The sequence below is a fragment of the Coenobita brevimanus genome, chromosome 43 (genome assembly GCF_032717465.1).
Source record: "Coenobita brevimanus isolate Jiangsu-jjx chromosome 43, ASM3271746v2, whole genome shotgun sequence".
NCBI lineage: Eukaryota > Metazoa > Arthropoda > Malacostraca > Decapoda > Coenobitidae > Coenobita > Coenobita brevimanus.
This window is the reverse complement of record NC_136996.1, coordinates 383,377-455,465: the sequence shown is the minus strand read 5'-3', so window position 1 is coordinate 455,465 and position 72,089 is coordinate 383,377. Positions and strand designations below refer to the sequence as shown.

Sequence of the window (72,089 nt, the reverse complement as noted above, 5' to 3'; positions counted from 1 at the left end):
TATTACAAACTAGGAAGTAAAGCTATTTGTATTTGTCTTATAAGTGTAACTGGGATGGTACGTTTCCTCCTTATATTTGCAACACTGAACGAATATTATTTTTGGCTTAAATAATGCTATTCAGGTACACAGCGCGATACATAAGTGATCCATTGTTGTAATAACCATGTACACACCCGCCAGTACCAAAAACACACTGCTGGGAGGTGAAGTTATTGAAATATCGCCATTTTTGTGCTGGTCACCGCGGAGTGAGGAATGAGAATGCTTGCGATGTCGCTCGTGTGAGGGGGAACATCAGTGGTATCCATGGCAACGCAGACTCACCCTCGTGTTGCAAGTGGGCCTAGAGATTCATAACACGTCTTCCTTAGTTATTTATCCCGCCCATTACACCTTAGTAGCATTTTTAAGTTATTGACGCGAACAATATCTGCACTAGAATGACACATGTACTATAATGTTCTGCTCATTATGCCTTATTATCTTCTCGTAATGTTAATATCAAAACTGACGTCAAACGAGATAATTAACATACAAGAGAAGGTTAATGTGTAATACTGGAATAACTTACTAAGATAAGCTGTTAGGAAATCTAAAGAGATCAGCCTCAGTAACACGCCAAGTTAAATAATATCGTTGAAAGACAGGAAGAATAAAAGGAGTGACAGGTTGTAGGTGTGGATGGAATATCGATGTTGATATATAGCCTGGAGATTCATGTTATTACTTCCTTGACAGTATCTATCTACCAATCTCAATCTTTGTCTATCTGTCTGTCTATATCAATTTGTCTTTTATGTATTTATCTATTATATATATATATATATATATATATATATATATATATATATATATATATATATATATATATATATATATATATATCTGTGTCTATATCACCACACGCCGTAATCCCATAAAGGATGTCCAGGAACACGTATGTCTTATGCCATCTTTACTGTCCTTGCACTGCACATCCTCCACTACTCCATCCCTCCATCCCATTCTCCTCCACTCCATGCCTCCATCTCATCCTCGGTCTCCCTTTCCCTCTCCCTCTATCTCCACCTCATTCACGCACTCCTAGTTAGTCTTTCATTTCTTTTCCACATGGCCACACCATCTCAAAGTATTTCTCCTAATGTTTTCACCACAGCTACATCAACACCACAGTGCTCCTTCACTTCCTCCTCTGTCTGTCTCTCCACGTAACTCCACATGCTGGTTAGATATTTTGTTGTTGCATTTTCCATGACTTTATTTAGCTTACGATACGCATTTAGAACTGAAGGGGTAGGATACAGCCTACATTAACACCTTCACTAATTGCGGACTTCTTAAATTGAATAAAATCGTTTGCAGGTTGTAGAGACAAAGAGCAAAATACATTATAGGGTGTTAACGGTATGCAGTGTAAGTGTGTGTGTGTGTGTGTGTGTGTGTGTGTGTGTGTGTGTGTGTGTGTGTGTGTGTGTGTGTGTGTGTGTGTGCGCGCGTGCAATGAGTAAATCTGTGGTCACATAATAGGTATACTGTACTGTACGTGCTCAATTCACCATGCACACTACCACGCCCACACCAGCAGACTTGGCCATTACAGCAACACAAGATCCCTGCAGCTGGGTTACCAGTGTAGTAGAGGCACACACCTAATCCATTTCCCAATCCTGCAGCATCACAAACACTCCATCACTTCATTCCTCTCAAATACAATAATTTTTACTCTTTCAAACATTTACCTTCAGATTTCGTTTCTTACACACAAACACACACACACACACACACACACACACACACACACACACATTATCCAGGTGTAGTATGATGAGTAATTAGCTGATGTGGCACAGTAGGCCCCCTAACACCCATCCTTTACCGATTTATTCTGCCTAAAACAGCTTAACGTTGCCTTGTTTATTAAGTAGTTGTAATGTAAGTATAGTTTACATCGGTAACGTGCATAAAGATACTGAGGTGTAGAATACAGAATAAGTGGCCAAGTTAGAGGTGTTACGAAATAAAAGCCAGTTGGAATACCACTGTGAGTCTGCGTTGCCATGGAGATAATACCACCGTGAGTCTGCGTTGCCATGGAGATAATACCACCGTGAGTCTGCGTTGCCATGGAGATAATACCACCGTCAGTCTGCGTTGCCATGGAGATAATACCACCGTGAGTCTGCGTTGCCATGGAGATAATACCACCGTGAGTCTGCGTTGCCATGGAGATAATACCACCGTCAGTCTGCGTTGCCATGGAGATAATAGACTTTGCCGTCAACATGAGAGACGTCCATGTCACGAACTCTTCTTGGGGGAGGGGGGGGTTAAATAATTAAATCGTAGGGTCTAGAGTTATATACTTCCATTTGGCAGTACTGTGTACAGTGTAACGGCAGGAAATCTATCGGTGTTATAGAGATACTTATAAAGGTTTGGCAATATTTAAATGCTGTATTTTATTGGTATTATTATTATAACAGTATCTGAGATCCAAAACACTATCCATACTCCTAATACGCCCATATAAAATCCACAAAGCCTTTGGTCATAAAATGATAAGAAACACCATCAAAAATGATACTTTGGCCATTTTTTAGCCATTCTGTATAAATCCCCTTGAAATATCCAAATCCCTCACACGGCCCGCTGTGTGGGAACTCCTGACGTAGAGCGAGAGCGAGCACACAGCGTCCCCCTCATCCTCTCTCCTCGGTGGCCCACATAAAAATGACGATATTTCCACAAACGTAACATCCATGCCTGTTTCTTTGGTACAGGCGGGTAGGCACAAGTATATTACAACACTAGCATCATTTTTGTATCACGATTATACCTGAACAAGTTTATTTGATTAAAAAATGATACTTTTACAGTGGTGCCAAGTTACACACCAATACCATCATCTCACTTTGGTCTTGAAAACAATTGAAAATATCTCAGGTTTCTAGTTTGTAGTAAATTAAAGCATCACATTGTCTTACTAATATATAAAATATATCATTCTTACGTTACTGTCTCCAATGCATAGCTACTGGTGTTGTAAATCTTCGTAAACTCGTCATCCCGTAATACAATGTGATCTGGGAACTATATCAGCCGTATTCACAAAGCATCCTAGGCATTTCTTACAATAAACATATTCCTACAGCAGTAAAGTATCAGAAATACACTTGTCTTTTGAATTTTTCACTGTAACGCTCAATTAGTTCGATTGTAAAGTGTTTGGTAGCGTTATGAATGGGGGTAAATTGTAGTTAGTGAATCTTATATTGAACTTAGGCATAGGATAATTTATAACTATGGGCCGTGGGTGTTGTGAGAGCTTCAGGGAGGTATTCATAAAAGATCCTACACAATAGACACGATAAACCAAACTCCATAAGTTACGCAATATTAGAAGTGGTTTGTTTTTCATATTTTATCTCACTAATATTAACTGACTAAATTATTAAGTGTTTATCAGTTGCCTGAGTGAAGATAAACGTATATTTAGGCAGTTTTATACACAGTTTATGGTGAGAACAGTTTATAAATACAGCACAGGTTTTGCCTGAACTAAATCAGCGGGTTTGCCTAATGTGCTGTTAGTGTAGATAGGTTTTCTGTTTTAATCACACTGCGTAACTACCCAATAAAATGCCTCCTTCATGCATCCATAATTAACAATAATAGTACAGAAATGAATCAACGCAGCTAAAATAATATTACCATTAAAACAGTAAGTTCCATTGCTTGGTGGTGTTGTGTTAAGACTGTCAGGTTTGGATGCCAAGAACAGAAACTGCAGGCATAAGTTTACCTGAGCCTTTCCAATCACTTTATCTGGTATGTTTTGTACAGTAAAACTTAGCTTGACATCTGACCTGTCTTATCCTACCCTAACAAATGTTCTTTTCTCACACAGGATCAGTCTTGGCCTATCCTCTCCTATTTTCCCTTTCTGCACTACACCCTCCTTTCATCCACCACACCAACCATTTCAGATCAACCTCGCTTCGAACCTGCCAGTGCTCCAGCATTTTCATAAATACTCGGGTTTAATTTACTCAGCTGATGGTCCAGTTAATAATGTTACATGGCATGTGTTCACTTGGGTTCAGCCAGACCACCGCATCAATGATAGCTGCAGCTTAAACTCACATTACCTGACGTGAAGGAAGCAGTTCAACCAAAACCTTGAACCTTTTCCAGCACAGTCTGACACACAACAGTTCCCACATCATGACTGCATTACCTGTTGACCAGGTGTGGATTTTAGCACAAGGATAATAAGAAAATAAAGGAGATATGGCATAGGAAATCTAGTTACTGCTGATATTAACACCTTGCGCACCATTTCTTTATTACGAACTAGAAAGTAAAGCTGTTTTTATTTGTCTTAAGAGTGTAACTGGAATGGTACGTTTCCTCCTTATATTGGCAACATTGAACGAATATTATTTTTGGCTTAAATAATGTTGTTCGGGCACACAGGCGATACATAAGTGATCCAGTGTTGTAATAACCATATACACACCCGCCTGTACCAAAAAGACACTGCTGGAAGGGGAAATTATTGAATTATCGTCATTTTTATGCTGGTCACCTCGGAGTGAGGATGAACGTCGCTCTCGTAAGGGGTAAGACTAGTGGTATCCATGGCAACACAGACTCGCTCTCGTATTCCTAGTGGCCCTGGAGATTGGTAACACGTTTTCCTTAGCTATTTATTCTGCATATTACACCTCAGCAGCATCTTTTAATTTACTGACGCCAACTATATCTATACTTTAATGACAAATAGCACGTACTGAATTGTTTAGGTGTAATATATCTATACTATAATGACAAAGAGATTACTATAATGTTTAATTGTAATATAATTGTTTTGCAACACTTCATCCGTAGTGATGTACTCTGCTTATTATGCCTCATTGTCTTCTCGTAATGTTAATACAAAAATTGCTGTCATATGAGATAAATAACATACAGAAGGAGGCTAAGATGTGATATTGGAATAAGTTACTCTGTAAAATGTGTTACGAAACCCTAGAGAAGAGCAGCCCCAGGAACAAGTAAAATTGTTTGAAGGTAGCAAGAGTAAAATGAATGCTAGGTTATAGTACTGCTTCTATTACTTATCTTTATTAATATAATCTTAGAGCAGCCTGTGTTTTACCCCTTGACACTATCAGTTTACCTGTATCTCCTTGCATGTCTCAATGTGTCTGCGTCTGTTTGTATATGTATATCTCTGTCTAATTATCTGTGTCGCTACACGCTTGAATCCAGTCAGGGGTGGCCACAAACGCGTTGTCCTCTGCCATCTGACTAAATTCTCCAACTCACACTTCCCCTTCCTCGGATGCGTCTGTATGCCATCCCTCCGTCTCATCCTCGGTCTCCCCTTCCCTCTGCCTCCCGTTTCACCTCGCTTACACACACTTATAGTCAGTGTCTTTTTCTCCATCCTCTCCGCTTGGCCAAACCATCTCAGAATCTATTTTTTTCATGAGCTTACCACCCCCACATCAAGACCCCTACTCTCCTTCATTTCTCAATTCTCTCTCTCACGTAATGGTGTTCACAGATAATTTGTTATTGCTGTTTCCATGACTTATTTAGTTTAGGATAGACTTTGGTACTGAAGGAGTGGGATACAGTCTACATCAACCCTTCTACTACTCAAGGACTCCTTAAATTGTGTGCTGGTAGGACGAGTCAGGTAACAAAATACATGATGAGGTATAAACAGTATGCAATAGGATGTTAAGGTGTGTGTGTGTGTGTGTGTGTGTGTGTGTGTGTGTGTGTGTGTGTGTGCAGTTAACAGGTATTTTATTTACTCACTATTGGCTCGTTTCAGCACCCTCACTGTCACACCCAAGCCCACACTAGCAGACTAAGCCACCCTGGAGCACAAGACACCTCCAGGTGAGTTGCCTCCTTCCCCCTTAGTGCCAACCTCCACCTCCTCTTAATCCTACACCCTTCAGTGCCAACCTACTCCTAATCCTATCCCCCCTCTTAGAGCCAACCTCCTAATTCTACCCCCCCCCCAGTGCCAACCTCCCCCTCCTAATCCTGATCCTTCTCAGTGCCAACTTCCTCTTAATCCTCCCCCCTCCCCCCTCAGCGCTAACCTCCTCCTCCTCCTAATCCTGATCCTTCTCAGTGCCAGCTTCCTCTTCCTATTCCTATCCCCCCCTCAGTGCCAACCTCCTCCAAATCTAACCCCCTCTCAGTGCTAACCTATTTATCCTAATCCTGAACCTTCTCAGTGCCAGCCTACTTATCCTAATCCTGAACCTTCTCAGTGCCAGCCTACTTATCCCAATCCTGCCCCCCTCTCAGTGCCAACCTCCTCCTCTCTCTCAGTGCCAACTTCCTCCTCCTCCTCTCTCTCAGTGCCAGCCTCCTCCTCCTCCCCCTCAGTGCCAACCTTCCTCCTCCTCCTCCTCTCTCTCAGTGCCAACCTCCTCCACCTCCTCCTGTCCCTCAGTGCCAACCTCCTTCTCCTCCTCATCCCCCTCAGTGCCAACCTCCTCCTCCTCCTCCTCCTCCTCCCTCCCTCAGTGCCAACCTCCTTCTCCTCCTCATCCCCCTCAGTGCCAACCTCCTCCTCCTCCTCCTCCTCCTCCCTCCCTCAGTGCCATCCTCCTCCTCCTCTCTCAGTGCCAACCTCCTTCTCATCCTTCTCTCCCACAGTGCCAACCTCCTCCTCCTCCTCCTCCTCTCCCTCAGTGCTAGCCTCCTCGTCCTCCTCTTCCTCTCCCTCAGCGCCAACCTCCTCCTCCTCCTCTCCCTCAATGCCAACCTCCTCCTCCTCCTCCTCCTCTCCCTCAATGCCAACCTCCTCCTCCTCCTCTCCCTCAGTGCCAACTTCCTCCTCCTCCTCCTCTCTCTCAGTGCCAACTTCCTCCTCCTCTCTCTCAGTGCTAACTTCCTCCTCCTCCTCCTCCTCCCCCTCCCCTCCCTCAGTGCCAACCTCCTCCTCCTTCTTGCTTTACTATCCTTATCCTTCAGCATGTAGAGTTAGATCTTGTAGTCATAGTTTTCTTTGTAACAAGCAGCCTCGAAAGGACCATAAGGTCTGTTGCTGTTTGCTTTCCTATGTAATCCTCCTCCTTCCCCTCAGTGCCAACTTCCTTTTCCTCCTCCCCTCCCTCAGTGCCAACTTCCTCCTCCTCCTCCTCCTCCCTCAGTACCAGCCTCCTCCTCCTCCTCTCCCTCAGTGCCAACCTCCTCCTCCTCCCCTCCCTCAGTGCCAACTTCCTCCTCCTCCTCCTCCTCCTCCTCCTCCTCCCTCAGTACCAGCCTCCTCCTCCTCTCCCTCAGTGCCAACCTCCTCCTCCTCCTCTCCTTCTGTACCAGCCTCCTCCTCCTCCTCCTCCCTCAGTGCCAACCTCCTCCTCCTCCTCTCCTTCTGTACCAGCCTCCTCCTCCTCCTCCTCCTCCTCCCTCAGTACCAGCCTCCTCCTCCTCTCCTCCCTCAGTGCCAACCTCCTCCTCCTCCCCTCCCTCAGTACCAGCCTCCTCCTCCTCCTCCTCCTCCTCCCTCAGTACCAGCCTCCTCCTCTCCTCCCTCAGTGCCAACCTCCTCCTCCTCCTCCTCCTCCCTCAGTACCAGCCTCCTCCTCCTCTCCTCCCTCAGTGCCAACCTCCTCCTCCTCCTCCTCCCTCAGTACCAGCCTCCTCCTCCTCTCCTCCCTCAGTGCCAACCTCCTCCTCCTCCTCCTCTTCCTCTCCCTCAGTGGCAACCTCCTCCGCCTCCTCCTCTCTCTCAGTGCCAACCTCCTCCTTCTCCTCCTCCTCCTCCACTTCCCCCCTCATTGTCAACCTCCTCCTCCTCCTCCTCCTCCTCCCCTCCCTCAGTGCCAACCTCTTCCTCCTCCTTCTTTGTGTAGTTTATGTAATTATGCATTCGTCTTCCTCCTAATCCTCTTCCCCCTCCTAATCCTTCCCCCCTCCTAATCCTCGTCCCCCTCCTAATTCTCTTTCCCCTCCTAATCCTTGCCCCCTCCTAATCCTCGTCCCCCTCCTAATCCTCTTCCCCCTCCTAATCCTTGCCCCCTCCTAGTCCTTGCCCCCTCCTAATCCTTGCCCCCCCTTCTAATCCTCTTCCCCCTCCTAATCCTCGCCCCCTCCTAATCTTCGTGTTCCTAATCCTTGTCCCCTTCCTGTTCGTCCCCCCTCTTCCTCCTCGTCCACATCATCGGCGTGAAGAGCCGATGATGTGGCATGTATTTTATTCCAGCTTTTCCATGGGGTTTTATGTTTTTTTTTTTTTTTTATGTAGTCTTTATTCAATAATAGGCTATTTTCGCCGGTGCAAATAAAGTCGTCTTCTATGTGTTTTAATTCCAAAATATGGCAGAATGAAAAAAAAAAAATGGTGAGCTCTGACATATAGCAACAGGGAATCATAAGACCCGGGTGTTCAGCAGTGGTACAAGCTTCCAATTTTCCCACTTTTCCCACCAGATGGCAGCACCAGTCTTCTCAGGAACAGGAAAACATAAGACTCCTTCCCTGTGCAAGATAGTTCAAAGAATGACCAATAGATGGCAGCACTAACAATGACTGGTGCTGCCATCTAGCACTAACAATGACTGGTGCTGCCATCTATTGGTCATCCCTTGAACCATCTTGCACAGGGAAGGAGTCTTATGTTTTCCTGTTCCTGAGAAGACTGGTGCTTCCATCTGGTGGGGAAAATTGGAAGCTTGTCCCACTGCTGAACACCCGGGCCTTATGATAACCTATTGATGCCCCCCCCCCCTGATTTTTAGCCTGGTAGATGGCGCCTCCGTCGCCTATCGGGTTCGACGGTGGCGCCATCTGTTGGCAAATATGTGCAACTTTTTACCAGTACTGCCATCTGGTAGAAAATATGTGAACTAATTTTACCACTGCTGAACACCAAGGCCTCATTCCCCCCTATTCATGCACGGGCCTGGCCAGTATTGTCTACAGAGGATACAGGAAACAGTAGTATTTTCACCACTTTATTTTGTACTCCAGTGTTCAACATGTTACATTTGAGATTCAAGTTACATTGCATCTGAGGTTTATAGCTATGAAAAAAGATGTAAATAATGAAGGGGGAAAAATGTTAATGGAGAGAGTCGGGGGGGGGGGGTCTTTTCACAATTCATAACCCAGAAAAAAGTAAAGATGCTCTCTGTGGACTCCGCCACGCCATATGAAAATATCAGACTGGATGGTTTTAGTGGTGGTAGTAGTAGTAGTTCTAGTTACAAGTTCATCTGAAATGTGAACCCAGTGGACTGCAAGCTGAAATTGTGTAACTAATTTTTTCTGGCCAATCTCGATAATGATAAAAGGAAGACGAAATGGCTAGGGGGGGGGGAGGATAATGAGGACGATGACGAGGAAATCTGAGACAATTTTGTGACAAATTACTGGTGATTGATGGGAAAATTATAATCACCATTACACAATAATTCCAACTTGCTGTCCACTGAATTCACATTTCAGAACTACTACTACTACTACTAAACCATCCAGTATTATATCTTTATATGGCGTGGGTGAATGCACAGAAAGAATTTTGTATTATTCCTGGGCCATAAGTTAAGGAAAGAATCCCCCCCCCCACCTGTAACCCCTCTCTCTCTCTCTCTGACATCCCATCTCCCTTCATCACACCTGTCTCCCCCTTAATACCCTCTCTCTCTCTCTCTCTTTATATGTACTCTCCTTCTCTCACCCCATCTCCCCTTATACGTACCCTCCTCTCTCTTTCATATCCCATCTCCCCTTATATGTATCCCCCCTCCTCTCCCTCTCTCTCATATTCCTCTATCATACATCTCCCCCATAACACACACACACACACACACACACACACACACATCCCGTTTCTCATAATAAGTACCATTCAACTCCCCCTTCTCCCTCTCTCTCTCTATTTTTATTATACATCCCCTCCTTAGCTCTCATCCCTTTATCATACGTCTTCCCCTTTCTCTCTCTCACGCACACACACACACACACACACACACACACACACACACACACATATCCCATTTCCCCTTGTTATTTGTACCCTTCTCTCTCTCTCTCTCTCTCTCTCTCTCTCTCTCTCTCTCTCTCTCTCTCTCTCTCTCTCTCTCTCTCACACACACACACACACACACACACACACACAATCCCATTTCCCCTTGTTATTTGTACCCTTCTCTCTCTCTCTCTCTCTCTCTCTCACACACACACACACACACACACATCCCATCCTATCTCCCCTTCTATTTACCCTGCCTCTCTCTCCTGCCTAAGGTGTAGGGGGTAAACTTTTAACATACAGTAAAGGTCTAACTAAACAGTGTGTGGTACCTATATACTGCATCTACAGTTTGTAATACTAAAGATACCACTACAATATACTGGTAATTATTTGGCTTCAATATATATATATATATAAAGTATAAAATCTGTAAGTTTTCACGTATTTCCAGTGCTGTTATTACCTTTATTTTGCCACCAGCTTGAGTAGTGGCAACTTTAGTGCTGCATTATACACTAATATGTACATTATATTGTGATACAGAAGAATGGTATAACTGTTTGACAATACCAGTATCACATATGGCTGTACTCCAAACAATACTTATCACAAGAACAGAAGACTGAAAGAAATTTGGACCAAGTTAAGGTGAAATGGGTATAGCCAGGCAATGAAACAAGATTTTTAAAATGTACATACGAGAGTTTATTTTTACAACATTCATTTACTATACATATATGGCAGATGGCTATACTCTCTTCACCTTAACTTGGCCCAATTTTCATAATTTTGTAGCTTAAATTCTTGTTGTTTAATACCAGAAACATCATTTTCACAGCACTTCCTCATGACTAGTACAATATAGGTAAACATTTGTCACAAGTACTGTACAGTGATAATGGAAAAGATGGTAACTTTAGGCCAAGTTAGAGTAGAAAATGTATAGTAATATTAGCTAAGCATTGAGGCAAACTATTATTCTTGACATTCTTTGAAGCCTTTGTGGATCTATTTTACATCAACTTATTCAGGCCATCACAAGAAACTAATGGGAAATTGACTGGCTTTTGCAGCGTTGCCTCTGAAAGCAAACATTTTATGCCCCATACTGAATGGCCACAATAAAAATTCAATATGAAGTGGTTAAAAGCTACTTTAATTTTTCGCCAGTACACATCAGTGACTTAGTATGAGTAAACTACTAGTAATAGCTTTAGAAAATTGTCCTCCTGATGCAAAGGGTAACAAACACTGACATAATGGAGCATTTAAAAAAGATCCACTGATCCAGCTCTACTCATGTCTGTGTCTAGGAAACATGCTGAGCATTAAGCACAAGTCTGTCTTTATATATGTATTACAGCTCTAACCCGAGATTAAAAAAAAAAAAAAAAAAATGATAGTCCCCCCCCACACACAACCTTCAATGTAAAAATACCCTGTACATAATCACTTCAGTCCAGTTCAATTAATAAACAACCATTTATTGTACAAAACACACATACAGTATCTGCATGACCACCTTCTACCTATGGTCAATATATACAATTTAGCAAGTGATGATATGACGGATGATGGAACCAGTGAGTTGCGGAGCTTGGACGACGGGAAGAGTGGATTGCTGCAGCCTGGTATGGAGAAAGAAACTGTGTTACTAGAGTAATAAGCATAATAACTACATATATTAGGAAGTTAATTGATGACAATATGGGCCCTAGTGTGTTAGTGCAGCAGGAAAAACGTCATATGGATAAAGGTCAATATGGTGGTAATAATTCTTATTGTGCTGATGATCATAAATAGCTGATCATCAGCATAATAACAAATATGGCCATCATATTCATTATCTTTATCAATATGATGCTTTTCCTGCTGTTGTAGTCCCAGGCTCCTTTGAAGGTGAACCAGTGACCTACAAGCTCTTATCTTGCAGTCAATCCTCTCCTTTCCAGGGGATAACAAGACTAGGTCCATGGTTATATCAGTGCCACTGCATGATGGCATTAATCTATAGCATCTTGATACAACAAAATCCTACTTACATGCTTTGTCTTTCTGTTTCTGGATCCTACCTAACCTGATCCTTTAGTGGTGTTAGGGTAATCCATCCATCCATCATCCAACCCCATGTTGCCCCATGAGGAGTGTAGGGGCCCAGGGCTAGGCAAGTTGATCCTAACATTCAAGATGAGAGTGACCAGCCTCACTCATCCCTGAGTGGCATTACATGAGCAGTCAACCACAACCACCCCTTGGATATAAACTTACACAAGCTCAATCCAACTGGAGAGCCTGAATTACCCACTAAACCACCAGGCGCCATAATTTGGTTATATGGTTACCACCCAGCATAGTAAATTGTTACCATTTGGCTTGTCACTCAGTGCAGAGTCACCCATAGACAGAAGAAAGAGGAAAGAATGAAGGAAAGAAACACAGAAGAGGAAGGAAGGAAGAGAGGAAAGGGCAGACACCCAAAGCAGCACTACATTGAGTGAGTGGATGGTGAGTGCCCCCACCTACCAACAAATTCTGGTGATAAGGATGGTGGGGGGAATAGCAATTATCTCAATCCTGGGGGGAGGGGAATAGTAATTATCTCAATCCTATCTTTAAAAAAATAAAACGTTGGGTGAACGGTAGGATTGGGGGAGGAAGGGGGTGATTAAGGCCCATATTCTCCTTAGTTAAAGAAACTCCCAATATCTTTCCTAAGTGATTATTCTGCTTATTACTCCTTACTATCTTCTTGTGTAATTTAAATCATTACAATACCTCCATACTCAGCATAAATGACATACAAATTGACAGTAAGTAGACTTGTCCAAAAATAATTAGGTAAGGAAAAGATGCTAGGTAGCTTCCTTAACTGATAAGAATACAGAACTTGGAGTTATGCTGATACAACAACGACTAATGCTATTTTGTGGCCTATTACACAGGCAGCTGGAGCTACTCAGTGCCAACGAGGCAATGGTTACCAGCCTCACTTGCCCACCCCTCAGATGAAACCCTTCCAGTCTCCATCCAGCTGGTGCATTTTAACCCACTAAACCACCACCCACCATAGCAAATGACATGGCATATAGCAAACCATTTCAATTGTCACGCAAACCATTTCACTTGTCACTCAGGGGGACCACATGAGGGACAGAGAGAGACTTCATCAAGGAGCCATGAGGGGAAGGGACATTGAGGGGGAGAGATGGGGACTACATCAAATAAAGAGGGGGGGTGGGGATGGGGAATACAAGTAGAGAGGGGGGGGTGGAGACTACATCAAATAGAGAGGGGGGATGGGGGACTACTTCAAGCAGAGAGAGAGGGGGGGGGAAGGATGGGGACTACATCAAGTAGAGATGGGGGGGTGGAAGGATGGGGACTACATGAAGCAGAGCAGAGATGAGACACTGAGTGTGGGAAGAGAGGGGGTCACTATTAAGTGGGAGGGGGGGGAAGGGGAGTGGATAGAGAAAAGGGAGGAAGGGAGAGAGGATGACTGAACCCCCACCTGTCAGTGGAAATGAGTTATTTGAGAGGAGCATGTGGAGTCACATGGAGAGACAGACTGACAAATAAGGAAGTGAAGAAGCGTTGTGGTGTGGATGTGGATGTGATAGGAAGCGTTAGGAGAAACACACTGAGGTGGTTTGGCCATGTAGAGAGGATGGAGAGTGAGAGACTGATGAGGAGAGTGTATATGAGTGAGGTGGAGGGGGGGAGAGGAAGGGAGAGGCCAAGAATAAGATGGAGGGATGGAGTGGAGAGGTATATGTGAGAGGGGGGTGTGAGCTGGGAGCAGGGCGGTGAAATGGCGGGGGTCAGGGTGACATGGAGGCCATTTGTTTGTGGCCACCCCTTATGGGATTAAGGCATCTGGCAACAGATAGATAGACAGCTTAAATTATGAGTGGGGGTGGATGGACAGGACTATGCCGAGTGGGGGAAGAGACAAAAGGGAGAGAGGATGACTGCTCCCCCTCCTTCCACTATTATTATAATTAGGGAGAGAGGATGACTGCTCCCCCTCCTTCCACTATTATTATAATTATTATTATTATTATTATTATTATTATTAATGGTGAGCTGAGTGAGTTCTTTGATCTCAGTGCTGGACTGAAGCAGGGTTGTGTGATGTCTCCATGGCTGTTTAATATATACATGGATGGGGTTGTAAAGGAGGTGCAAGGTAGGGCAGTGGATGTGGGGGTGGCTCTAATGAATGAGGGTGAGATTTGGAAGATTCCGGTGTTGCTGTTTGCTGATGATACAGTATTGTTGAGTGAAGATGAATGGGAGTTGCAAGGTTTGGTGAATGAATCTGGGACACTGTGTAGGATGAGGAATCTGAAAGTTAATGTAAACAAGAGTAAAGTTATGGTGTTTGAGAGGAATGAAGTAACAGAATGCACGGTGAGGTTGGATGGCGAGGATATGGAGAATGTGAGTGCATTCAAATACTTGGGTAGGTTTATATCCAAGGAGTGGTTGGGGTTTATTGCTCATGCAGTGCCACTCAGGGATGAGTGAGGCTGGCCACTCTTGTCTTAAATGTCAGGACCAACCTGCTTAGCCCCGGGTTCCTACGCTCCTCATAGGGCAATATAAGATTGGATGATGGATGGATAGATGAATAATAAAAACTATGCCAAAAATGCCATGCCAGATTTGTCAGTAAGTCTACCTGACAGACTATACATCATCTAGGTATCAGTGGAGCTTCATTACCTCGTGATAAATACACAGATGGACACATACAAACAAAGGTAATTGCATACAATGACAACAATCACTGCAGACATGACTAACCTTGCATCATCCAGGTATTGGTGAGTGACTGGAGGCATTTACCAAGAGAGTGCTTGTTTGGGCGACATTAAAGGCCTTGTGTATTGCTGCTCCCACTCCACAGTGGATGATAGGGAGGCCAGGGGATGAGGGGTGACAGGGTGGAGGAAGTGGGAGGCTCGGCTGATCAGTTTCGCCTGCCACACTAACAATTCCTGCTCGCTGGCTCAGATCTGATACTTGCTGAATGCCCTGTGGGATAACAAGTCACTTTAACCACTTCTCTGCAATTACACATATTTTCAGTACTGAATAATCCTGCTATATACAGACGACTTTATTCTGCTTGGGTAAATATAACAAACTGGAGAGGTCAGACACACCACTTGAACTGCTTGTTCATACACAGCATCCCAATATTTCTCCCCCAATTCCTACCTAAGAAAAGGAATGAGGTAGGATCCCTCTTCCTCCCCTCCAGAAAGAAAGAGTATAACAATCAAACAGCATACCCAGTGACATATGCCACAGTCATTAGCACACATCACCTAACAATCTGAAGTAATGGTTCCACATCATAAGTACGACCTGATTAATCATCTTTCCTTTAGCACTTAATAACTCCTACTGTAACACCTATACTTACTGTATAAGTACCAGAGGTAACACTCAATTTTTTCTCTATCATCCACACATGCACTACTCAAAATTACAATATGGTTACTCATACAAAATCCTAATATAAATGGGCTCCTGATGTTACCAGTAGCTACGTTTATGGAAATCTGTTCGTATGTAAGAGTACATAACCTATGGGCAAAAATGGGGACAGGGTGTTTAACCACCACCAAGTAACACCTATTATGCTATATATATAGTATAAGGCAATTTTCAACAAGAGTAAAGGTTAGTTATATCTAAAACACACAAAATTAAAATATGACTTAAAATAATGCGTATCTATTGTAATGGATGCATAAAGACCCCAAGAAAAGCTATTGGAATTGAAACCACATTCTCAAACTCCTGATTCTGGCGACTGATTGCATACAACAATTATTAACACGAGTGAAGTAACCCTTAAAGGATTAATGCTGCTGGCAATACATTGGAATAATTTATCTTACTAGTGCCAGTAGCCTTAATCCTGTATGGGGTGACCACAAACAAACTGCTTCCACACTGACTTGTCCTTTGGCTGCCCTCCCTCCAACTCATATCCTCCTCTCTCATATATCTTTCCAGTTCATCCTTCCATCTTATCCCCGGTCTCCCCTTCCACCTCATACACACACACTTTCCTGTCCAGTCTCTCGTACTTCAGCCTCCCCACATGCTATTTATGTCCTTTATTAACCCACCAGTTCACAGAAAATTATTCCTAACATGTTATGAAAACCAGGATACTTGATATCTTAATCGTGTCCCAGTTGTTGTAATGTCTAAGGTGATACACTGGCAAGTATTTATAATGGTCCCCTCTCAAATAACAGTATGAACAAGCCTCCATAAGTTTACTATTTAAAAAGGTTTACTGTCTGTTATTTTGATATTCCATCTAAGTGACTTATCATGAAGTGTTTGTTAAGACCAAGTGAAGACAGATGTAGTACACAAGCCATTTTACAAATAATTTAAGCTTAGTAAAGTATATAAAGAGGGATGCCTTCATGTGGTGTACTGGTCAGCTCCACTACCAAGTCTGACAAACATTCTTCAGCTCCTTCCCTATCCCCAGAAAAGTGGCTGGTGTGCTGCAGGAGGAGGGCAGCTGCAGCCCACAGTTCACTGGGCTCACATTTTATATGTGCTTTAGGACACTATGTGTTGTGTGGTGCTTGTGCAGGATTTGTGCATTACACTGACAAATTATAATACATATCACCTGTAGTGCTGCTAAGCAGTTGGGCCAGGGGCATTCCAACAGACAGGTACTTGTATACAATTGTCACAAGTGCTGGAGTGAACCCACTTTCATTTTCCTTCTCTCCTCTCATTGCTGCAGCCTTCAGATGACCCCAGTGACCTGGATGATGGTGAAGATGGTTTGGCTAATGACGAGGATGACGTATTGGTTGATACTGCCAACGATGAGGGTGACGTTCTGTCAACTAGTGCATGCATCAGCCGAGCAGAGCAGCAACTAACCTCGCTAAGTACACAGCTCTGGAAGTGTTGGGGAAGATATAGTAAATGACACGTAAATAAATAACTACATCAATTCATCCCAACTCTTATTCACCCATCAAGTTAAATAAGTAAATGAAGTGTCAATGAAAGTGTTAAAGTGATGCATACAAGTACATGAAGGATTTTTACGTTAGGAAAAAAATGAATGACCACCAAGATTATTAAAATAAATGAACACCAAGATTATTAAAATGAATGAACACCAAGATTATTAAAATGAATGTGGGGGCGCTCACCATCCACTCACTCGATGTAGTGCTGCTCTCGTGTGTCTGCCCTTTCCTTTCCTCCCTCCTTTCCTTCCTTCCTCTTCTGTCTTTCCTTACTTCATTCTTTCCTTATCCCTCTGCCTATGACTGACTCTACACTCCCTCTTTTGTCTTTCTTTCCTTCATTCTTTCCTCTTCCTTCTGCTTGTGGGTGACTCTATACTAAGTGACAAGCCAAATGGTTTCCTGTACAATAGGAAACCATTTACTACTCTGGGTGGTAACCATATAACCAAATTAAGGCGCCTGGTGGTTTAATGGGTAATTGTGGTGCTCCAGTCGGATTGGGCCAGTGAAGGTTTATATCTAAAGGATGGTTGGAGTTTATTGCTCATGTAATGCCACTCAGGGATGAGTGAGGCTGGTCACTCTCATCTTAAATGTCAGGTCCAACTTGCCTAGCCCTGAGCACCTACGGTCCTCATGGGGCAACATAGGATTGGATGATAATGATGATGAACATGATGATGATGAACACCAAGATTATTAAAATGAATGAACACCATGATTATTAATAAAGTTTGCATCCAGGTACATACAAGATTTTCACATATGGATAGGAAATGGATGATGAACTGTACAGACTGAATATGCAAGGGACAACCTCAGTGGGAAGACCAAATGTGTCTGCCACATTTTAGAAACCAACATACCTTAATGATCCAATGAGTAGCTGGATCAGTTGTAAATAAAGGTGCTGGCTGGTAAGCAGCAGTAGCAGGGTGAGGGGTGTCAGTTCTGGTATAGGGGTGGCAGCTATCTCAGAGTTTAACTGCTACACCAGCCCCAGATCTCAGCAGCCAAGCCAGGACGTCCCAGCTGGCCCCGTCTCGGGTGAAGGTGACAGGCCAGTAGCAGTGGTCAGAGGTGTCTGCTTCCAGGGTCATCGTGGATAGTTTTCTCAATTCCGGAAGCAGCGTTGGTGCTACCACCTCATACTTCACTCTAGGATACTCACATGCTCCTTGAAATCTGGATGGGATGGTAGTGGAGTTTGAATGTTATATGCAGCAGGCTGTTTGTGTGGCAACTTTCCTGACAGCACATCTCTGAAGGTCGCTGCTAGTGTATGTTTCTCAAAAAAAAAAAAAAAATCATACATGACTGCTTAAAAACTCAACTTTCACAATGAAAATCTTCAGACTCTGAGGTAAATAGAGAGGAGAAAAAAAATGGGAGAAATGGAGTTCCCCGAGCTAAGCCCTGTATTGGACTATATAGCCCCGCTAGGGTTACAGGAGCAAGCTACCACTCCCAGCACGGCAGCCCGTGGACTAATAACTTATTTTTGGCAAATATTTTTAGAGAGTCTGTCGGAGCGTGAATATGCCCGCAAGACACGCAAGTCAGGCAAAAACAACCCCGCGGTTTAGGGGCTAAATAACTAATTTCCACTGCTCTCACTCTTGACTTTTCCAAGCTTCATTTCCATATGTTAGAGTTGGTATCACAATACTGTCACACAGTGACTTTTTTACTTCCTTGTTTCTGAATCCTGCATAATGTGTTGTACTTTTCTTTTTCCATATTTCTGGACCCTACCTTACCCCCTTTTGCTGATGAGGACTGTCTGTATTTTCCTCTTGGCTAAAGTCCCTGGAACTGACAAAATTGGCGGGGAATGTTAGTGCTGGTTGATCTTTTGGTGGTGAATTGGTTGTCTGGACAGGTTTACATTCTGGAGGTAAAAAAAAAAAAAAAAAATAGGAGTTATGAAAGACTGATCAAAAGTTTGCAGGTAAATCCTCCCCAGTTCATTAAACAGGAGTCTTCATTATAAGTAACCCCTCAGTGTGCAGCAGATCACAGAAATTTATCTGAGATACATCTTTTGCTACTTGTTAAGCTGATTACCCACTTTCTCCTAATTTCTGTCTACCTATCCATTCATCTATCAATCTGTTTATAGACCGATGCCATAATTCTGGAAAGAGCGGCCACAAATGAATCATCTCCAGGTTACTCTGTCCTCCAGCATCAGGCTACCTTTTCTCTAACTTGCACCCCCCTACCTCATCGATGGACCTCTCCACCTCATCCTCAGTCACCACCCCCTTCCCCTTCGTTCCTGCAGATTACGGTCTCTTATTGTCCAGTGTTTTAACATGCCTCCTAATTAGCTGTAACAGTTGTATGGAAAACATTGTGGTATTATGGAACAAATCTATCTATCTCTATCTATAGCCCGACGCCCTAATCCCGCAAAAGGTGGCCGCAGACAAAACGCCTCCAAGTTGCTCTGTCACCCACCATTTGACTACCCTCCCCCCAACTCACCCCCCCCCTCCCTCATATACCTCTCAACTCCATCCCTCCACCTCATCCTCGGTCTACCTCTCCCTCTCCCTCCCTCCACCTCACCTACATACACCCTCTTAACCAGTCTTTCATTCTCCATTCTCTTCACATGTCCAAACCACCTCAGTGTATTTCTCCTAATCTTCTCAACTACATCCACACCCACCCCACAGCGTTCCTTCACTTCTTCATTTGTCAACCTGTCCTCCACGTCACTCCACATGCTCCTCTCAAGTAACTCATTTCCACTGCTCTCACTCTTGACTTGTTCCCCTCTTGCAAGGTCCATGCCTCGCTTCCATACGTCAGAGTAGGGATCACAATACTATCATGCAGTGACTTCTTAACTTCCATACTCACCTCCCTATTTCTCATCACTGCTTTCAGTGTACCAACAACCTTCCTTCCCTGCTGTACCCTTTCACGCACTTCATCCCCCAAATCACAGAGTAATAATAAGAACTGACTGTGACTGTATACGAAGACTGTTCAGCTAACTCATGGAATTTTTTTAATCTGAAAACCAATAAATTGAGGTTCAGAAGGTAATTACAGTTGCTGGTTTTAACAACTGGTTTCAAAAAACATCAACTGTACCATGGCCTATCTCAATATGGAGATTCCTTAAGACAATGCATGGGATCATCTGTTGAATGACTGATTGATAGATTGAAGGGGATTCCTTAAAGAAGAAGTATGGCATAAAATTTACATGACTGATCATTAAAAGAAGGGCTTAATTTGTTGCCATGGATTTTCAGGATGAGGTTTGGGCAGTTAGGACCACTTGGCTCAAGAGTGAGGCGGGGAGAGAGTTGTCAGGCAAATGTGAGATGCACAGGCATGAGGAAGCCAGCAGGTCTGACAGTGAGTTGTCAGGCAACCATGAGAAGCAAAAGTGTGAGGAGTGTGGCAAGGAAGTAGTTAAGATTACGCAGCACCAACTGGTTCACACAGGTGAGAGAAAACACAAGTGTGATGTTTGTGGCAAGACATTCTGCCACAGGAGCCATCTGACTAGACACACCAAGATTCACACTGGGGAGAGAAATTTTACACGTGAGCACTGTGGCAAGAGGTTTACAGTGAAAGACAGTCTAGTGAAGCACCTGGTTGTACACACAGGAGCAAGGGTGCGACAGTGTGATGACTGTGGAAAAAGTTTCACTCAAAAAGGTCACTTAGCAAGACATGCCCTCACCCACACAAGACAGAGGAAGTATGTCTGTGGACACTGTGGCAAAATGTTTTCTCTGAAAGACCACCTTAGGGTGCACACTCGCTTACACACTGGAGAGACAGTGTGTGCATGCAGTGTGTGCGGCAGAAAATTTAACCGCACAGATCATCTCAGAAAGCACATGTATGTACACACAGGGGAAAAGAAATACCACTGTGCAGATTGTGGTAAAGGTTTCAATAATAAGGAAGGTTTGGCTGATCATATGAGGCACCACACGGGAGGGCAGGCAGACCTGGAGTGCCAACACTGTGACAGGAAATATAAATCATCAAGAGGCCTCAGACTTCACAGACTCAAGCATAAAGTGTGAGGGCATAAGACTGAAAATAAGAGGCAGATTGCATAGACTCAAAAACAGCATTGTGTAAGACTGATTGTAAAAGGCAGATTTCAAAGCCTCAAAACAAAGTGTTAAGGTGTAAGACTGAATATAAAAAGCAGAGTCCACAGAGTCAAAAACATGCAAAGGTGTAAGACAGAATATAAAGGGCAGATTTCATAGACTCAAAAACACAGTGTGAAGACTGAACATAAAGGCAAATTTTGTAATTCATAGTAATGTCTTTTTCTGACACTGAGCAACATGAAATATGCTGCAAAAGGATGAAAATATAATACTTTGCAAACATTGTTAAACTGACTATAACAGTTTAACATAGTACAGAATGAATGTTATTGTTGTTGCCCCAGATGCACCAGAAATGTGAACCTGCTGGACTGAATGCTTAATTGTCCTCATCTTGCAGTCCTTTTAGGGAATAGGGAGAGGGATAGGGAGGGATGTTTGTATAACTTGGCAACTTGGCAGGAGAGCCTTCCAGTTAGCCTGCATCATTGCCACCAGGAGACATCCGTTTCCAACACCAAGTCTTTTATCAATGCCAAATATATATATATATATATATTTATTTATACATATAGAGAGAGAAAATTATATCATTTTTTTTGCCTTTAAATCATCAGTAAATTAAGAAAGAAAATTTTTCTTCAAATTCCATTGCTGCATGTTAAGTTGATATGGCAGCTTTCCCCAAATGATTGGACAGTGCTGGAGAGGAATGCCTTCATGTGCTGGTGCCAGTATAACCTGGTGACTCTGCAACCCAGTTATACAAACATCCCCCAGCTGCTTCCCTATCCCCTAAAAGTAGGGTAGTGGATGGCAGCAGAAGGGCAGCTTCAGCCTGCAGTCCATGAGATTCACATGAAGACAAGCCTGGGGCCAAAACAAGTGGTGAAGAGGTTGACATACCATAGAGAAGAAACTGCTAAGGTAGAGGAGTTATGGAACTTTGTAAAAGCCCCCCCCCCCCTTTTTTTGTGTGTGACTTTGCACTGTACAGTATATCTACATGAAGTTAAAAGTCTGAAATGAGAATTAAGCTTATATGTGTATACTGTAATGTTATCAGATATATTTCACCCGTATTTTGTGAGTTTTATTAACCCTTGGTTGGTTCCTGCTATTGGGCTGCAAGCTTTTGGTAACTGGACTGTCAAAATAAGTACAATCAAAGGCAGTGTCGGCAGATGCAGACCTTATGTGGTATGGATGAAGAGTAGAGCAGTATACTGGTGAAAGAGAAGGAAGTGAAAGATGACTGCTCAAGAGAGTAAGAGAGATATCTGAGGATAAAGAGGTATTTCTGTTACAACAATTGTTCTGGGGTTCCTAGGAGGGATCAAGGCATGGTCAAATGGTTTCCTGGAACCCCAGGAAACTATCAACTATTTTGGGTGGTAACTTTGTAACCCTGTACTCCCTGCAGGCCTTGGCAAATGGGAGGAGGTTGGCAGGGGTTAGTGTTCCCCCACCTTCTATTTTTACTTGCTGGCAGAACCTTAGAGCTACCATAGTCAAGTATATATAGTACACTGAAGGGTAAATGACCAGTCCCCTTCCCTAGATGACAGTACATCATTAAAAAAAAATCCACTTTATTGAAAGTCCTCCACTTACCTCTAGGGATAATTCTCCATGCCCATCTATTCATATGACAAAACCATAATGGTAATTCAATAACTAAGTCATGGTTGCAGGAAGTATCATGAGCTGTAGGTAGCCTATGTGGCAGGCACAAGCCTCCTTATTACCAGCCACATCAATTGTCCAGTCTGACTACATATGGCCATGAACCGCGCTGAAAGGGGTTAGGAATCTATGTCGGCGGCTTAGAACATAGTTTTGCACTATATACTGTACCATTAGATACCCAGAGTATAAAAAAAAAAAAAAAGGCTATTATTCCATTAGAACTTTATATATTGCATAAATATAGTTCTTTATCAACAGATATATACCCACACCAGTACATGCCACTGGCCTATTGAAATATATACAATCAGTCTTCAAGTCTATTATGTGTTCAGGCAAAATGGTATGTTGCCTAAAACAACTCTAACATCTGTATTATTCAACAATGATTCACACTGAGAGTGCAGAAGTGTAGGCAAAGCCTCAATTTTTTACAATAATGTGTGAAGCATCTGATGAAGACTGACTACAAAACATGCTCGACCTTTCCATTATACTTGTACTGAAGGATGTGGGTTGATCACATCTGACACACATGTTCAATATATGACCATCAAAAATTAAAGAGCTTACAGTTTTGCACTCTTGGTTTTAATAATATGGTCAAAAGTGAGATGTGCCTATGTTCAACCTTGGTTAATCCCTTCACTGCTACAGTACTCCCTTAAGCCAAGAAAAACAATGGACAATACTGAAGAAAGCATTAAAATGTAATCAATCAACTTGTGGAATTTTAGGATTAGTGAGGTTACACTGTGCCGACATAACTCCTTCACTACTAAAGGTCTGCTGCCTATTTATCATCTAACTATAATCAGATACTGTTTCTTAATCCTGAAAGGGTTGGCTACAAATGAAATGCCTCCATGTCACCCTGTCCTCCATCAGGCTGCCCTCTATCCATGTCACAAACTCCCTCACCCATATACCTCCCCACCCCATCTGTCCAACTCACCCTCAGCATCTTCCTTCTCCTCTCCCATTCCACCTTACAAACGCTCTCTCATTCTCCATTATCTCATATACTGAATAAAACTGTCAAGAGCTAGCATGAATATATTGAAAAAAATTTGCTACTGGACTGAAAGGGTGAAAGGTCATATTCTATGTGGCTTTACAGATTTTGTAACACCTCTCCTCAGTGATTTATTTTACACATTATACCTCACTTATCCACTTGTATTATACTGATATAAAGTATTTTGATACTGAAAAATAAAAAGAAAAACTTACACCCATCCATCTATCATCTACTTAACAGAATGTTAACATGTACTATGCACACTGTTGCTAAAAAAGCACTACAAAACCCGTCATCTAGATTATGTGCTTTACTGCACACTACAGTATACTCGGTGCCAGCCAACTTGTTGGAAAAGCCTCACCCTCTCAGCTACCATCTGAGACTTATGAATGGTGAATGTAAAATTTATAAATACATTTGAATATAATGGGTAACACAGGTCACCACTGCCCAACAAAATGGGTACTGGTAGGAGATGCCTACTTGTGGTGGCACCAATATGGCTCAGCAACTCCCCTGCCTAGGTATACAAATGTCCTCAACTCCCTCTCTGTCCCCCAAACGAAAGATGGTGGACTGCAGGAGTAGGGTAGCTTCAGCTGCATTCCACTGGGTTCATGACCAGATGAGCCTGGGGTTACAATAATTATTAACAAAAAGAAAATTTCCTCAGCCAATTACAGGCAACTGTTAGGTGAGAAACTACAGATATGCTGGCTGGTGTCAAGTATAGTACAGTACAGTTTTGCAATATTAAGCTGTTGTGTGTTATAGGTTCGCCTTCATGAGTGGTTGCAGGTACTTGTAATATGCTTGAGGAACATCAGTCTGATTTAATGAGCTCTTCATAGCTTCATCAAACATCCTGGGGAAGCAAGAAAACACTGTGAGATTTAGGTACACGGTAAAGGCATTTATAAAAAAAAAAAAAAGTTAAACAAAAAGCAGTCACCAATTCATGTATACCACAGACCATCAATTTCAAAAGTCCAATATCTAAGAACCTCGTTTTCAAAGTATTTTTCGAAGCAATGGGGGAGGGGATGATATTACCTGTCCTCACATATAATCAGTGCACATGTGATGATTTTTTCCCCTAGCTACTTAATCAATACACAGTACCGCACCAATCTGGCATTAAACCAGTAAAACCAAATCTACCTATCTATCTAAAACCAGACACTTTAATCCCAGAAGGTGTGACCTCAAACATATCAACCCTATGCCACCACATCCTCTACAATCAGGCTGCCCTCTCATCAGCTCACATCCCATAGCTCCTCTCTCATATACCTACCAATCCATCCCTGTATTTCATCCCCAGTCTCCCCCTACCCCAAATACAAAACAAAATATAGCTCATAAACAACCCACTGTGCCATCACTGTACTGCAGCCCCAACACTGCAACACACATATTCACCTCATGCACCACACAGTCACAACACAAATGGTGCTGGAGAGGGATGCCCTTTAGTGTCACTTAATCCTCCAAAATATGATAAATAATGCTCTCTGGAACTTACCTCACCCATTCTTAGGAGGGAAAATAGGTCAAGAGGAGGAGGAGAAGGAGGAGGAGGAGGAGGAGGAGGAGGAGGGGGAGGAGGAGGAGAATATGGTTTTAATACCAAAACTTAGTGTCAGACAAGGCTACTTACAATAAGGTTTTACTGTTCTACCAGTGTCTGAGAAGCATGCCTTCAGATGGTGGCACCAATATTACCATAGGACTCTGCTACCCAGTTATACAAAAGTCTATTGTGCTGGAGAGAGACACTTTCATGCGATGGCATCAATATGATTCGACTGTGGAACTGTCTAGTATTACAAACATCCCTGAACTCCCTACCTATTCCCTGAAAGAGGGATAATGAATTGCAAGAGTGGGGTAAATTCAGCATACAGTCCACCAGGCTTACATTCAAATAAGCCTGGGTGCACAACAACAAAAAAGTACTGTCAACTCACCTCTTGTAAACATTACCATCCCATGCGCCAAGGGTTGAGTCCAGGATGCGGTCATGGATGTCAAATGCATCCACCAGGTTCACTGCATCTGGTCTCAGGTCAGCCAAGAGGGTGGTTATTTCGCCTTCCAGGACACTTATATCACTGGCAGTCAAGGCTCCACTCTGAAAATTAAACAAAACCACTAATTTATACACTCTCACTGTCATTACAACTCTATCTGTGTATTCAAGCTCATCCCACACAATATCAGTCACTATTACTGATGTATTTGAAGGAGCATATGGAGTCATGTGGAAAGACAGACAGACAAGGGAAGGTTATGGACCTCCGTTGATGAACTGGAAAATAATGGAAGTACCTTGAGATGGATTGGCCATGTGCAGAGTATGGAGACAGAGACTGGCAAAGAGAGTAACTGTATATGTAATGCAGTGGAAGGGAAGAGGGAGATGGAACCTATGGATGAGGCAGAGGGATTGGGTGAAAGTATATGTATGAAGGTGGTGTGAGCTGGGGGGAGAGTGCAGCCTGATTGTAGAGGACTGGGTGACATAGAGGCAATTTGTTAGTGGCCGTTCCCTGAGGGATTAACTGATATGGCAACAGATAAAGATAGACAGATAAATGGATGGATGGATATCTGGATGGGTAGACAAATAGATACATACAGATAAATAGTTATGGTAGACACAGATATAGATACACAGGTAGACAGATAGCCAGACGAATAGAGAGACAGATAGACATATACACACCAAAGTTCTAAATCAGTGGCAGTAAGTGCCCTGAGAAAATCTCCCTGGTTGAGTGTGATGTAAGATATGAGGCAGATGCAACATAGATGAAATATACCAACATATTTAATTTTACTGAAGTTGTGAAGCAATGTTGTTTAACCTGAAGAAGATTCATACTCATTTCAGTTCAGCATATGGCCAAGTGTAGTCAGACTGAAGGGTTGATTTGACAATAATTCTTTCACCTTAACTTAGCCCAGATTTCTACCTTTTTGTGCGATAAACCCATTTCAGGTGGTTCAGTGGTAGAAAAGAACAATGTCTTGGTTCTATGTCCTTTTGCATAGCATTTCTTTATGCCTCGCATCATACTCTAGTGCTGATATTGTAGGCTATGTTGCTACAGCCCAGAAATGGAGATGGAGAGATGGTAATTTTAGGTCGTTAGTGTAATAAGAGTACGGTAGACAAAGAGTCATTCCTACCTCCTGACTAAGACAACAGATTTCAAACATCCAGATGTAGGGGCAGACCATTTCTGTCAGGTGAAAACAATGCACATATAGTGAGGTACAAACCCTGAGGAAGTCTCCCTGGTTGAGTGTGATGTGGTATATGAGGTAGAGGCGGCACAGACGAAGCAGTATATTGCGTGTTCCCTCACTCAGCTCCTCGCCATCAACTCCACTCACAAACTTGTCACATGTGTAGTATCGGATGTGAGCCTGTTGACAGAGAAAACGAGATTAAATGATCAGTATTTAATTCAGTCATCATCCGGTCCTCTTCTGTCCCTTTAGGAGTGTAGGGGACTGGGGCTGGGCTACTTATTTAAGGTGTGGGTGACCAACCTTACTTGCCTTGAGAGACAATATATGAATAACAATATCCCACATGATGGCAGGATGAGGGTGCAGAAGCTGCAGTTATGGAGAAAAGAAGGCTTTTACAGGAAAGGAAAAGGAGTGGTAACAAAGAGGAATACTTGGCTGCCATGCCCAGGGCTACAAAAGAAGTATACAGGGCAAAATTTCAGTCTTAAGAGACTTTTACTGGATAACCTAAATAGTGTGGAAAGGAACACACTTTACAAATTGTCTGGATTTAGATACTGTACTGACTGTAACATATATACATTAATAGAGTCATAGCACAATATGTAATAGTTACAGGTATTAATTTAATCATAGCACAATATGTAACACTAGTACAATATGTAATAAGCACATGGAAGTCTGGTGCATCAGGAAAACACAAACATTCCCTGGCTCAGACTACCAAGAATGTCAAAGACATGATGTATCTCACGGGAGCCAGTTAGCCACGTGACAGAAGCATGCTAGACACTGTAAACACACACATCAGCCAGCTGGAAACCAGGCAGTAATATATACCCAGAAATCAGGTGCAGGAGTCAGAAGGAGAATGAGACTGGAGAGAGTAGAATGAGACTGGGGAGGGTAAGAGATGGAGTAAAAGGTTGGCAGCCAGAGATTAGCTGTCGCTCTGACAATTTGTGGGTCACGTCACTCTGTCCATCACACAAAAGCAGGGGTAGGCAGTGACACTGTGTCACACTAAAACCCCTTAACCCCAGAGTGTCTCTACTGCACCTTCACCTATGATACAAGATATACAGAGGGGGGAGTAAGACTAAGATCTACCTTGAGACTAGAAAGATAACACCCGCAAATACTGTTCACAATCTCCATGCTATCCAACACCTCACGATTCTTTACACTGGTTGCAGCCCATACTGGTGACATAGATGCCTCACCAATCTACAACTACAATCCCAACTCCTAAATTATGACTATGGGAGCAACAGTAATCTACTTTACTCTAAGATACCTGACACTCCTGGCAACGATTCTCTAAAATTCTCCACATTATAGACATATGTAGTGCTGCCTTTGGGTGACAGTCCTTTCCTCTCTTCCTTCTGTCTGCAGGTGACTCTACACCGAGTGACAGGCCATATGGTTTCCTGTACACCAGGACACCATTTACTATGCAGGGTGGTAACCATATAACCAAACTATGGCACCTGGTGGTTTAGTAAGCAATTATGGCGCTCCAGCCGGATTGAGTAAGTGTAGGTTTATATCCAAGGGGTGGTTGGGGTTTATTGCTCACATAATGCCACTCAGGGATGGGCGAGGCTGGTCACTCTCATCTTAAATGCCAGGACCAACTTGCCTAGCCTCGGGTTTCCATGATCCTCAGCGGGCAACTCAGAATAAGATGATGATGATGATGATAACTGACACTTGCGGTACCTACCTGCCTAGATACCTACCTACATATCTATCTACCTAGTGATAGGTGATGATTACCTGCCTACTGACAGATGAAGATCAAGATGAAAGAGAAAATGAAGATGATGACGATGATGATGAAGATAATTCATGATGATGATGATGACGAAGATAATTCACAATGATGATAATGACTGATGATGATGACGATGAAGATGGCTGATGATGATGATGATGATGATGATGGTGACTGAAAAGAGGAGGAGGAGGAGGACAGATACACAGACAGTTAGACAGACAGGCAGATAAACAGACCCACAGATTACATACCTGAGCACACTTAACCAGGAGCACAGAGCAGCTGTTCCAAGCATGTTCAAACACTAAGCCTTTATCAATGAGACCCTGAAGGCGTGCAGCTGAGTTGGATATCATCACAGACACAGCCTTCTTGTATGCATCAACCAGACCTGCAAAACCAAAACATATTGCGAAAACATACTGGACAGGGCCTTCCTGTGGCAGCACCGATATAAGCATATGGCTCCACTCCTCAGTTATACAAATATCCCCTCATCTTCCTAACAAAGGTTGCATGGTGGGAAAAAAAAAAAAAGGGGGGGGGGAGGGGGGAGGCAACTTCAGCCAGCAGTCCACTGGGTACACATTCAGATGAACCTAAATTTTACTACTACTACTACTACAAAGAAAAAGTAATCAACATGTCCTTCAGCCTAGTCCATGACATCAGTTCATCTCCTTCAGGCTTGGAAAGTATTATAATGTATTTAACTTTAAAAAAAATTCCTATTACCTTTCAGACCAGTTGATGGGCAAGAGTAATAGTAAGAATGAAGGACTAACTTGGCTAATGACCAAGGAAACTTGTTCTTAAACCATAACTATAATTCTTCGACTTTCATGCAATCATGACCTGGTATTTAAGTTGTTGGAGTGTTCCAGTTCCAGAAAGTGAAAACAACTGTAACTGTACTGTAGTTTAAGAGTAGTGTACGTGCATTAGAGATCAGATGTACTGTATTATAAGAAGAAGCTTTATTACTGTAAGATGAAACTTTTATCAACTTGGCTCCAATTCCCAGTCAACACCATTTTTGCCCAAAAATGCACTGTAACTGTAGCACTGTTGTTTTGTTGTCAATGTTGTTGTTGCTGTTGTTGTTTGGTGGTGGTGGTGGTGGTGGTGGCAGTGGTCGCGGCAGTGCATTTGGAATGTGAACCCAGTGGAATGCTGGGTGATATTGCCCTTCTCCCACAGTCCACCAACCTCCATTCATGGAATAGGATGGGTACTAAGGGATGTTTGTATAACCCAGCAATGAAGCTGCCCAGTTATATCAGCTCCACTATGTTGATACAACATTACTTAAAATCAGCATTACAATAACTTCCTGAAGTTTCTGACACATATCCTGGTACACCATGTACAAGCTGAAAGTTACCTGCATTGGAAAGATCAGATGTAACATAGGATGAGGCAGGCTGGGTGGTGAGGTAGGATACTGAGTGCTGTAACGGCAGACCTTTACGGGCTTCATGGTAAGACTTGATCAGATATCTAAATCAGGGGTGAAGGAATATCATTATTATTATTATTATTCTTATAGTGGCAGGTGGGGCAGCTCACCATCCACTCATTCAATGTTGTGCTGTTCTTAGGCGCCTGCCCTTTCCTCTCTTCCTTCCTTCCATTTTTGTCTTTCTTTCCTTCCTTCTTTCCTCTTCCTTCTGTTTACAGGTTACTCTACACTAAGTAACAAGCCAAATGGTTTCCTGTATGCCAGAAAACCATTTACTATGTTGGGTGGTAACCATATAACCAAATTATAATGCCTGGTGGTTTAATGGGTAATTAAGGCACTCTAATTGGATTGAGCCAGTGCAGGTTTATATCCAAGGGATGGTTTGGGTTTACTGCTCACATAATGCCACTCAGAGATGAGTGAGGCTGGTCACTCTCATCTTAAATGTCAGAACCAACTTGCCTAGCTCCGGGCTCCTACACTCCTCATGGGGCAACACTGGATTAGATGATGAATGAATGAGTGAATGATTATTATTATTATCATTATTGAAAAAATGGATGAACGAATTAAAATTATTAATGTTATTGTTGTTATTATTATTTTTACAATCACCATCATCAGATGCAGTAGCAGCACCTTCTTTATCATTATGGTACCATTACCACATCATCACCACCACCATACTGTAATACCTTGCAACCTGAAGCCACATAACCGTATTTTCTCCCTCGTAGGTGATGGCTGCAGTGGTGGTGGTGTAGATACGGGGAAGGTTAGATGATGCTAAATATCCATGGCCACCACAAGCAAGACGGCAAGTTTCTATACCAGCGGCTGCGTCACTCGAACTCAGGGCCTTCAGACCACAGGAGATGGCATGTAGCTGAGGGTGGATTAGAAAGTTGGCAAAAGCTAAGAGGAAGATAAAAAAAACTGGAGGAAGATTAGAGCTAACCACATGGGTGCATGGCAGATTAGACTAAGACGAGAAGAAAATTAAAGAAAGACATGAAGGTTAGAGGATACTAAATATCCAAGACTGCCAAATGCAAATCATGAGAAGTACTGTGGAAAGAATGTAGAGCCAAAGTATGCTTTTATTCTGCCACTGAGCTATGTGAAATAAGATGCAATTTTTTTTTTTTTAATACATTACTGTGAAAAGAGTGCAGGCCAGTCCTACCTCTGGCAGATAATCCAAGTTTCCATCATGAATGTTGCCCGTGACTTCATTGTAAGTATCCCATACTTTCTTGGCTGAAAAATGTATCCCAAATACTGTGGCAATCTGAGGTAGAATCTTGTACTGCTGGGTTTGGTACTCAAGAATTTGTGGCTCTGGCTCTCTGGGGAAAAAGGAAATACTGTATATATATATATATATATATATATATATATATATATATATATATATATATATACTGTAATAATAATAATAATGTCAAATACCATAATACTGTAATTCTTTCCTTTCTACTTCTTCTGTCTTTCTTTCCTCTTCCTTCTGTCTACGGGTAACATAATACTGTAATTCTTTCCTTCCTTCCTCTTCTGTCTTTCTTTCCTTCATTCTTTCCTCTTCCTTCTGTCTACGGGTAACTCTGCACTGAGTGACAAGCCAAATGGTTTCCTGTGTACAAGGAAACCATTTACTATGCTGGGGAGTAACCATATAACAATGGTTTCAGCTGGACCTCTCACGTTAGATCACTAAAACCGCCTCAAGGAAACCTGGATTGTTGTACAGAGTCCATAACTTCACTGATGAGCATTTAGCTATAATTTATAAGAGTCATGTGCGCTCTCAGCTTGAATATTGCTCACCCTTATGGAATGGATGTAGAGAGATTGCACTAAAACAACTAGACAAAATTTGGAACAAAGATGTTAGAATTACTAATAACCTTGCTATTATAAATAAACTACCTCCCATACAAGTAAGAAGGAATGTTACCTCCCTTGCATTATTTTACAGATATTTTTAAGGCAAATGCTCAGGTGAAATTGTGTCCATTGTACCACCTCTTCATGCCTTCCCTCATTCTACACGGGCATCTGGTAGCGCTCATGACTGGATGGACTTTTGCCTCAGCCATATTGCAGAACTTCTGCCTATCAGAATTCTTTTATTCCCCGAACTGCAACTCTCTGGAACTCACTTCCCCAGAGTTGTTTCCCCTCAAACTTCAACCTACAGCTGTTCAAGGCCAAGTGTTACAGATATTTTATGAACGGAGGAGGCCAGTTATCTGGTGTATGGATTATTTTTTAATTCATTTGCTTTTCTTCCTTTGTTCTGTTAATAAAAAAAAAAAAAAAAAAAAAAAAAAAGGGCACCTGGTGGTTTAGTGGGTAATTAACCCCTGACTGCCAGGTATTGGTACAGACCAACACAAAAGAGGTGGCATAAGGCTGCCATGTATCAGCAGGAACCGCACTTGTTTTCCCTGCACAGTTTGAAGTTGCCACCACTTTATCTCATTACCACAAGCTAGAACGAGACTCTCGCCAGCCAAACCTAAGTTGTCTCTGTGACTTTGTCAAGTGTAAAACGATGTTTTTTTTTAATCCTTCTTGTCCAATTCCGTTCCCGCCTTGCATGGACTTTTGCCTCATCCACCAGTGCCAAGCGTCTTTCCAAGGATACTAGGAAAGGATTGTGATAGTGCCACAGGGCATGTCTTGGATGCATCTGTGTTTAGCTAATCTAGTAATGGAGAAGTTATCATGCTGATAGCAAAGCCAAAATCAGGACCGCACACTAACGCACGAATGCAGCCTTCCTCCCGCGCCAAAAATTACCAAACTTCATCAAGTCCTGACTCATAGACATGATGACCTACAGACCTGGAGATACTTTCATTTGCAAGAAGAGTTGGTAAGTAATATGGTCAAGAATACTCCCCCAGTATCCCTGCTTGTCATAAAAGGCGACTAAAAGGGTTGGTGGAGGGTTAGTGCCCCTCCCCGGAAAACAACTAACTAAAAAAACAAACAAGAAGCCTCAGACAAGGACTGACCAAACGATGACGACCCAGGACTGGACAAAGGACTTGGTAATGGCTACATGGAATGTAAGAGGAGCGAATGATGAGGTGAAAGAGAGAGAGAGATTGTCCAGGTGCTTGAGGGTGCAAAAGTGGATGTATGTGGAATGACTGAAACAAAATGGGGAGGAGAAAGTGTGAGAGAATGGGAGTATGGATGGGGTATATGTGCAGGAGTAGGTGAGAATGAGAGGGCAAAGGAAGGAGTATGTTGTACAGCATGCTGACAAACACAGCAGACTGAGCAAACAGAGACAAAGACAGAAAGATAAATAGACACAGTGCTTTACAGATAAAAATAGATCCAAACAAACATACAGACAGATACACAAATACATAGGTAGAAAGATAAAAAGTGGAGATCCCTCACCCTGGCACCATCTCAGACTGGTGACGGACGGCAGAGTAACGTGTAGCAATGGTGGTGGCGCGCTGAAGCTGTCGGTATACATCAAAACAAATGGCCACACGCACAAACACCATCGTCCCGTATGCCAGCTTGTCACTTGGCGGACTCACATATGTTCCATCCTGAGGTAAACAGATACAAATGTACACTTGATCAAAAAATTATCTAAACAAAGATGATCAATGATTTTACAAAAAGTGTTGTTGGTGTTTGTGCTCAGGCAAATATTTCTGAATGAACACAATATATTTCATATGTTGTAAAAGGTTACTTCATGCACAGATGAGATAAAAACTACAGACATACTTAGAGTACAGTCAAAGAAACAACTACCTTCACAGGTCTACTACCTTTTTTTTAACGATAATATCTCCCAGGGTCAAACGTGGCCATCTATCTACTACCCTAAAATTACATAATTCTGGCAGTACAAAAGGTAACAACGATTTACAGTAATTTACCTCCAAAACCTGTGAGTGCTTCATGAGCATGTTGGTGCGAGGGATGCGGTACTGGTTGAACCTCAGGAACCCATTGTCGTTGGTGTTCATACCAAGCCTGGGACCAATCTCACCCACTGTTACACCTGCAGCCACATACATCATCATCATCATCGGGATTACTGTGAATGAAGTGGACTATAGGCTGAAGTTACTCTTCTCCTGTGGTCCACCATCCTCCTTTTGAGAGACAGAGGGAACTGAGGGATGTTTATATGACCATGTAGTGGAGCTGCCTGGTCGTCTCACTGTCACCAAATGAAGGCATCTCTCTCCAGCACCAGGGCTTAGAGTAACCTGTACATTTTCACAAAGGATGGGTGAGGTGCTACAGAGCCATATACTGTATACTTAACATGAATGATAAGGGCTGTATAATCTAGTCAGCTTAGGAGGTCTTCTAACAATTCTTCTTTACCAGTTAATTCTTTTTAGGCACCTGGTAGCCTAGTGGTTAGATTGCTCCTGCCAGACTGACAATCTTGTTTAAGTTCAGTCCCCACGAGATGTGAGTCTTCTGATCATATAATGCCATTAACCCGCCGTGTGCCAGCTATTTTTAGCCATATGGGTCACCCCCGTGCCAGCCATTTTTGACCTTCTTTGGGGGGAGGGCTAAAATGATGGATTTTGATGTGAAAACAACTAATTTCATCATTAGAATACTCACTGAAGCTCGGAAATGGGTTTCATTGAGTCCTGCATACTCGTACACAGGTATTCCCACTCTCTAATGCTCGCCACGTAGGTGAGAGAAAGTCGTTTTCCATGTACGGTAGACTCAGGTATTTATGCTGGGAAGGTACAGCAATGTTCAGTACACTTTTCTGATTACTTATTACTTGAACATGTGTCACAATTTGCATGTCTCTCACTGTGAATGTATTGTCTAACTACTTGAAGATTGATACTGTACAATTTGACATTACTAGGTACAGTCCTGGCACTTACAAGAAGATATTTACAACTTACTTCACTATGTACAGTACTTACACTTACAAGAAAATATTTACAACTTGAATTCACTATTTATACTCCCTACACTTACATGAAAATATTTACAACATGCCTTCACTATGTACAGCACTGGGTAAGGCACACAGGGAGAGTGAGGCAGAGCGAGCGTAAGGGGGGGGTGCGAGTGGGTGTATGGCCTTGACTGCCTGAGGTATGATAGAGAAACAGTTAACATACATGCCTGCCAATTTTTACCCACGAATCTTGAAAAATGCAGTCACAGTGAATGTTTTAATTTTAAGCCGTTTTAAAACTGCACTGGCACTGACCGCAGATTTTTGTCAGGCCGTTTTAAAACGGCACTAGCACGCAGCAGGTTAAGTGAAGTAGGCTGGTCATTAGGATGCTTCAAGATTCTGAATTTTGTGCTCGGTGAATGCACACATGCTAAACGAGTTCCATTTCAGGAGCAATGACTACAGACCCCTTCGGTCGTTCCCAGTTCCTGCCTGGCGACAGTGCAGTAAACAGCTCCTCTCACACAGCTGTTAAGGCAGTGCACATGGTGGTTTTTGTGGTAGTTCACTACCTGCTTCAGGCTCATGACTCTTCCTACGGTGTGTGATGATGGCCCCTCCACCAGGGAAAAGGAAGAGGGTAGTGCTGACTCTTTAGAAGAGGGGATCCTGGGTAAGACTGGTGCAGAATGGCCAAATTGTGAGGGATGATGTTGATTTGATTTGATTTTACCATGATTTTATTCCATTTTACCATTATGTTTTGTGTGCCCTCCTGCATTTTTCTCGTGTAGCCATTTTTTTCATGTTTTTACGTCACAGCAGGGTATGGCCCTGCAGTGGTGATTGTTTGTCTGTGGCTGATGGGTCTGCTTGACCATGATAATTGCTTGGCTATGGTTTATATGTCTGTTTGACAGACATATAAACCATATGTCTTGTTATTATGGAATTTATGTCAATGTATAAAATGGACATACGTAACATGCACAATAATACTACAATACTGTCCATTAAGCAAAATATGCTACTAAGGAAGAGTGCTGAAAACCTTACTGAGTTCTTGAGAACTATCCAGAGTCTACAGTGCATTTACTGTAATCTGGCAAAATCTCTAACCACTTTCACCTCAACTGAATGCCTAGTGTAGTCTGAATGGATGGGTGATTTGACTAGTACCCAAGGAGACCCACTGCAATCTTATAACCAGCTCATCAAATATGACACACAACCACAACCTATTATTCAGGGTGCCTCAGTTTTGTTAGATGAAAACAAATCAATTATATTTTCCATAGCTACACCTTAGCATCAAGTCACTGACCTGGCATGGACTGATGTGTTTCATGATCTCGCAGCTGCACAATGAATGGATGCACTCCATAGCATTTGCCCTGTGTATAAAGTTGAGCCATTACCACTGCGTAGTTCACAGTCTTGCCCACTGAAATGCAAAATACAGTAAAACATCGATAAGTTTCTCCTGCAGAAGAGGGAATTTCCACCAAGTCGAACTCTGACTGAGGTGTGCCTTAGTGTTTATTCAAAGGGTTACATTCTACATTCTAGTTTCTTATATTCCAAGTGCTACATTTTACCTTATTATATTCCAAGTGTTACATTTTAGTTTAATTGATTGTAAAGTGAAGTAAATAAATGAAGAACTTTACATAATTAAGTGACTGTTGCACCCCTCCACCTGTGCAACCTCCTATCCTAGCCTAGCCTACGCCTTGCACCAAACTGTTTTAATTGTTTATTTTTTTTGCTTTACAAATGCTTCTTTAGTTTAGCATTAATAAACAGGTAATCATATATAATTTGCAACTACTGGGAGGGGGGTACAGTATTATAGTTTTTTTGGCAATTATTTCCAGTTAGTTGGAAAATTTGGTAAGTCAAACTATGCTAGAGCCCCATATAGTTTGATTTATGGTAGGTGGGGGTGCTCACCATCCACTCACTCGATGCAGTTCTGCTCTCAGGTGAATGTTCTTTCCTCTCTTCCTTCTTTCTTTCCTTCCCTTCTCTCCTGTCTTTCTTTCCTTCATTTTTTCCTCTTCCTTCTGTCTACAGGTGGCTCTACACTGTTTGACAAGACAAATTGTATCCTGTACACCAGGAAACCATTTACTACGTTGAGTGGTAACCACACAGCCAAATTATGGCGCCTCATGGTTTAGTGGTAATTAAGGAGCTCGAATCGGATCGAGCCTGGGCAGGTTTATATTCAGGTGGTGGATGGGGTTTACTGCTCACGTAATGCCAATCAGGGATGAGCAAGGCTGGTCACTTTCATCTTAAATGTCAGGACCAACTTGCCTGGCCCCAGGCTCCTACACTCCTCATGGAGCAACACAGGACTGGATGATGATGATGATGATGATGATGATAGGTTTACTTTTTCATCATTACCACTGGTGGTGAGGTTCTATGTGGCTGCATCTCTCTCTATTACCCAATATGCTCAGAGCCACAACAACAACAGGAAACAGATTACTGTACTGTACTGACATCCTCCTGGCCACCATTTTGTTGCAGTAATGGTGGGTGAGTGCAGAATGAACTCTTTGGTGGGAGGGTCGTACGTGGCTGTTGTCTCCAGGCCTCGCAGGAATGTCCCATGCCCAAGTTCTGTCTGTGCACCAAAGCAGATACAGAAGCCATAAGGATGTTAACCGAATGTCTTTATATGACACTGTACATATACACATAAATGCCTAAAAATTACACCATGTTTCCTCTTATGGAATCCACATACAGTACCGGGGTTGACCACGAAACAGCTGTCTTCTATGGCCTGGAAACTAAACCAAGTGCCAAAACTAGCTAATTGCTTTCCAACAGTTGCCAGAAAATGACAGGAGAATAGAAATCTTAGATATGTAATAAGATTTGTAACAATGTGAGTCTCAGCTTGGGCACTGACTCTACATGGGACTGAGTTTCCAACCTAAGCAAGACAATTGTGTGGCTGAGTACCAAGTTTGCAGCCACACTTTACTCTTACAGCTGTACCACTCTGTCCTCCACCACCAGGCTGCCCTCAGCTACAATTATGATACTGATGACCTTATGGGTTAGTTATGAGAGACCATTTTTGACCATAAGGTCATCAATATCCATAATTCTATGATGGCTGTGAACTGAATTTGTCTATCTATCTATCTATATCTATCTATAGCCCGACACCCTAATCCCGCAAAGGGTGGCCGCAGACAAAACGCCTCCAAGTCGCTTAGTCACCCACCGTTTGACTACCCTCCCCCCAACTCATTCCCCTCTCCCTCATATACCTCTCAACTCCATCCCTCCACCTCATCCTCAGTTTTCTCCTCCCTCTCCCTCCCTCCACTTCACCTACATACACCCTCTTAGTCAGTCTTTCATTCTCCATTCTCTCCACATGTCCAAACCACCTCAGTGTATTTCTCCTAATCTTCTCAACCACATCCATATCCACCCCACAACGTTCTTTCACCTCTTCATTCGTCAACCTGTCCCTCCATGTCACTCCACATGCTCCTCTCAAGTAGCTCATTGCAATTGCTCTCACTCTTGACTTGTTCCCCTCTTGCAAGATCCATGCCTCGCTTCCATACGTCACGGTAGAGATCACTGTACTATCATGCAGTGACTTCTTAACTTCCATACTCACCTCCCTATTTCTCATCACTGCTTTCAGTGAACCAACAACCTTCCTTCCCTGCTGTACCCTTTCATGCACTTCATCCCCCAAGGTTCCATCCTTACTCATCACACTACCCAAGTACTTGAATGCACTCACACTCTCCATATCCTCGGCATCCAACCTCACCGTGCATTCTGTGACTTCATTCCTCTTAAACACCATAACTTTACTCTTGTTTACATTAACTTTCAGATTCCTCTTCCTACACACTGTTCCAAATTCATTCACCAAACCTTGCAACTCCCATTCATCTTCACTCAACAATACTATCATCAGCAAACAACAACACCGGAATCTTCCAAATCTCACCCTCATTCATTAGAGCCAGCCCCACATCCACTGTCCTACCTTGCACCTCCTTTACAACCCCATCCATATATATATTAAACAGCCATGGAGACATCACACATCCCTGTTTCAGTCCCACACTGAGATCAAAGAACTCACTCAGCTCACCATCCACTCGCATTGTAGCCCTAGCTCCTTCGTACGTACTCTTCACAGCACTCAACAATTTTCCCTCCATTCCATATATTCTCAATGCCTTCCACATACCTTGTCTATCTATTCTGTCATATGCTTTCTCCAAGTCCATGAAGGCAGCATACACTTTCTTTCCCATCTCTAGATACTTCTCCACTAAACATCTTAGAACAAATATCTGATCTACACACCCTTTTCCCTTCCTAAATCCCCCTTGTTCTTCTCCAACTTGCTCCTCTGTTATATGCCTAACCCTATCAATGAGTAATCTACCATATATTTTTCCAGTCACACTAAGAAGGCAAATACCCCTATGGTTGCCACATACTTCTCTCTCTATTTTTCCTTTGTATAAAGGAACAATTATACCTGATTTCCAGTCCTCCGGAACCCTTCCCTCTTCCCAAGCCAATCTACATAACATCCATATCCACTCCACTACAATCTCACCCCCATACCTCAGCATTTCACTCCACACTCCATCAATTCCTGGGGCCTTTCCCAACTTGATCTTCTTCATTGCTTCCACTATTTCCACCCTACTGAATTTGTGGTGATATAATATTTTCTTGCTCAAAAGTAGAATAACTTCATAAAGTTTCCACAAAATCTCACAGGACACCCCATACTGTGTATGGACCACCTTGTACTGAACAACATACCTGTGCATATGTTCCAATGATTTCTCCACTCCAAGCTCGGCTCATCCACTCTGCCTGTTGTTCAACCGTCCCTTGCCCCATGATGGCTGGCAAAAACATGACAAAGTGTAGTGCCAGAGGGTTGCCATCCTTCGTCAGTGCAACGCCTAATCCAGATCCCATCAGAGTTCTGCAACAGGAAAGCAGTCTTCAAAGTCTAGTTTCAAAAGTCTTAGCAGTGACACATGACTCTGCACGGTGACAGAGGGCTGTCATCTTTCATTAATGCAACCCCTATGGCAGCCCGTAAGAGATGTGCAAATGAGATCGTATCATATTGTTTATAAAGGCTCCAACATGCTTGCATGCATTGGCCTTTGTCAGCTAATGGTGGCTCTCCATGCTGCTCAATCCATGGCAGCCTTCCTATTTGGCCCCATATCCCTAAGGTCACACTCTATGACCTCATTCCGGGTCTTTTTGTGTCTGTCTCTTGCAGCCTGATCCCCAACTTTTACATATCTCACCTTCTGAACACAGTTGTTATACCATCTTCAAAATCTAGAGCTATGGCAGTTCATTCATTTTAACACTTTGGTCCTTGAAAGGGTAAAACAGGGAAGAAAGGATGCTGGTTCTTTGAAAGAAGTGACAAGGAACAGGGAAGTGAACATGGAAGTAAAAAAGTCACTGCATGGCAGTATTGTGATACCAACTCTAACCTATGGAAGTGAAGCCTGGACCTTGTTGGAAGGACACAAGAGTGAGGGCAGTGGAAACGAGTTTTTTTTGAGAAGCATGTGGAGTTACATCGAGAGACAGATTGACAAATGAGGAAGTGAAGGAGTATTGTGGTGTGGACGTAGATGTGATCGAATGAATTAGGAGAACTATACTGAGGTGGTTTAGCCACGTGGTGAGGATGGAGAGGGAAAGACTAACAAGGAGTGTATGCAAGTGAGGTGGAGGGGGGGGGAGGCCATGGATGAGATGGAGGGATGGAGTGGAGAGCTTTATGAAAGAGGGGGGTGTGAGATGAAAGCAAAACAGTGAAGTGGCATTGGACAGGGTGACATGGAGGCGATTTGTTTGTGGCCACCTCTTATGAGACTGAGGTATCTGGCAATAAACAGATAGACAGACTTTGGTGGACACATTACTTAAGAAACTTCCAACAGTGATACATTGTTTGGTGGTCACTGCTTCGAGCAGGGTCAGTCAAAGCTGGGATAAGACACTAAAATGAGCACTAAGAACTTCCAAGTAAAGAGATCAACTGGCAATACAGCTTCACGATAATGCACAGAGGCACTGTCTTCATCAATGGACAGTTATCTTCCAGCTTTTTAAAAAACAAATGTGCATTAACATCCACCAAGGTATTAACCAGACCCAGATTTTTGGAGTTTTAAGCTCAAATAAGTGAAATGTTATCTAAATGAGCTGTTTGCCCAGCAAACTGGAGCAATGTATTTTGTTACTTATTATCACAGCATGAGATTTTCAGGGGACTTGGGCAGTAAAAGTGAATAGCTACTGTGTATTTTGCAGTGCTGTATTCATTTTGTACTGAGACTTTATCTAATTATCTTCACAAGACATCATCAAAAAAAGAAAAAAATAATGCATCCATCCCTCATCCAGTCCTACGCTGCCCCATGAGAAGCATAGGAGCCCACGGCTAGGCAAGTTGGTCCTGACATTTAAGATGACAATGACCAGCCTCACACATCCCTGAGTGGCATTACATAAGCAATAAGCCCCAACCACCCCTTAGATATAAACCTACACAGGCTCAATCTGACTGGAGCTCCTTAATTACCCAGTAAACCACCAGGCACCATAATTTGGTTATACGGTTACACCCAGCAAAGTAAATGGTTTCCTGGTGTACAGGAAACCATCTGGCTTGTCACTCAGTGCAGAGTTACCCATAGGCAGAAGGAAGAGGAAAGAATGAAGGAATGAAAGACAGAAGAGGGAGTGTAAAGTCACCTGTAGGGAAAAAAAAAATTAACTACAGTGTACCCGTATATACATTACCTAATGCCTTCCATTGCACCAACCAGCTGTTGTATCTCATCATCCTCGTTAAATTTGCGAATCATGTGGCACGCTTTGCGTAGCTCGTTGGCATATCTTTCTTCATGGCTTAAATATTCTGGTCTTTTGGGGTCCAGGAACTCTGGGTCAGACAGGAATAAATCCTCTAAAAAAGAAGAAGAAGAAAAAAAAGTAACTGTCATCATTCTGACTTCAATTTTTCCCATTATTATCATTACCAATATCATCATGACTATCATCAACCTGAGTACAACTGTCTATGGATGGCATGAGGTAGGGTCCAGAAAACAGGGAAAGATAAAGCATTACAATAGGAGAATTATCACCATCATCTTGACCCCCTTTTTCCCAACTAAGAGTGAGGTGAGGTGTGGTCCAAACAGCAGAGAGACACAAAATATGACAAAGGGAGAACAAAGGAGAACAATCAGTAGCATGCCTTGTGAAGAAGGCGACACACTCATATACTCAGCAGACACTAATAAAATTAAAGTGCCTGGAATGAGATTTACCTCTGTCTCCACTCCAGGCATGGCCATGGAAAACCAGCACTCCACAGAAGACCAACACCGGCAGCCAGGTATGACGACCAGGATAGCTACAATACGAATGCCCAAATAAGAGGGGCACAAGGAGCACATACACACACACACACACAGCTAAGGGCAGACCTTCTAGTACCAAACTGTCACCCACCCGCTGCTACAACCCAAGCCCCAAGTACTGCCAGCGACCAAAGCTCTTAAATCCAGTACCGGTACTACAGGGAAAGCTAGATGCTTCTCTGCTCCTGGGTTTGCTAGAAGCAACCCTTGTACATTTACTAAAAGTGACGTACCCCCTGGACTTGCTAGAAGCAGCCCAGCTATGAAGGAGCACTGACATCCCTCTTCGACCTCTGGACTTGCTAGATGCGGTCTAGCTACGTAGGAGCACCAGCATCCATCCTCTGGCCACTGAACTTTGCTAGATATGGTTCGGCCTCTGGACTTGCTGGACACAGTCCAGTTAGGAAAGAGTCCCAACACCCCTCTTCAACCGCTGAACTTGCCATAGGTAGTTCAGTCCCAGAGGAACCATAACATGTCCCGGGGTCAGACCTACTGCCATCAGATACCGCTGCCCTCAGAGAGGATCCCCTTCCCATACTACCCCCTTCACCCCTCCTCAGTTCCCTTCCCCCTACACCTGGAAAGGAGATCCTGGGGATAACAGTAGGCTAGATGACCTAGCTGTCCTAGCTTTCCCAGGTCTCTTCTAGCTTCCCTGTGTGCAAATTCTGGGAACAAAGCACGCTTATGTTTGTCCTCCACAAGGTAAGTAGAGAGAACCAGACATCGGGTTCCTCCCCTTAGCAGCCAGAGTGGCAGTCTCTCCCTACAGGCTTTATCAGTATCTTACTTTACACACCACAACACCCACATATACAGACATAGACTCAACTCCCTGGATCTCCTCACTTTCCAGTGCATGGTACTGGTGGTGATCTCCAGTACAAAGGAGAGAACTTCCCTTTAGACCCTCAGACTGAGACCCCACACCCCAAATCAGCCAATTGCCTCCCTTTATCTGTTGTTATTCACTCCACTTATCCAGGTTGTATAGTCAGTATTAATAGTAAACTTGTACTACAGCCATCCAGAGTCTGTGTGTCTTCATTGTGCTGCCACAGTATACTGGAAGTATATTTTATGTGTTCCTCCCTATTCAGAAGGACCCAAAGGAACTAGGTTCGTGCCAGCATAACAAAAATTAATATAGATAATCATAATACAACTACTGGTCCTTCAACTACTGCTACAGCAACTGATACCAGTGCTGGAAATGGCACTAAACTGATAGAAGTTTCATTACAAAACTAACTAAAATTAGTGTGATGACCGTGTGAGGAGAATGTAAAATAAGAGACTGGCTAAGAGAGACTATGTGAGTGAGGGAAAGGGGAGGGGGAGATGGAGAATGAGATGAAGGCATGGGGTTGAAAGGTTTGAGAGATGGGGGTTCAAACAGGAGAGACAGCAGCTTGATGGCAAAGGACAGGATGACATGTAGGCTAATGGAATTCATTTGTAACCACCCCTTCCACGATTAAGGCTACTGACATACAGGCAGACAGACAGAGTGATAAATATGTACTGTAGATTGTTTTGTGGTCTAAGGTACATTATTAAAACAGAAAAAAAGGAAACTTTTCCTGTCCTTACATTTTGAACCCGTGGATGAAACATGAAAATCATCCCCAGCACCTCATGAATGTCTAAGCCTGCTCATTAACGTGGGAAAACTAGTGCAAAGGGCCACAACCCATTCTTACAAGCACTTATAGTTATTAATAACACATGTAATTACCTATCCTCCGTCGCTGAAAAGTTTTATCCGGCCCACCATCTATGAGGTTAGTGATTTCCTCTTTGTTGAAGCTGCACCTTGCACGTTCCTTCCGTAAATCCTCCACGCAGTCATCATCATCCATTGCTCTCGTCATACTCATAGTTCTTGTTTATTTCTTGGGCTAATGAGGGATCTGCTATGTAAAAGCAAGGCAAGGGATTTATGCCTGTCGACTCCACAAGGGTTAAGATATAATTATTATTATTATTATTATTATTTTTTTTTACTGCACAAGGTCAGTCACACATGATCATTTTCAAAGATCAGCTACATAGACTAAAAAATTTCAAGTTCCATATAGGATTAGACATTACTCATCTTTTCCATAGCCATTTACAATAAAGATCAAGGTCGCATGACAAGGTCAATTTTGACCTTGACCTTTGACCAATTATTCCAAAAAAGATAGGTTTCCTCATTGGCATAAAGGCGCAAGCCCTTTAAGCCAGTACGAAGGTATGAAGATGGGTGACCCTTAACTCTTCTACAAAGTTTGTTTAAAATCTGATGAAAACTGTTCGAGTTACCTCACTGGCGAAACTGTACTTAAAAGGCCTTGATTCCAGCCGAGAGATAACCAACCAAGCTTGTTGAACTGATTAAGGAGCATCCGATTGAGGACACTCTCTCTCTCTCTCTCTCTCTCTCAACAAATGTAAAACGCACTATAGTCTACTGCAGAAAGGTCACAAAGGAAAATCAACAATGAGTCTCTGCATTTTAATATGTATTTTATTTATATCACTTCAATTTCGACAAAGTTTGCATCAGTGAGATAGTAATGAATACTTAATAGCCAAGAAAAAAGTGTTATTAAATTTCCAAAGCCACCTATTATACCTAATATTCTAAAAATTTGTAACAGCCGACCTGTAAATGATGTTGGCTGAGAGGGAAGGCAAGACACAGTGCGTAGGTAGTATATCAGTCGTGCACTGTGACCTCATCCTTATCACCAACCTTATCAACGCTCCTTAAAAACACCAGTCTAGATACCTGTTCCACCTTAACTTGATCCACATTTTTGTCCTTTGGCAGTTTATTTCATGTAGCTCAGCGACAAAAAATGACAATGCTAGTTCTACATTTTCCGATGCACTTCCTGCCTATATAGCACCATATTCTATAATAAATAAATAAAGATGAAGAAATGGAAATTTTAGGCCAGATTAGAGTCAATATAATATGGGATGTGTTATGCTTTAGGTGTTTAAGGGCCAGTTCCCGTCCCTTGAACGCCTAGTGTGCAGCTGGGCTCTCTTTTCTAGACCGGAGCCTAGACAAGTAAGAGAGAGGCAGGACACAAAAACTCAAGGCAACAACCTTACACGTGTATTGACAAATTCTAAATGTGGAACAGGTAGATGTCACTACAACAGGAATCTGGGCAATTATAAGATATATGCAAGGATCATGGGCAACGCAATAGGTGAATAGCACAATGAACAGTATTTAAGGTCTTTTGGGCAGGGGAATAGGTCACGGTCACTTTGAGGGAAATGTACACTGTGCTTAGGATGGGCAGCTTATTCACAGGTCTTGTAGTACAGAGGAATCACACTATGAGGGCCGAGTCTAATGTTCGCTGAAATCACTGCACTCTTGTTGGGGGTTCCTTATTTCCCTGACTATTTCGCTATCTGCCCAAACTGTGACTATCACACATTAATATATCTCGGATAATACAGCACACTGCCCGATAATGAGGTCACTATTACCCTGTCACTGCACTTTCACTGTTAAGCACTGTTGGTGGGGTGGCGGCGTGGTTAGGGGGCAGTGGGAGATCTCACAGCCTGACTCCTGATGGGAGCTGGGTCCCGCCTGTGGCCTTTGTATCCAGCGGCCACGGAATCACTCGTAGGGGCGTCCACTCTCGCCCGGGGCTGTGGGTGGCGAAGCCTGCACTGTCGGGGCTGGGAGCTGAAGTGTGGCCCTCAGGGCTGGGGCTGAAGAGCCTCCTAAAGCGCTCACTTAGGCACCTGACGGAGGACGAGGGTCGTCTGCATCGGGATAGGGAGAGGCCTCGCCCGGGGGTCCTGGGGGCCCGGCGGCTGCGGTCTCCTGCTGTTGGGGACGCTGTCAGGGGTGAGCTGCGGCGTCGGCCTTCGTCGGAGTCCGTCAGGTAGGCTCCTTCTGGAGCCGGGGTGAACAACACTGGGGTTAACACAGGGCCTCTCCACAGGTCCTCGGGGCTGAGGAGATCCTCCTGGGGGTTGCCTCTCTGGTGGTGGACAATAGGATCATCTGTGCCCCTGCCTGTCGGCAGGTCTGATGGCAGAGTACCTCCTTGTAGCGGAGTCACATGGTGTAAGGGGCTTTGGTGCTCCACCCCAGCGTGGCTACCAGCCATCACTGGGTTCCCGTGGGCAACAAAACAAGGGCGGCTACCGGCTGTCCCTTCGTCGTAGGCACAGCTACCGGCCGTCGCCTGGGCCCTGACGGGGAAGAAGGCGAAGTGCGGCTACCGGCCGTCACTTGCCCCTCAGCGTTGCTACCGGCTGTCGCCTTGTCCCTGTATGGAGAATGATGTGCCAACGAGGAGCGGCTACAGGCCGTCTCCTGCCGACGGGCGCATCTACCGGCCGTCACCTGTGTCCTGTTCTCGGATGCAACCACAGTAGGAGAGGGGATGTACTCTTCTCTCCCCAGCGTGGTTACCGGCCGTCGCTGGTTCCTGTTGGGGGGTATAGCAGCACCTGACGGGGGAGCGGCTACCGGCTGTCTCCTGCCGTTTGGCCCAGCTGCAGGCTGTGGCCTTTCAAGGGCATGGCTACCGGCTGTCGCCTGAGCCCGGCTACAGGCCGTGGCTCTTAGGGGGGAGCAGCTACAAGCCGGCTCCTGAACTTCAGAGTGGCTACAGGCCATCTCTTGAAACTCTGAGTGGCTACAGGCTGTCTCTAAATATGCGAGGCTACCGGCCATCACTGGGATGCTGCTAGGAGCTGTAGAATCAGCTCCACCCCAATCCTGTCGAGGGTCAGCTCGCCCGCAAGGTAGTCTCCTTTTCCTGCTATGGTGGCGACGGGCGAGTTGCGGGTCATAGGGGTGAATGTAGGTAAGAGCAGAGTTATGATCTTCAAGAGAAATGAAACCACTGAACATACAGTGAGGCTGCATGATGAGAGGAAATGAAAAATGTAAGCACATTTAAGTACTTGGGTAGTGTGGTGAGTATGGATGGAAGTTTAGAGAGTAATGTGCTTGAAAGGGAGCAACATGGCAGAAAGGTTGCTGGTTCTTTGAAAGCAGTGATAAGAAAAAATGAAGTGAGCACCGAAGTAAAAGTCACTACATGACAGAACTGTGATACCAACTCTAACGTATGGAAGTGAAGCTTGGACCTTGTTGAAGGGGCACAAGTCAAGAGTGAGAGCAGTGGAAATGAGTTATTTTAGAGGATGATGTGGAGTTACATGGAGACACTGACTGACAAATAAGGAAGTGAAGGAGTGTTGTGGTGTGGATGTGGATGTGACAGAAAGCATTAGGAGAAATACAATGAGGTGGTTTGGCCATGTGGAAAGGATGGAGAGCATGAGACTGGCAAGGTGAGTGTATGTGGGTGAGGTGGTAGGGGTAGACAGGAAGGGGGAGGCCAAGGATTAGATGGAGGGATGGAGTGGAGAGGTACATGAGAGGGGGGGGGGGAGGTGGAGTGTGAGCTGGGAGCAGGGCAGTGAAATGGCATTGGACAGGGCAACATGGAGGTGATTTGTTTGTGGCCAGCCATTACAGGATTAAGGTGTCTGGCAATAGATAGACAGAAGAAAGACTATCAGCATTATGTTCCGGTAAGAAAGACTATCTTCTTAAATACTTAATTATATGCAGTCCTGCAATTACAGTACAGGTATTTATAAAAATATAACTGATGTTGTAACTGAATATACCTGTCTATACTATACTGACTATTAAAGAGGTGCTGAAAAAGGACATTTTCATGTGACTGCACCATTTAACCAGGAGACTCCACTGTCCACCTATACAAGGGTTCTTCAACTACTTCCCTAACCTCTGAAGGGAGGATGGTGGATTGCAGGAAAACATTTCAGCTTGCAATCCACTGAGCCCATGTACAGATGAGCCTGGGACCCAAGCAACAGATGTTAAAGTCCATAAGCAAGCTGATGAAAAAGTGAGATGAGTACTGAAATAAATGCCACTGTCAATTATATCAACATTTAATCTTTCACTGCACATCCTGACTGCTAAATAGTGAGTAATGATATATGTAAAGAGTTCCTATACTGCTTAACAGCTTTCTAATGAAAAATAAATAAATAAAAAAAACTTAGTAGCAGCAGACCATCCTTCTTAAGGGCAATATGAAGGGAATTAAGGGAGGTTTCCATATCTGGGGAGTTCATATCGATACCATCACATGAAGGTCTCTCTCTCCAGCATTGTGTTAACTGAAAGTGTGTTTAACAAGAAATTAATGTATGCAATGAAGCAGCCTTAAGGGAAAATTATTACATAGTAATTCAGTACATAACATCTTCAATATAATATGCTTTTGATTTGATTCTAGTTACTGCCAAATTATTTTACTTAGCTTGTAGAACTTAAGACATTAAAATCGCCCTAATAACCCCTTCCATAAAATAAAACTGTCTGGAGGTAGCAAGAATAAATCAACAGAATACACCACCAAAATGAGGTGGTAAATAATGCTAATTTTTAATAGGATACCCATCATTACCATCATCATCCTGAAGCTACTTCCCTCTCACCAAAGGGGTGAGTTACTGTAACAATAATAATAATAATAATAGTAATACTAATAATAATAATAATAATAACAATAATAACAACCATTCCCATATTACCTTTCTCAGGATGTAGGGATCTAAGACTAGGCATTATACAGTAATTTCTGATGAAATGTGAACATTGTATATGAGACAAAAGTTCACCCAATATTCCTCTTCCACTTGTCACTTCCCTCTGCTGGTTTATGTTCCTAAAGTGAAAGAGATCTGGTATGATTCTCTGACCACAGATGATTCTCTGTGATATGATGCATCAGGGAGGAAAGCAATGGACATGTCCTAATGTAAAACACAAGTAGGGGAACAGTAGGCCAACTTTCGTTCCTCACTGTACCTTCTCTACCTCTCATCACAAAAGTATGGTTGTTTTCTGGCAACAGATGATTATCTTTGATATGGAGGAAAGCCAGGGACATGCCTCAGGTGTGAAGTGTGTGAAGTAGATGCTGTGGAATGGCAGATCAATTTTTGTTCCACCCTATGGATTAGTGACTGACATGTGGTTGAATTTGCACTGTAACACACTTTTCAAAAATATCCTCATTTCTGAGATACCTAAATATCTCTCCAGCACATAGAAGAGGCTGCCCACTCAATAGAATGCCTCTGTTTTACCCTGATAAAGATTCCTAACCCCTTTCAGTTCTGTTGATGGCCAAGTGTAGTCAGACTGGAGGGTCAACTGGTCTAGTAACTTATTCCTGCCTCATTACTGGGCTCACTCAATTTCATGCAACTATTACTCAGTATCCAAGTTGTGGAAGTGAACCAGTTCTGTCAGGTGAGCAAATTGGTTATAGAATGAATGTAGTTTATACTATGGGAGATTATAGCAATACACTAATCCAGTGGCTTCCAGCCAGTTTAACAACCGTGGACCACATTCTTGGTGACAGAGAATACTTTCTAGCACCTCTTACTTTGTTATTTATTATGCACATTACAGTACACCTTAACATTCATGTGTATGTTATTTACAATATTTTAATATTGACACATTTTGTATCAATTACATACCGGTACACAAAGATAACATGAGGTGCAATATGCTGAATAAATTACCATGGAAGAAGTGCTATGAAAATGCTAAAACCATTTAGAATATGATCCTGTGACAGCTGCATAATGTTAAATGAATCTTGGCACAGCTTTCTTGCCCCAACACAAGTGCATCCTCACAAGTAACATAATACAGTACTATACATGGTATCTTTAACTACAGCACATTTGTTCTAACATGACAAAGATCCATAACTCCTCTCAGCTCTGCTGATGTCCAAGTGTTGTCAGACTGGAAGACAATTTTGCTGGTAATCAGGGAGACTAATTTCTACCTCCTAAGGCTCATTGAATTTCATACCACTATGACTCAGTATTGATGTTGAAAGACCCAGCTCCATCAGGTGAAAACAAACCAACAATTACACCTCAACTCAATAAACAGATTTTAACCAATTACATAGCTTGTATATGAGGGAGGGGGGAGGTGAATTGGGGGGAGGGTAGTCAAATGGTGGGTGACAGAGCGACTTGGAGGCGTTTTGTCTGTGGCCACCCTTTGCAGGATTAGGGCATCGGGCTATAGATAAATAGATACTGTAGATAGACATAGCTTGTCCAGAAAATGATCATAATGAATACACCTAGTCGATGGTTCCTGTAGTTTATATGTACATAAAAACAGGAAAATAAATAATTTTGTAACATATTGTTATTAAAGGCTCACCTAATGGCAGTTCTCCATGCTCCTTGATCTCTGGCAGCCTCCCTATTCAGTCTCTTATCCCTGAGGTCACACTCAATGACCCCGTCCCAGGTGTTTTCTGTTTGCCTCTCGCAACTTTAACCCTAACGTTCACACTTCTAATCTTTCGCACCCAACTGTCATTCTCCATCCTCTCAACATCCCTGCAGCCCAAATCATCTCAATCTACCCTTCCTCATCTCAACAGCAGTACATTTCAGTCCCATCCTTCCTTTCAACTCTTCACCTGCAATCATAGCCCCACCAGTCCTCGAATTCAAGGATGTACCGAAACAAAACACTTTTACTGGATATGGAATATGCGTAATTTGTAACTAGAAGATTTGCATTTCTGTAAAAAAAAAAAAAAAGAAAAAAAAGAAAAAGGGGGGAGCTGGGCATCATGTAGAACAACCAAATAAAAATCAAAGGAAATAACATATGTACAAGACACTTAAAATGAATACAGTGAAGGTATTGTTACCTATACTGGCATTTTAAAGCTCAGGTGAGCGATTTCAAGTGGGTTGGTGGAGGGTTAGTGCCTCTCCCTGTAAAACAAATAACTCAGTCAAATGGCCACCCCGTATGGGATTATGGCATCTGGCAATAGATACATAGATAGTGAGCGATTTCTCTATGAATTTTCAATGTTTCTCACAAAAAGCAGTTTGAGAAAAAAAAAAAAAAAAATTGTCAGGTTTTGGGGGGTGGGTTTTGTAATACATTAGTTGGTACAGGGTGGGTTAATAACATACATAAAAATAATATACACTGCCAGGATTCTTTACTAAAATCGAAAATTACACCTTCACTATACTAATACTGTACCTTTAAGTTCCACTTCAATGACTCATGCTAAGTAAAAATATTATGTACTTAAAAATACTGAGAAAAAATAAACTGCATTATTTATTTTTGCATGGCATACTGTTGTGACATTTTGAATTACATAACACTTTATATTTCTTGCACTGGCATATCTTGGTTGCACAATGTTTTATACAATGACATCTAAAGAAACCTTAACCTGTTCCCACAATTGACAAAGTAGCAGCACTTCTTAATGATATTTCTTTGCCTTCTGGCACATCAGTCAAAGTCAAGAATGACTGCTCACAGGTATCAAATTCCGACCAACTGTACAGTTTCATGAGAACTGCTGCACAATTTCATGAGACTGCTGAGGAATGTATGTGAAGTACAGAGTGGATACGATACGAAATAATGTGATTCATGAAAGATGTGGAGTGAGGAAGTCTGTGGACACCAGAATCGAAGTGTGTACTGAGATGGTATGATCATGTGGAGAGAATGGATAACAACTGAGTGGTGAAAAAGGTATATCTGAGTGAATTTTAAGGAGGAAGGAGGCAAGGTAGGCCAAGGAGAAGGTGGAGGGATATGATGGATGAGTGTGTAAGGAAGAGAGGTTTGAAAGTTGGTGAGGCTAGGGGACTGAAAAGAGATCAAGCAGGCTGAAGGAATATTGTTAGAAGCACACAATAAGGGATTTGGCACCTCTTTTTAACGTGGCAGCGTCTGGACTGACTCCATCGGATACGTTTAGGTGAAGCTACAGTATTTGGTGAATGTTTTTGCATATCAGATAAGGATTCTGGGGGCTTGAATGGTGTGTGAATGGAAGCCTGGCCCATTGGATTGGGCAAATGTGGGCTGTCTGAATGCTGGTACTCCTCACTCTGCCCTAGGGTGGGAAAGGAGGTCTGGATGATGATGATGATGATGATGATGATGATACTTTTGTTACCATCTGACAATTCCATTCAGCCTGGGAGAGACTTTTTGAGCTGGATAGGTTAGATACAACCTTGATAAACCACTTTAATACAAGAAGTCTTTCTGGTGTTGAATATAAATAATCTGGTAACAACAAGAATAAACTAAAAAGATCATCCACATTCACAGGTTTAATACTAAACACAAAAGAGTCCTGCATTACAACAGTTGGGAGCCAATGGCCTAAATCTGCCATCTCTCCATCCTGAATGTTGAGTTATAAAGATTAGTATTAGACTATGATGCTAGTCATGAAAAAGTGCTATGGAAAGAATCCACAGCCACAGAACTGTCTTTCTCTGTCACTGAGCTAAATCAAATAAGCTGCACAAGGACGAAAATCTGGGCCAAGTTAAAGTGAAACGGGTTTAATTTGTGTATGCATAGCCAGATACCTTAATCACAGAAGAGACAGCCACAAACAAAATGCCTCCATATCCCCCTATCCACCATCAAGGTGCCATCCCTCCATTTCACAGCACTCTTACTCTTATTCCTCTCCACTTCATTCCTCCATCCATCCTCAGTATATACACTAACCTGACAAAGATCTAAAAATCCCCTTCAGCTCTGCTGATGGCCAAGTGAGGTAAAATGAAGGGTGGACCTCACGATTTATCAAGGAGACTCCTTCCTACTTCATACCTATAGCTCATTGGATTTCATGCAATCTCATTTTAGTACTGACCTTGTCAAAGTAGCCCAGTTCCATCAGATGAAAACAACCATCTAAAGTACAGTTAATTTTTGTGTACCCAAAATACAGCTCATATTACACTCTGGAATCTTTTCATAAATGAGCAATACAGCTGCTCCCCTTCTTATGAACTTCTGGGTTATGAATTTTCACATACAAAAATAATTTTTTAGCATTAATTTTTTAAAAATAAAATTTACATAATACTGTATTCCACACCTGCGCTACAAAATTAGGGTAACAACACTGCCAGTGCTGGGGCGAAATGTCTTTGCATAGTGGCACTGACATAGCTGGGTGGCTTTGCTGACCCATTACACAAATGTCCCTTATTTCCCTCCCTATCCCCCAAAAGAAGAATGGTGAACTGCAGGGGGAAGGCAGCTTCAGTCTGCAATTCACTTGGTTCAGGCCCAGACGAGCGTAGGTTTGTACCTACTCCTACTAATGTACTGACATTGTGCTTTCTTGATATAGATTACCACTTCAGCAACTTAAAAACCATGGCAGTAAAATATGTGACCTCAGGCATTAGTCAATTTCAACTTAGGAACTTTCTGAGTAATGAACCAGTTCTCTGAATCAATTAAGCTCATAAACAGAGGAACAGTGTAATGTCAAAATTGATGACCTGGAAGTATCTGTTCATTCCCTGATACGATCTTAATATTCAACTGTAAGGGATGTCTCAAGAGATTTTTCAATAGAAAATTTAGGAGGCTATTAAACGGCTAACTCTGCTTTTAAAAAATGCTACATCAATGTTGGTCCAATTCCTAACCATTATAAAGAACAATTGTAGGCTTAACTATGAAGAAGATCATTTACGGTACTCCCAAATGTTCAACAATAATCTAGCTCTGATAATGACTGAAGTGTAGATCCATGTCGATACATATAAATTTTTAACTCAATATTAGCCGCACAATCACTTCCTAAAGTTTCTAAAAAATCACCTTGTACAAATGTTATCCTTAAAATATAAAAACAGCTTTGGTTAGTGAATGTCAGTTCAAACAACACTGTCACACAGTTCTATGCACTGTAAAGAAAACAGTTACTATATGCTTATATCATCTTCATTATCATCCTGACCTCTTTTCCTGCCCTCAAATCACTGTCAATTTTCCATATTGTTTCATATTTTTAAACAAAAATCACAGACATTTGCAATAATTTACATGTAGGTATATTACAGGACAAAAGTTTCTCTAATATTCCACATCTTCTACCTGTCACTTTCCCCTGATGGTGAAAGAAACTTGGTACGCTTCTCTGTTTGCCTAACATTTCATCTCTTCTACTTGTCACTTTCCTCTGCTGGCCAATATCTGTAAGGTGAGGGGGGTTGGGCATGTTTCTCTGGCCACAGATGATGCTCTCTGATATGATGCATCTGGGATGAATAAGACGCATATACCATAAGTGTGAAGTAGACACAGTCAAACAGTAGAGAGAGGTTTAGTATGTTTCTCTAGCCACAGATAATGCTCTACGATATAATGTGTCAGGGACAAAAGTGCCAGATGTGTCTGAAGTGTGATGTAGACACAGTGGAATAGTAGGTCAACCTTTATCCCTGACTGTACATGATATATAATCAAAATGGATGTAGTAACTTCACATTTTGCACTTCCAGTACAACACGAATACTGGATAAATATGGTATATGAACACATTACTGTATAACTCTGCCTTCATTGCTTCACTCCCCAATCCCAGATTCTGAAAAGACAATAAAAATATCATCATTAACATCATCTGCAATTCTTTTTTCCATCCAAGGACTGTTTAAGGTATGGTCTACAAAGCAAAAAATGATAAATTACATGAATGAGAGAGAACTAATCAACAGCATGGCCAATAAAATGGGTCACACACTCATTCACTCAAAATTTCAGTCTCCGGAATCCTGACTCTACCTCAAAATTACCAAATTTTGCCCAGCTTTCTCTTAAGGTATTCCCATACTGAGGTTGGTGTGACTGTGATATTAAAAAGTGCCAAAAACAGCAAATTACTGTTCAAAAATTGTTGGAAACTACCAGGAAAATGAAACCTGAGATATCTAATTAGGTCTGTAACAATGTTAGAGTCTCAGACTTTGACTGTCTTTATATGTGGCTGAATTTCCTGCCTGAAAGTAATGATGATCTGGCTGGTTACTAAGTATGTAGTTACACTTCACTCTTATGGCAGTATCTTCATGGATGTATGGTAGCCAACCACCTACTACAGTGCTTACATCATATTGCAGTTATACTCCAAATATGGTAAAAATACGTTTTCACTCACTGGCTCTTGGCAGAGCGCATTCCTTAGGATGATTTTCTGTGAGGAAAACAGGAAATTATAAGCCTTTACACAACATACTTTTAAATTAAATCTCACTGACTACTAATATTGTGGTTTGGAGTTTTTAAACCAACATGTATTGCCATGTGGGCTACTACAACATGGTTGTGTTTCCCTGGAGTTAACCGGCTGTCACACTCTCTACCTGCGGATTATGGAGTGACCTTTTTTAATGAGCTGTACTGACTGACTGCCCCAGAAATAGACACGGATGATAGTTGCAAGCTGATAAATGAAGGATAGGCGTGGCGACAACCTCATCTGCCTCGGAACTAAACTCTTCTATATGAGGTGTTAATCTCATAATTGGACTGGCCTGGTGGCCTCCCTTGTTTTAGCTGCCTGGTGAGCATGAGTCTGACTGGGAGTGGCCATGGCTGATTCATAAAGGGCAGAGCTTTGTTAAACTCTGCCCCCTTAGACCTAGCCCATATAATTTGTGCAGAAGGAAGGGAGACCTCTCTCTCTCTCTCCTCCTTGGGCTCAGACTACTCATGTAGAAGAGATCCAAGACTCCATTAAGTTAAGGTCACTTAGTATGTTAAGTACCTACTTGCCCCTTTATGTATCTTGTCCCTCCACTTGCATTAGGATTGTATCTTGGGTCATGTACCAGTGTCTTGTTTGTGTACCAATCTCTTGTTTGTGCACCAGTTATGTCTATCTGTTCTATATAACATTCAGAACTCGCATATTGGATTGTGTACTTGTTTCATGTAAATATTCTGAGCATGTAGTATAAGTCAGATTTATGGTACAGTAAGAGTGTGATTAATGAGCGTTTTACCCACCTAATTAACAATAATAGAGAACCCCTGTTTCCCATGATCAGACAGACCAAGTTCATAGTTGCAAACAATATTTTTATTAACACACACACACACACACACACACACACACACACACACACACACATATATATATATATATACTGTATATACAGTAAAATCTCAAATTTCGATGGACATATGTACCCAAAAACCACATCTAAATTCAAAACATCGAAATTTAAACTGAACTTCTTACGGGAAAAATTAGTTTGGGTCCGGGGCCTCCAAACCTAACTACCTAAAATCATGATTTTTTGCCCACACCCCTTGTAAACTTTATGAACTATAATTGTGGTTAAGTAACTGTAGTTCTGCACTGTATTGCCATACTGTCAGCAAGTGTATACTTGGTGTATTTCTGCCCTTTCCTGTACTGCCATTTCTCCTTTGGCTGCAAAGATTTAGAGGTGCCAGGCTGCTCTCGTACATCACCACTGTTACCCAAAGAACCACTCTTGCTTGCCATTTTGAAACAGGTAAGTTGCGACGAAAATACAGAGAAAATACATACAACTAAATTGCAGTGAAATGCATGTCCACATATGGTTAGGCTCATACTTTTTCTTATAATTTTCCTTCACTTCTAGCATTTTGGTTCGCATCAAAAATATTATCTTTGCTTGTTTTGGTTGGAGTCTGGCCCTAAGAGCACATGTTACATACGATATTAGGTTAGGTTCATTCTTTTTCTTATAATTTTCCTTCACTTCTAGCATTTTGGTTTGCATCAAACATATCATCTTTGCTTGTTTTGGTTGGAGTCTGGCCCTGAGAGCATCGAAATTCATGAATTTGCATAGAAAAGTAAGGTAGGCAGACCACTCCAAAATGCATCGAAATTTGATTAATTGCATTCTAAACTGTCGAAATTTGAGATTTTACTGTATATTAGAAAAAAAAAAATCTGTGCTCACTGTTCACTAGGACAAACAAAACCTTACACAAAACACTATAATGTAGTGTTACAGCAAACAGCCAACGCAATAATGTATGCAACATGACTTCATGCAACTATAACTCAGAAGCCAAGTAGTGGCAGTATAACCTAGTGTCATTATGTGAAAAAATCTCTCTCTCTCTCGCTTTCTCTCTGCTTTGCAGCCATTTTAGAAGCTGGAATATGACACGACACCTTCATTGCCTTTTGATTCATCTGGGTTTGTCTGGGGATGCCTCTGATTCTTCTTCTTCTTCTTCTCCACATGGCCAGAGCAATGTTCACACTCGTCATCGGAGTCTGAGCTGCTCTCATTCAGCTCGTGTGGCTTCACATAAACACAACAACCTATAATTGTAATAAAACATGTAACATACAATACCATACTAGTACAGTATTTTACAACTGGGTAAACAAGTAAGAGTATGAAATTCAAGCAAGAATAGTGTTCAAGACTAAAACTTACCTTCATATAACTTCCCACCATCCTAGTTTAAAAGATTGTTTGCATCTTCCATGAGTTAAGCATATATTTAGATGCAGAATTTCATGAGCTTTTTCATGGCTACTCGGAATTTCCATACAACCAATAGCAGTTGAATAAATTGGAAAAAACTTTGAAAACTCACGAGTCAATGCTATCACCACGAAAGAGGGGTAAGGACTGACTGGGTGAGGGAGAAGCCGGGAGGGTATGGAGGAGGGATGGGGGGGGAGAGAGGCAAGGCTGTGGGCAGGATTCTTCCTTTTCTATCAACAGGTGGAAAGGCTCTTTTGTCGTGCATTTACTCGTAGCTTGCGGTCTGTTAGATGCCGAGTGAACATGCAGAACCATAATACACCATAATCAGGGGAGTTTCGACCTTTGACAGAGAAGCAAACGGCCACTGTCCCCGAACATGTACTCGTGGCTTTTGGTCCGTGTTCAATGGAGGTGACGGTTGGGAAAGACTTAGCCCCCATGGCCGCGCGATATTAGACATTCAGTGGGGACTGTGCAAGGACGTTTTGACAACGCTTGCGGGTTACAGTCGTATTACTCAGGTGCTGGAGGTTCGCTGGGAATGATAGCATGAGCGTGCAATTTTGACCATTCAGGACAGGGGCAGACAGACATTTTAGCTTTGGTTGTGGGTTACAGACTACGTCCTGCTCAGGGCTCGAGCATGAACAGTGAATGTTTGGACATGTCGGCCGGCCGGCCAAAGTTCTCGGGTACTTTTGCGTCCAGATAATAGCAAGTAAATTTGGACAATGGTTTAACAGAGCCGAGGTCCAGTGTCTGGATACTGAACATGTCCAGATAATGAGTGTCCGGATAATTGAGGGATCACTGTACCTTAAGATGGTAAGGCCAAATGCAGAGAATGGAGGATGTCTCACTAAAAGTGTGAGTGAGGTGGAGAGGAAGAAGGGATGAGGGAGGCTGAGGATGCTGGAGGGATGGGGTCGAAAGGTTTAGTATATGAATGAGGGCAGTGAGACTGGGGGAAAACAATCTGATGATAAGGGACAGTGTGGCATGGAGGCAATTGGTCCATGGGGCCCTCCTCCATGATTAAAGTGACCAGCCAAAGACAAGTAGACAAAATAAAGACTGTTAACTTACATTTAGATTTTTTCTTTCCCATGTGTTCATTATCAATTGTATCATTTGTCCAACTGACTTTCTTCTGTCTTGGTTTGTGTAACTTCAGACGAACAACACCACTGGATACCTGTCAAAAAAATAAAATGGCATTTGTGTTGTGCACTGATGTAGTGCATTAGGCACACTGTTCTCATACAATTTGTAAATGCCTGGTGGTCCAGTGAGTAAGGTGCTCCAAACAGTTCTGGCTTTAAAGGATATGATTCCAAGTGATGGTTGGGGTTTGCTGCTTTCAACTTGATGCTGAGTAGCTTAGTCCTGGGCCCCTAAGCCCCTAATGGGGCAATGCTGAGTTGGATGATGGATGTATTATCGTATGATTCAAATTAATTATTATTACAGTATTATATTTTAAGCAGCGTATGGTATAGATTTAGGCTCATTTGGGTGTTTTCACATTCATTTGGGTATTTTCTTCATTAGATTTCATTTGGGTATTAAAATAAGTTAATTTGAGTGTTTTCTCCTTCACTTGAATTCATTTGGGTATTATCTACTTCATCCAAATGAATTCAAGTGAAGGAGAAAACACTCAAATTAACTTATTTTAATACCCAAATGAAATCTAATTACCGTTAATTTATACAAGCAGTGATGTCTCAAGTAATTAAAAGCCTTATATTAAAGTCTAATGTGCCACAACTAACAATTACAACTACAAAAATTTCTGACCTGCTCTTCAGGGCCTAAATTAGGAGTTTCTGGCTCTACAATTGTGCTAGACGATCCGGGCGCTGGATTGGGTATAGATGTAGCCATAACTGGCAATTGGTGCCGGAAAAAAAGCAGGTAAATCCCCCCAGTACCTCTCCCTAGTGGTCAGCTTTACCCACTTCACACCAAACCTTTGCACTACAGATTTCAAGGTAAACAAAACTCAGCTGTTGTCCAATGGATTATCTTCAATTTGTACCACATTCAGAATTCGCTTGGTACATCGAGACATATTTTTAGGAAAGCATAACATATAATAATAAAGATAAGATAAAATTTTCTAGTGTTTTATGGGAGAAAATTTTGATGTGCGTGAGTAATGGCATAACTTCTAAATCCAAGATAAGCGTTTTATTCTGGATGACTGTATCCGTTTTCTTTATAGGTCGTATTCCTGGCTGATAATATATTAAACCTTTTTCTATTCTTCATATTTATAACATAATGATATTGCCGTAATTGTTACATACGTGTATTGTTTTTGTAACAAGGATTAAGTAAAGAAATGCGCCTTCCATCGCGTCACTGAAGTGCAGCCCAACATTGCAAAGGAGGAATATTTATGTCATGGTGATAATCAGGGTTCCATAGTCAGGTCTGCGGTGTAAGGTCAGTTTAACTAATAACAATTCCTTCTGCCATTTCAGTGTTCATTAATACTACCCTAATTGTTAAGTGATGAGGACTAATTTGTTTTTTCTCTGGTACGAGTCATTGCTGCCAATGTTTGGCCTTGAGTATGATTGTTCATTGGTAACAGAATTTGCAGTTTTGACCCCTCGATTATTTTAATTTTTTCAGTTATTTTGTCTCATTGGTTCAAACAAGAACTCAGTGCAGGCCAGCAGGATGAACCAGAGAGGTGATGGTGCTGATATGAATTAGACACAGTCTAGGGATTTTGCTACTATGGGCTTGCCCATTTACTCCTCTAAACCTAGCCCATTTGAATGTAGTCATAGTTGCAAGGATAGCTTACTCTCATTTTCTCGCCCAGAACAAGCTCGATACTTCAGCAGATGCAGAAACATGGCTCCTTCCTCCTACACCAGGTTCGGATGTTGCAATTGCTAATTACTGTATAATATTGTTACATCCCCGTCCCACACTGCCACAGTCTCTAACAGCAGTACAGGTATACTCTGGTTTAACGATGCAGTTGGTTAGGTAAAAACCCATCATTAGGCAGGGTCTCGTATATACCGGTATCTATCCATCTATTGCCAGATGCCATAATCCCTTAAGGGGTGGCCATTTGACTTTGAGTTATTTGTGTTACAGCGAGGGGCACTAACCCTCCACCAACCCACTTGTTGACACATAGGGAGCACTTATGGTTTGGTTATATGGTTACCACCCAGCATTGTAAAGATGGAGTCAAAGGCTTTACATCTCATTAACTCTCCTTCTCTTACTGGCTTCCTTTCAACTTCTCTTTCTTTGCTGCGCTGTTGCATCTTTATCTTTTTTCTATTGCAACTTCAATGGTCACTGCTTCTCTGAACTGCCTGCCTGCATCCCTCCACGACTTTAGTGGGAGCTTAGCACCTGTCTAGCAACAAACTTATATCCCTTTCCTGTCCAACTCTTTAAAGCAAGAGTTAACCATTACTCCCAGTTCTTCATGAACTGTATGCAGTAGTCAACTCTCAACTCTGGAACTGTCTACCTCTGTCAGGATTTCCTACTGCCTATTATCTCCAGTCATTCAAATGCAGTGTGTTCAGGCATCTTGAAATGAACAGATCTTGAATTTGGCTCTCTGTTATCATATTTTTGTTTTTTCTGGTAGGGAACAATTTGCAGGCTCATGGCCTTTGGTTCCTTCTTCCTTGCATTAAAAAAAAAAATAATTATAACCAGACAGCTCCACTGTCCAGTTTTTTTTATGCCACCATGTGAAGGGGTCCTTCTCCACCTCATTTCACAATCTTGCTGCATGGATTTTGGGTAAAAGACCTTTATTATAAGAAATCACATTACTGTTGCATATTTAAACAAAGTTTTGAGTTTTTCAGGATAAATTCTGCTATTGGCAAAAATTTTCTGGCAAAGAATAATACAGTACTGTATATAGCTATACAGGTATATAAAATACAGTATACTCTGTGTAGGTAAATTAACAGAATACTGTATGTAATGATCTTGATCACTAATTACAGTTAGTCTAGCTATCCAAAATGCTTCCAGTTGTTTTTCCTTTTGTCTTTGTGGTGTAAGTTATAGTTTATTGAGGAGAGTTAGCTACTGTATTAGAAAACTTAAAACTGTGAAATTTCATTGCTGTTCTCTCACAGTAAATTTGTTTCTTTTCAGAAGTTACATGTGGTAGATGAGAAAGCGAGGGAGAAAGAGGACACGGGCATTTCGTGAAACCATCAATTTATGTGTTAAACTGAGAAAAGAGAGTGTGCAATCATTTATTTGTGTTTTCTACAGACAAAGAGAAGAGGCCCAAGCATTTATGTGACTCCATTAATTGTTTATTCTACAATGATCAGCTATGAAGCTTTTCATGATGCTGTAACAGCCCTACTGATAATACTTATTGTGTCAGTAGTTATTGGTCTGGCCTGGTTGTCTACTAATGTGAGAGAGCAGCCTTTAGTGGCATTTGTTGTGTTTCACAGTTCAAATAATGGTGAGAGGGAACAGTCTCACCAGGAACGTAACACAAGTAATACAGAGACACAAGAATCTGGTGCCAGGGAAAGAGAATCCTCCTCTGTTGAAATAAGCAGTAGTCACAGAGAAGTTGGCATGGAAGTTAAAAAGATTTCCAGTGAAGAATCCATTGGAGAGTCTCACTCCAAGGAAAGTGCAGTAGCTGGCAAAGAATCTGTTCATCATTCTGAGGAAACCATAGATACCAGTCTTCCTCAGATTGAGAGAGTCGGTAATAGTTTTGTAAAGGAAGTGGGAAATAGTGAGAGTGGCTCCCCTTTACTGCAGTCTCATTGTAATAAAGGAGAAGATGGGGTGGAGGGTGGCTTGTCCTTATCACACTCTCATTCAAATAAAGGAGACAATAGGGGAGACTCAAGTCAAGAAGTACCGGTAAGCCAAGATGACAGGAGTGCCAGAGAAACAAGTGATGTCTGTCCTCCATCCGAACCACCACTTCAGAAAAAAGCAGACATCATACCTGAGACAGAGCTCAGAAAACGAAGGCTTCAGCAGTTCATATCAATGGGTGATACGACCACTACAACACACCTAGAGAGACTCTCTGAACAATTAACAGCCACACTACCATCAGAAGTATCTAATGGGTCAGTTGAAGAAAAAAAATCTGTGTTCAGTGAAAGTGCACAAGTAACAGAATCTGTATTCAATGAAGGTGCAAAAGTGCAAGAAACTTTATGCAGTGAAGGTGCAAAAGTGCCAGAATCATTATGCAGTGAGGGTGCAAATGTAGAAGAACCTATATGCAATGAAGGTGCAAAAGTGCCAGAATCAATATGCAGTGAAAGTGCTAAAGTAGAGGAAGTGTCTAGTTGTGAATGCAGTGGTACAAATGAAGCTCCATCTTCACTAAATCTGTTTGGGGAAGCTGAATCAGCCAAAGAAGCTGAAGAAGAAAGACCCCCTGGCAGCATAAAGATACGTCTCAAGTTCTTGGATGAAACTCAGCGACATGTTTTTGCTCACTTGACTGAGCAGGTTGGCAGTTTTAAAAGGTAAGAGGTATATAGTGTGGTTTGCATTGGTAAGTAGGACACCTGGTGGACTCCCTATTTCTTGTAAGTCGGTGGTAGCATAAGACTGTACTGCTGCTTTACAGTCTTTCTAAAGCATTTCTTAGTGATTTGTACCATATTCAAGTGTTAATTTATTGTTATAGCTCATCATTCAAGATGGAGAGATGCCAGTTGCCAGTTTTGTACCTACAGTACCGAGTAGTTAAAATGAACAGAGAATATATACGCTACCTCCAGATGATTGTATATAAGTTTACAGACTTTGAACTGGAGGGATTACGTAGAGCCTTCCACAGTCTCACCAGTATGACAGGCCCTTTCCAAACTTAATACTGTAATAAAACAAATTGTTTGGTGGTGGCTTCATCAGTCATCATCATCATCATCATCATCTCTTTTCCCAAGTAAGGATGAGGTGAGGTAAGTTCACAGAACAAGGAGAGACCTGATGGAGGGAAAACAGTCAAAAGCTTGATCAGTTAACTAGGCCACACTCTCATTGACTTACTGTTCAGGCCCCAGAATAAACTTACCAGTACTAATTGCAGACATTCCTTTGGACTCTCAGATATATTATGTTGCAACTTATTTCTCTCCAATTTCAGACAACACTTTTCCATAGAAATGGATGCCAACAGACGCATAAGACTGATATTTAATGGGCAGTTACTCAGTCAGGATACGTCAACTCTGGCTCAGTACGGTCTGTTTGATAATTGTGTGGTGCATTGTCATGTGTCTCAGCCACAGCAGACCAACACAACTAACTCAAGAGAGGCAGCAGCACAGGATGAGGAAGATGCATATGTCTCCAGGCTCTTGGTAAGGATGATAGTTTATTATACAGGTAGTGTGTGTTTATTCCTCCTCCTCATCATCATCAACATCATTGCCTTGCTCCCTTCTAGGAGCTGCAAAGTAGGGGATGACTGACAGGGTGGCATCTGTTGTTATATCAAATCTAAATTATCAGTTGACACAGTTTCAAACTTCACATCAACTGATTTTAATTATTCACTGTGTAAACTAAATTATATAAATACTGCCAAGTATATTTGCGTAGTCTGCCGCTTCCCCAGTGCTTCTTCAGAACCCGGTGTATTTGACCCCATATCTACACAGTTGACTAATGTTTACCTCACCCTTAGCACTGAAATTGCTGTTCTGGGTGATTTTTAATGTACATAATGTAGAATGGTTATCATATTCTGCCAGGACTGATGATACTGGTCTAAAATGCGAGCTGTTTGCAGAAACATTTAATCTCACATGGTTGGTACAGCAACCAACCAGAATACCAGATAATGCTGACCAGGATGTCTGTCTCTTGGATCTATTCCTGACAAATTATCCAGATCTATACAGGATAGTAGTACTGTCACCACTTGGATTCTCTGACCACAATCTCATCAAAGCCTCATTGGTCAGTTCACCCACACTTCCCTGTTCTGAACCTGCCAGGGTGACCAGATGGCTGTTTGATAGGGCATGGCGGGGTGGGTTCAGAAATTATCTTGCTGACATCCCATGGCAGTCTTTCATCTCTAGTAACATCAACTCTACCCAGTCCCACATTGATGCCTTAATACAGCTGGTATGGAATTGTTCATACCGAGTCAACAGTTCCCTAAAAGGTCGAACTCCCCAAAGTGGTTTGATGGCAGTTGTGCCAGAGCAGCAACCGAAAAGTCATTAGTGTATAACTCTTACTTAAAATAAAAAACATCTGAATTGCTCAGTCAGTATTAAAATTGCTAGAAACCATGCAAAAGCAGTAATAAGTCTTGCTGTCAACTTTTCATCTCAACCAAGCATCCAGACTACTAAACAGTCATAATGACAACTGAATATTCTGGTTAACTCTTAGTTCTTTCAATAATGACTAACAAGTCATCACTCATTCCTCCACTAAAATCTTCAGATGATAACATTACAAATGCCCTTTGTGGTAAAGCAAATATCTTTGCCAGTACATTTGCTAGAAATTCTACGTCAGGGGAAGTCAGCCAGAACGTCCCAGTACTAGGACTTGACTCTTCCGAAATTGCTCCACTTAAAATAGCTACAGACTAGATACGTAAAATCCATCCTAGACAAATTATCAACCAATAAGGCTCCAGGCCCAGATGGAATTCCTCCAATTGTTTTGAAAAAGTTCTCCCCAGAACTTGCTTCTGTTCTGGTCAAATTATTCAGACTATGCATACATACTTCTTCGTTCCATAATTCTTTGAAAGAAGGCAGTATCCATCCAATTCCGAAGAAAAGAAGTTCCTCTGACCCCAATGCTTACAGACCAATAGCTATCACATCTCTTGGTAAAGTATTTGAAATCGTAATGAATAAGTACATGGTTAAACTTCTTGAATCCAATAACTTAATTAGTGATAGACAGTATGGTTTTCGCCACAAAGGATCCACCATTGATAGACATAATCTCCTGACTCACACCATCCATTAATCAGTTTACCAGCATGGAGAAACTCATGGAGTAGCCCTTGATATTTCTAAAGCTTTTGACAGTGTGGGACCATTTCCCTGCTATCCAAATTCCCATGCTGTGGACTAACATCTTTTGTTCCTCTGATTTCCTCATATTTCAGTGATCGAGTAGATGATGTATATTCCAATTTCTGCTCACTCAAGGACCAGTTCCACAAGGACCAGTTCTGGGTCCAATCCTATTCCTAATTCATATTAATGATCTCATATCTGCCACCCATAATCTCATCCATTCATATGCAGATGACTCAACACTTCACAGTTCATTCATACTTAAACACCCATTTGCAAAGTTTAGTACCAGTATCGCTAACTCACAACTCAGTACAGCCATCTTCATTAATCAAGACTCATCTAGGGTCACTGAATGGGGACAAAATAACCTTGTCTCATTTAATGCTAGTAAAACCAGATAGTGTACCAGTATATACATTGTACTAATAGGCAGATATTGCCATATTCTTATATTACTTTCAGTGTTACTATTATTCCTGTCTCCAAAAGTATTGAAATTCTCAGTGTTTCACTCAACTGACCTCACCTGGACCTCTTATGTCAAAATAACCTTGTCTCATTTAATGCTAGTAAAACCAAATAGTGTATATACAGGATGATCGTGATGATGATGATGACGATGACGATCAGTGTCGATCATTATTATTATTAACTAATGATGATGATTAATTATTATTGTTATTATTATTATTATTATTATTATTATTATTATTATTGCCATATATATAGATAGATAGATATTATTACCATATCTTCCTATTGGGTGACCACACTGAGTGACAAGCCAAGTGGTTTCCTGTACACAAGGAAACCATTTACTATGCTGGGTGGTAACCATATAACCAGATTATGGTGCCTGGTGGTTTAGTGGGTAAGTAAGGCACTCCAATTGGATTGAGTCAGTGAAAGTTTAAATCTAAGGGGTGGTTGGGGTTAATTGCTCACGTAATACCACTTAGGGATGAGCGAGGCCAATCACTCTCATCGTAAATGTCAGGACCAACTTGCCTAGCCCCGGGTTCTTATGCTCCTCTGGGGCAACCCTAGATTAGTTGATAAATGAAAAAATATATATATTATTCTATCTGTCTATCTATTGCCAGACGCCTCAATCCTGTTCGGGGTGGCCACAAACAAATCGCCTCCACATCGTTCTGTCCCCCATCATTTCACTGCCCTGCTCCCAGCTCACACCCCCTTCTCTCATATACGTCTCCACCCCATCCCTCCATCTCATCCTCGGCCTCCCCCTCCCTCTACCCCCCTCCACCTCACTCATATACACTCTCATCGTCAGTCTTTCACCCTCCATCCTCTCCACATGGCTAAACCACCTCAGTGTATTCCTCCTAATGCTTCCTATCACATCCTCATCCACACCACAACGCTCCTTTATATCCTCATTTGTCAGCCTGTCTCTCCATGTGACTCCACAGGCTCCTCTTAAATAACTCATTTCCACTGCTCTCACTCTTGACTTGTGTCCTTCCAACAATGTCCAAGCTTCATTTCCATACAGTAGAGTTGGTATCACAATACTGTCATGTAGTAACTTTTTCACTTCCATGCTCACTTCCCTGTTTCTTAACGCTGCTTTCAAGGAACCAGCAACCTTTCTTCCCTGCTGTGCCCTTTCAAGCACTTCACCCTCCAAACCTCCATCCTTACTCATCACACTACCCAAGTACTTAAACGTACTCACATTTTCCAATTCCTCACCGTCCAACCTCGCTGTACATTCACTGACTTCACCTCTCTCAAAGACCATCACTTTACTCTTCCCTACATTCACCTTTAGATTCTGTTTCCTACACACTCTCCCAAACTCATCCACCAAGCCTTGCAGCTCCCTTTCGTCTTCACTCAACAACACAGTATCATCTGCAAACAACAGTACAGGGAGTTTCCAAACACTACCGTCTCTCACCAGGGCCACTCCAACATCCACTACCCTACCTTGTACCTCTTTTATTACCCCATCCATGTACAGATTGAACAACCATGGAGACATGACACATCCCTGTTTCAACCCAACCTTCAAAGAGAAAAATTTACTCAGTTCACCATCCACAGCACTGCAGCCTTCGCACCATCATACATACTCTTCATGGGGCAATGTATGATTGGGTGATGGATGGATGGATGGATGATTATAATTATTATTATTATTATTACTATTATTATTATTATTGCTGCTGCTGCAGCTGCTGTTTTTTTTTTTTTTTTTTTCTACATGTCATCCATTTGGGAATTACTGTATATTGTGAAGATCAAAATCAGTCTTCATAATACAGTTCACCATTTGGAGTTTTAATGTGAAGGTTAACACTAACCTTCATGATACAATCTGTTGGCCCCAAACACACCAACGAATGTGGTTACCAGCCATATGCTACTGCTTTTATTACACTATTTTTAATATTAATATTAGTGCTAATAAGGACATTAATCTGTTGGAGTTGTTGGTCCATGTGGCTCTTGACCACAGTAGCCTAGCAATCCATACCCACCAGAGAGACAGGCCTGAGGACTGATAATCATGTGTCCCTGAGGCAGAGCAGGGCAGACCTCACGAAGAAGAATTACAACCGACGTCTCATCCAGGCCATAACAGAACTCGAGGTTGATGCTTCTTCCCAGAAATGACCTTTGCCAGTCTCAAGTAGAATCTCCCTGCCTCTGGCCCCATCCTACCTGCTGTTGTGAACGTAAGGGTAGTGAACCTACTACTACTGCAGCTACTGCATTGACTACTACTGGTACCACCACCACCACCACCACCTCTGCTACTACTACTACTGCTGTACTGCTACTGCTACAGCTAATACTGTTTACAAATACTAATAATGTACTGTATTCTGCACAGGCCCCACTGCTGTATGGAGTGCTGGCAGTGATGTGGTACCTTCGCTTTGAGTACGGTCATCTCTTCAATGCCATGTCCACCATCATCTTACTCTTCCTTACTGCCTTGCTGCTTGTGTCAACCTACCTCCTCTATGTAACCAACCACATACCAAATCCTGCACCTCCTGCCTCAACTGCCACAACCACCACACTGCCACAACCACAGATGTCATAGGAAAGGAAACAAGTTACAGAAGAACATTCTTGACCTCTTCTAATGTATTACAGGTACTGTACTGTGTTTTAAGACATATTAGTGCATTGATGCAGACTAGTACATTAAGATGATTTAGACATGCTGAGAGAAATGGAAGAGGGTGATTGGTTAAGGAGGGTCGCAGATATGAATGTGGAGGGTAGAATGTCCATAGGCAACCTAAGGAAGGTTTGGGATGAGGAAGCAGTTTTTACAAAAACACCCTTAACTCCACTGTATAATGCTGTATATTTAACTCTGCCAAGAAAAATATTTTGGGGTGGCTTGGTTTGTTTGCTTGTCTGCTGTCTTTGTTTGCCTCTTAGCATCATAATGAAAAAACTATTGCATGGAATTGCACAAAATTTTGAGTAATGATTCAGGACTATCAGAGGAATAATTAATAAATTTGGGGGGGGGGGGAAGGTCAAAGGACAAGGTCAAGGTTATGAAAATCTTGAAAAGGGGAATGACGTTGCCTTGGTGGAGTTAGGAACTCCCAGATGCACCTGTGTAATTTTATTTTTTATACCATCACTCGGTTATATTCTGTTCCGGAAAGCCCTTTTGTAGTGAAGCATTTGATGTAGGCAGTCTGTTACCGCTCAGAATCAGAAAATTTCCCCTGAGTTGAATAAAGTTGTCAGGTTGCAGTACCAGCAACGGTACAGTGCAAAAACTCCATCAGACTGAATGAGTTAACCTGCTGAATTAACTTATTTATCCATCCATCCATCCATCATCCAATCCTACGTTGCCCCATGAGGAGCGTAGGAGCCCGGGGCAAGGCAGTTGCTCCTGACATTTAAAATGAGAGTGACCAACCTCACTCATCCCTTAGTGGCATTACGTGAGCAATAAACCCCAACCACCCCTTGGATGCTTCCAAGTCCAGCCCACCTCTGAGTGAGCTTGGGTGGGATGTAAATCTTATGGATCTCTTATTTAAACCCCCCTTCTGCCAGAGTCATTCATAAACGTCCATGCCCTTAGCCACGGGCAGTGCCAGAGCCTTTCCTAAACTGCCTAGGATTTTAAAATTGGCAAAAATTAAAATATTGAGAGAGGTGGGAAATATTTACCAGGCATTTAGTTTAGAATGTGGCGCGTCATGAGAGACACTTTCAATCATCGAGCGGGAGATACTGAGAGAGGTGGGAGATAAATACCAGGGGTCAAGTTTTGGGTGAGAGAAGTCATACATATGCAGCTAGTACGAAAATAGATGCCAGTGTGTGTGTACATAGTCGTAATTCAAAGATATTGTCAGTATATTAGTGATGTAGCTAAAAAAGATGCCTAAATAGTGTGGTTTGTGTGAAACAGACACCTCATAAATTACCATGGGTGCAAAAGAGATGCCATACATATGTGGCTAATGTGAAAACAGATGCCAGTGTGTACATAGTCATAATTCAGTGACAGTGTTAGTGTATAAGTGTGCTTCAGTGTGATAGTAGATGCAGAGAATGTGTGCCATACGCTAGAAAAGTTCCTCATGCGCATGTCCACGTGTCACTTGTGGCCCTCGTATATCGCTATGCCCGAGAGCAATGCCCACATGCTCCTAGGACATATTGGGAGCATCACCAGGGCATTTACTTCAGTATACCATGGCCAAGCACATAAGAAATCCACCTGGTCCCCTATGGAGTGAAAGAAGTCTATGGGCATTGCTTGCATTTTTCACACCTATCCTCACATATAGGTGCCTTCACGATGGGGGGGCCAAAGTTGACGGTACCAATTAGGATGTTGTTTATGAGTTTTGCATCAAACCAAACCTATCTAGGCTGTAAACAAAAAATCGAAAATCGTTCGGCAGTTGGGGGGGGGGGATCAGAGATGCTAAAGTCGCCAGCAGAAGGGGGGTTAATGATTTTGTTGGGCAGATTCACTTTTAAAATGATGAATAATTAATTAACAACCCCAGTACAACAATAGACGGTGGTTGCGTTAGATCCTTAACAAAAAAAAATATTTAATATTTATATACAAAGTATTTGGCTGTCAGGAAGATATATATGCTTCATTTTGTACTCTTATTTAAGTTTTACTAAAGTAATTTTTTATCATTTGATGATATTACAAGTGTTGCTGGCAATGCCTTATGATATCCTTATTTGCATTACATTGTCATATGGCTGACAGCGCCTACAGGGCACTACCCCCACTTTCAGACCAACAGTGTTAGTGATGGTTTCACCAAAGCTTTTCGCCTTAATGGAAGACTACCGCCTCTATTCTTAATTCTCCATTTTATTTTTATGGCAGACAACCATAATGTGATCCTGTTAGCCACTAACGATGATAAGTCTTGGTTCCCTAGTAGGCCTACCCGAGCTCCTTACAGCATGCCATCCTCCCCCTTTGTAGGCCAGGCGGTAACTGGTCACTGGTCTAGCAGTAAAGTGTAATTTTTGGTGCCAGCCTCCCCATATATGCATAATGGCCTGTTTCACTAAACTTTCATCTTTCCCTCCAAGGATTATTCTCAGTTCTTCCTATTATTTATTGTTTTTTGTATTACTGGTACTTGAATTCTTTATCGGTTTTATTCACACAGATGACGTGAAATGACTAAATGTCTTGCATCTAATGTTCTTATAAGGCATCTTTTGATTTAGCATGCCTTCTTTGTTAAATTCCATATTCACAAGTCACTATTGGGACTGGCTGATTTGAAAA

General features: G+C 42.2%; 3 protein-coding genes across 4 annotated transcripts; 1 reads left to right on the top strand and 2 right to left on the bottom strand.

Annotated features, from left to right (window-relative positions):
- Positions 1-23,054: 23,054 nt before the first annotated feature.
- Positions 23,055-44,671, bottom strand: ACOX1 (acyl-CoA oxidase 1). 2 transcript variants are annotated; one of them, XM_080270742.1, is made up of 14 exons: positions 44,536-44,671; positions 42,166-42,331; positions 40,144-40,312; positions 37,822-37,945; positions 36,632-36,751; positions 34,295-34,419; positions 33,795-33,955; positions 31,561-31,723; positions 31,070-31,260; positions 30,294-30,409; positions 29,161-29,300; positions 27,151-27,297; positions 25,833-25,996; positions 23,055-24,727 (listed from the first exon to the last, which is right to left on the bottom strand). In XM_080270742.1, the coding sequence occupies exons 1-14, from the start codon at positions 44,669-44,671 to the stop codon at positions 24,631-24,633; spliced, it is 2,019 nt and encodes a 672-aa protein (XP_080126868.1). In that variant the 3' UTR covers positions 23,055-24,630. The 2 variants fall into 2 exon arrangements, with proteins under 2 accessions (XP_080126868.1, XP_080126869.1); XM_080270743.1 differs by lacking the exon at positions 42,166-42,331 and having other exon boundaries at positions 44,536-44,643.
- Positions 44,672-55,277: 10,606 nt separating this feature from the next.
- LOC145397726 (E3 ubiquitin-protein ligase PPP1R11) lies at positions 55,278-60,141 on the bottom strand. The gene is made up of 4 exons (XM_080270741.1): positions 60,039-60,141; positions 59,325-59,433; positions 57,911-58,063; positions 55,278-55,318 (listed from the first exon to the last, which is right to left on the bottom strand). The coding sequence occupies exons 1-4, from the start codon at positions 60,123-60,125 to the stop codon at positions 55,299-55,301; spliced, it is 369 nt and encodes a 122-aa protein (XP_080126867.1). The 5' UTR covers positions 60,126-60,141; the 3' UTR covers positions 55,278-55,298.
- Positions 60,142-62,573: 2,432 nt separating this feature from the next.
- Positions 62,574-71,058, top strand: LOC145397776 (uncharacterized). The gene is made up of 4 exons (XM_080270799.1): positions 62,574-63,760; positions 64,387-64,603; positions 69,165-69,373; positions 70,851-71,058. Exons 1-4 carry the CDS (start codon positions 62,574-62,576, stop codon positions 71,056-71,058), a joined length of 1,821 nt encoding a protein of 606 aa, XP_080126925.1.
- Positions 71,059-72,089: the final 1,031 nt, after the last annotated feature.

Bases quoted from the DNA above. Each gene is read 5' to 3' on its own strand.
- LOC145397776 (XM_080270799.1), top strand. From the start codon at position 62,574: ATGATCAGCTATGAAGCTTTTCATGATGCTGTAACAGCCCTACTGATA. The intron at 64,604-69,164 runs GTAAGGATGATA...TATTCTGCACAG, and splicing joins CATATGTCTCCAGGCTCTTG to GCCCCACTGCTGTATGGAGT. The intron at 69,374-70,850 runs GTCATAGGAAAG...AGTGTGCTTCAG, and splicing joins ACACTGCCACAACCACAGAT to TGTGATAGTAGATGCAGAGA.
- LOC145397726 (XM_080270741.1), bottom strand. From the start codon at position 60,125: ATGGCTACATCTATACCCAATCCAGCGCCCGGATCGTCTAGCACAATT. The intron at 59,434-60,038 runs GTCAGAAATTTT...TTTTTTTGACAG, and splicing joins ATTTAGGCCCTGAAGAGCAG to GTATCCAGTGGTGTTGTTCG. The intron at 58,064-59,324 runs GTAAGTTAACAG...TTACAATTATAG, and splicing joins GGGAAAGAAAAAATCTAAAT to GTTGTTGTGTTTATGTGAAG.
- ACOX1 (XM_080270742.1), bottom strand. From the start codon at position 44,671: ATGACGAGAGCAATGGATGATGATGACTGCGTGGAGGATTTACGGAAG. The intron at 42,332-44,535 runs GTAATTACATGT...CTTCTTTTTTAG, and splicing joins TTTTCAGCGACGGAGGATAG to AGGATTTATTCCTGTCTGAC. The intron at 27,298-29,160 runs GTATGTAATCTG...CTCTGTCAACAG, and splicing joins TCCTGGTTAAGTGTGCTCAG to GCTCACATCCGATACTACAC.